This window comes from Pseudoliparis swirei, chromosome 12 (assembly GCF_029220125.1).
Source record: "Pseudoliparis swirei isolate HS2019 ecotype Mariana Trench chromosome 12, NWPU_hadal_v1, whole genome shotgun sequence".
Classification (NCBI taxonomy): Eukaryota; Metazoa; Chordata; class Actinopteri; order Perciformes; family Liparidae; genus Pseudoliparis; species Pseudoliparis swirei.
In genome coordinates this window covers 18,506,833-18,578,921 of record NC_079399.1, presented here as the reverse complement: position 1 = coordinate 18,578,921, position 72,089 = coordinate 18,506,833, and the positions used below count along the sequence as shown (strand labels likewise).

Genomic DNA, 72,089 nt, shown 5'->3' with positions numbered 1-72,089 from the left:
GACTATACGTTTTTTTTTTATACTCCCGTTAAAAAGATAACCGTCAATCCCTCAACCCTGCTGTTGTACAGGAACGTCAAACTTCCTGTCAACAAAACCTTTAACTTCCAAAAGGTAAAATGCATGATCAATATATTACGAAAGATAATGCAAATTAGTTGTGAGTTCAGTAGGTGACATAATGTGTCAGAGACAGATTTGGCATCTTCACCATCAACTTCTGTATTGTCAAGATTGCCTGTATTGATACTACGTGTGTGTAACTGCTTTTTGGCTTTGGTTATGACCTGGTTTCATTTCGATATGAAACAACCCATTGTTTGTAATTCCGCTGTGGGTGCAGACGGCAAATACGTCTCGCAGAAACAGAAAGAGAGCTGCGTGTTTTCCACCCTGCAAAGCCTCCTATTCAACCCCCAGAGAAATGAGCAAAGATGTTGAGGAGAAGAAAGCCACGGGAGCCGGATTCTCGTCTCCCAGCGTGAGTCCGCCGATCTGAGTTTTTCCGAAAATACCTTCTTCGCCCTTTTCTTTCCACCCTCTTCCTTTCCTCGTCTCACCCTCTCCTGACTGTTTGCCATCTGTCTGCTTTGCTCCCGGCCTTCTTCTCCCCAGCAGTTATCAGCCCTCTGCTCTCCAGACCATTGAATTGTGCCAGCAGAAGAGCGAGGAGCTCAAGATGCAGGCAAGCTGAATAATTGAGAGTCTCTGCAGACAGCATATAGATTATTAATGAGGAGAAACATAAAAGCTCCAAAGAAGAATGTTTTGGGGGTTTTTTTATTCAAAAAATCACCCTCTCTGGTTATGTTTTGTTGCTATTGTTCGTTGTTGTAAAACAGTTTTGCAAAGTGAAGGGCAAAGCAGTTGTTTTTTATTTGTGGTGAATTGCCAGATTCAGTCCATTAAAATGATTTGTTGAGGGAATCATAAGAGTGCTTTACCGCAGCTCCGACTGCACGTCCTGACAAACGGCTGAATGTTCATTTCTCAAGCAAGTGAATGGAAAAAAAATAGAGATACTGTTTGCAAACTGCAAACCCAAGTTCTACCCTATAATCTACATAACATATATCATTACGACACTTGACGTGAGGGAGAGGAGTGGGCTTTTAGCATTTGAGTCCAACACAAATGTCCCCTTTTGAGAAAATAGTAGTTTTGTATCTCATATCGTTGTCACAGTTCAGCTCCACACCCTTCTCACTTTTCAGTCACTCCCACCTCGTCAGTCTAACTCCTTTCACCTGTTCACTCACCTGTCTCTGATGACTAATCAAGTCCCTATTGAGTCTCCTTCCTTCCAGACTCACCTTGCCAGATTGTTCTTTGGTTTTTTCATGCCAGACTCTCCAGCACCTGTTCTCAGAACCATCTCCCATTGCCGGCCCTGCCTGTTGCTGTTTAACCCGCTAGCCAGACTCCCGGTGAACCAACCAGCCTTCTGTTTAATCGTTAATCTGTCTGCTGTTTCCAGATATTTAAATAAATGGTCAAAGATCCCTGGAATCGTGTGTTTGCATTTGGGTCCAGATACAAACCGTTACAATCGTGACATTGACATTTGCCGAGGTCCCTCCCTGAGGCGCTAACAGGATACACTGCGATGGAGAAGTTGGGGATGTGGTGGGCTTATCAATGACATACCTTCCCTCCCTTTGGCCAATCCAGTCCCACTGTCAATGTCATGAATACCAACAGGGATTGAAACCATATGAGTTTAGTCCTCTGAGTGTGATTCAGTTGAGTTTGATGACCCAAGAGTTTTGTTATTTTGAATAAGCCCAAACAGCAAAGGAGTCTCAAAGCAGACACGGTGATAAAGAAAGACGCCACACCGCTGTTCAATTAGGGAAGACAGTGACTTGAACCTTGAGATTTAGACCTCGTAGCAACATCATATTTTAAGAGTGTGACAAAGCTTCAAGTAGAATCTCCCACCTATGGAGGCTGGACACTGATTGCTGGAGATTGCTGAAGCTCTTGACTGACACCAACGATTGTAGGAAAATTACCCCACCACTAAAGGAAGTATCAAAAATAGATGTCCGCCCTTCTCCTTTTTATTGAGGATAAGCAACAGCACAAAGCAACCTTGACCTTTCTGTTGACACCTTCTAATATGGCCTGAAGGGTAATTAGGTGGATGATGGATGTCCTGCTATTTTATTATGTTGATTTATCCACTGGGTCCCAAACTGTCAGTCTATGTTTCTTTTTGTAATGCTTCATCATTGGCATTTTTAGTCCTAACAATCTTTTATAGTTGATTCAATTGATGCCTGGGGGAAATTAATTGCTAAAGTTGTATGTAGTTTCATATCCCAACACTAGTGCAGCTGATTGCTTTTTAGAAGATGTGTACAAAATAATACAGTTCATCATCTAAAGGTAAGGCACAGATGTCAACCATAAGCCCTGCAAAACACTCTTTGAAGATTCAGAGGCCGAGATCGGAGAGACTGCAGACGACAACAGTTGGCCAGGTGCTTTACCAATCACAGCTTAATGGGAAACATGAAAGAGAGAGAAAACCAAACTCACATGACCTCTGAGATCCAGGCATGTGGAAGACTGGTGTCAGCTGGAAGAAGTTTCTGTAGTCTTGACAAAATCATAGTTGAGAAGTGGCCTGTTACACAGCGCATCATCGTATACATACCATCCCCGACGTAATACTAAGTTATTGCAGAAAGTTTTTCATAACATACATAAACATAAAGCTGAAGCTACGCTGATGTACTGTAAGTGGGCCCAGATCTCAAGGGCTTGAAAAGGGCTGTTCACTCACAAGCCCCATGCAACCTGCCAGCTGCAAAGGAGAATGAAGTAGAACTACAGCAGAGACCAGTACAGATAGGCTCAAGGTTGATAGTACTGTCAATAGACACCCTACTAAATACTGTACTCACAAACACGTATTTTCATATTTGTAACTCATATAAATCGTGTGATCGTTTTCATTTTGAGGTTAAAAGGTAATTTCAGTGTTATAAAGTATAATAACATTTGTCTTTATATGGACTGCAGACCCCTAAGCTTATTTCCATTACAAGAACACATTTAATAAAATGCATGAATGAGTGCTCTCATCGACTAACAGCCACTCTTCAGGTGAGACCCAATGGCCCATCGCAGACCACTGTACCCGTGCTCACAACAGAAAGCCCCGCATTGAATTTCCCAGACAGAGATGGGGCACTGCAGCCCAGAAACTCAATAACAGATGACAGTGTCTAGTTTCCAGCAGTGTGGAAAATGAAGGCTGCCCCCTGGAAGTGAGAGAAATCCGCTGGCTTTTCCCCTGAGCGTGCCGAGCCGGACGGGGAGGGGTTGGTGTCACTGTGGCGCCTCGTAGCCGCTGCCGCATTAACATAGCGACAGGTTCCTCTCCGGGTCTGCCTCTCTGTCTAACTCCTCTGTGCTTGTCAGTCTGGGTCTGCCCTCTGGGACAGCAGGTCGAGGCCCTACCCCAAGGTTGGACACGAGATGATGGAGCTGACAGACATGACCCCGCTGCTCTGGAAGTTTTTTTTTTTCTCCCGCACTTTTGTGAAAAATATTGTGGAGATGCATGGTCCTGCCAACTGTCTGGATGAGATGAATTTATTTATTTCTCGATCGGACTTTCACAGATTGTCAGAGTGTGGGCAAGTACGTAAGTAAAAAAGAGAGAACAAAGGGATTCAAATGGCTAAACTACCTAAGGGACTCAAAACAACCACAAATTGACCCAAACTACTGTGACGAAACAAACAACAACTAGAAACTCAAAACAACATTGATACAAAACGACCACGATGAGACAAAAACAATGGTAATGAGAAGCAATAACCACAAAGACACTCAAAATGACGGTAATGAGAAACAATAACCACAAAGAGAAAACGACTATGATGAGACACAGCAATCACAACATAGCTTTGAAAAACAAGGACACAAAACATGATCACACACAGGTGCAAAACTACTAAGAGGCTAAGTGGAAAGAGGTGGTCCTGCTCATCAGGGAGGGTTTGGGTGGGTCAATTATTTAACAATACATCTGTGGAAAAAAAATGTGTTCTCTTTTGTCAGCATGGGGCATATGAAAAAAGGAAGACACACATCTGATGAGACTGCTTAGTCACGTCTGCACTCTTTCATAATCAGGGAATAGTGACTCCACTCCGGTATCACCTCCCCACTGATTGGATTCGATTCAATCTATTGTCATTGCACAGAGTCCAGGTACACATGCAACAAAATGTATTCTCTGCATTTAACCCATCCTTAGTTATTACGGAGCAGTGGGCTGCAGTGATGCGCCCGGGGAGCAACTGGGGGTTCAGTGACTTGCTCAAGGACTTGCAACTAATGGGGAGAGCGGGGATCGAACCGACGACCTTGGGGTTGCAGGACGACCCCCTTACCCCACTGAGCTACAGCCACTGATCCGAGTGTGTCAATCAAACTCAAATATGAAGGCAGATAATCTTGATTTCAACACACTTGCAACCCAGCCCGGCCCCCCAGATGCCTAATGACAGTGGTTCCATTAACATATGAATCTGTCAGGATGTATTTTACACACGTCTGGTCTCCACATGTATTAAATTGCAGTGTTTCCTATCCAGATCACAAACCTACATTGCATCTTTATGCAGGTTTAAACCAAACTTCTCCTCTCACTGAACACCTGTGCTTTGTATTGGTTTCAGTCTCAAGTTTCAGCACTGTTAGGTGAAAACCAGGTTAGGTCTCTTGTTAAGTGGCTGAAAAGATGTAGCTGAATTGTTAGTAGCATTCTTATCCTCAGCTTTGGCCTCCAGCTTGTGTTTATATACAACTTTGCAGTACCAAACATGGATGGATCTGGATGTCCTCCATCCATAACAAGGAAATGGCCAATGGTAAATGAAGCGTACTGTGTAGGGAGTATGAAGTGATTCATTCATGACTTATACTTATTAAGATCATATGTATTAGCTACGTATACTAGCGACTCTGTTAGGCAGTACAATGGCGTGGCTCCAGGGTAAATGTGTCACGGTTGGTGTGTGGGGGGGTAACAGGGAGAGAACCCAGATGACAATAGGCAAACTATTACGAATACGGAACTGCAAGGATCAACAACAGGAAGTCAGTCTGGGCAACAACAAAAAAGCAAGAGGGCTGTATATGTAGAGAAAGAATATCAGGTGACCAGGACGGCTAAAAGAGTCTGAGAGCATGGAGTGGGATGGTTGTAGGATGGCAGGTCTGGATAGAGCAGGATACTTGGTCTGGGGGAAAGTGAGCAGAGACGGGAACAAAGAGAAGCTCCGGGTGGCGGAGACAGGCCTCAGTAAGCAGTGAGCACAAATAAAGCCAGTTCCAGGGCACTGGTTTAGTGCGTGTTACTGGTATGCTGCGTTCACACCAAAAGCATTGAGAATTTTTTCGAAAATTTACGGAAATTTACCGAGCTGTGTGAGCCTCCAGATGATGTTATGAACCCGAACACGAGGGTGTTAGATGTTACGACGTTTGTGGGATGTCCTCAACAAGTATAAAGCAGAACTCGTGCTTAGTTCTTCCATGGTGGATGGCGGAAATGATAACGGTTTTCATGGAGTAAAGCCGCAGCGATAAGCCCCGCCCCCTCTAAGGCGCGAATGAAGCGAATGACGCGAAAAGCCACAAATAATCAAGCGAGTAAACTCACGCGAGTAAAAGCATTGCAAGTATTCTCAATGCTCTTTGGTGTGAACGCAGCATCACTGAGACACCGGGTCGTCCAGAAAAAACCCTCAAGACAACCCTTCTGTGTATTCAACGATGCATGAACCATTTTAATTATATGCAACTCCGACAACTTCCTTTAATTTCTGTGCACTTCAAACTGATTTTTTAATGGAAAGTCAGCTCACCTTTCCGCCCGCTATGCTTTACTTTGAGGGACAGCGAGAGAGCAGGGAGCTTTGGTGTGATGAGACCAACGGGGCACTACTGCCACAGAACGGGGATTTATCAATCCACTCTGTCTCGACATGTCCATCCCAGCAGGCACTTGGTGGACGCGTGTCTGTGGAAGAGGTCTAAGTTCAAAATCAACCCAAAAAAGAATTGACATACATCAACTCAGAAAGGTATGAGTCACACAAGGTCACACAGTTTTGACATAATAAGTAGGCGGATATTCATTCTTAACTATTTCATAACAAATGATAAGGGATGCAGCAATATCAGTTATTGTGCCAATGTTGATTTAAATAACTGAACTGGGTATCGTGACAATGCAGGTTATCTTTTCAATTAAATTATAAATATATACACGAGCGACAATATTTTTTGGAACTTTAATTCCTTTTTAAGGTTTTACTTATTTATGGTTGCACTAAAAAAATTATATATATTTTGGAGATATTTCTGCCAAGATTATTAAATTGCTGTTGTTTGATTTCTTATTTTCATGTTATATAACTTAATACATTTCATGTATTGTTACGTGTTTTTTGTAAAAAAACGTAAAAAGCAATTACACCAAGCCTGATGTTGTTTTACAGATAAAAGAATAATCCCAGTCACTTCCATACAGTGAGGGATACAGCTTATTAATTATTACACTGGCCTCGGATCGGTTCTATGGATCCCTACAAATAACATTTGCTTTTGAAGTACAATGCTTCAGGCAAACATTTGATTTCAAACCCAGATATAACCTCGAGATAGAACCCCCATCTTCTGATTAATGCCTTTCTCTGACTACACACACACTTTTGATTCCTCGCTGGAAAGCGTGGCTGAGGTTCTTTTTACAGGCAAAATTGAATAAAGGAATATCGCTTCAATCTATTTAATGCCATAAGGAAAGTGCTTTTGATAAAAACCATTCACCTTGAAGTTTGTCCAACATTTCCTGTCATGAATCCTGAACATTACAACACAAAATAATGTTAAAACAATTGAAGGCAAGATTAAAAATAAAATAAGAACCTGAAATAAAGACGTACACAGACAAATCCAGAGTGAGGAGGTTGTGTACGGGATTCCTTTTTTCTGGTTTGTTGGTCCGTTTCAGAGGGTTTACAGAAAAGCTGCCGTAACACGGGCCAAAGAAGAACCCATTACATTGTGGAGCGGATCAGAATCACAGGGTGGGTACAACATTTATTTGGGACTTTCGCTAACATTGTGAGACGGGCCATTGCCTTGGCAGAGAGCCCTTCTCGTGACCTCTGCCAACGAGGTTATGTATTCCGTTTGGTTTGACTGTCAGCGGGATTATGGAAAAGCTTCTGGCCCGACGTTCATGAAACTTCATGGAAGGGTTTTGGCAAAGGAGGAACCCATTCAATTTCACAGCGGATCCAAATCAAGGGCGTAGACGCATACTATTTATGTTTTTACCAAAAGAGGCGGCCTTCTAGGCTCTATGACAGCCGAGTGTCAGAATCAATGGAACAAGGCACTTTTCACAGTGTCAATTTTAGCCTTAAAACATTGAATTAACGCCTCTGCGTCCAATCACTATGCCACTAATTATTCACCGTATAAAATATTCCTCTGGCACAGACATCGGGATATAAAGAAGGGAAGTCAGCAGGCCTTATCAACGCGTCCTGCCGGTGCCAAATGGACTGCCGTACTGGCAGCGGCCCAGTCAGGACTCTCCAGCCCGTTCACTGTCAGCACGGGCTTCATGCTAAAGATATTGCACACCTCAGCCGACTGACTAATGAGAGAGCACTTTGACTAGCTCGGCCAGCAGAGAATCTCAGAGAGTGTGAAGGGAGGTGTTCTTATATTCTTAAAGGGGGGTGGGGGTGGGGGGGGGGGGTAATTTATCAAGACGAAGACAATGGGCCACACATTTATCAGTTCGTGGAAAAGTCACTTCAGGAAATGTGTTGCATTCATAAATGTCCTCATGTTTAGAATCTTCACTAAAGCTTGAAAAAAAACGTAGTAGCCAACCAGAACTGTGGAAATTGAATGTCAGAAAGAGAAAACAAACTTCTTGACTCAAAGCTAACTTAACGTACTTAACAATGTGTTCATGTTAATGAGGATTCAAATGACTAAGTATTTGAAAGGAATGGCTCGTAGTGACAAGCCTCACAGAAAATTATCACCCATTCTGCGACTCCTATCAGCTTCATGCAGCATTGTGTCTTTGAGCTCATCGTTTTGGGTTTTACAGCCCATAACTTCACCGTTTTGGTTCAGTCCCACCGTTCTCATTGCCTCCGTTGTCTTCCACAGCAGGCAGCGGCTAGAGAGACAGATATAAGTCTCCAGAATTGGTGGAGACCAAAACAAGAGCAAAAAAGAAAAGGAGAGAACATATTAGATTTAGATTTGTCAGGTGACCATTGACGCAACCCCAAATTAATGTTAATGTTTACAGACGCCGGTTGACAATTCAACAAATACTTCAAGCATGATGACACCTTTACAATAACAACACATGTTACTGCCTGAAGTCCAGTGTTGTAATCTTTAAACCTGTTGTAATCCTGGAACATCCACACAAAGCACATCCAAGCTGTACCTCGACCGCTTGCTTTACCGTGAGGATGCATTGCAGCCAGGCTTGTACACTTCCCTCTCTCTCTCTCCGTTGAGGTTTTGTATTTTAATGTGATCTCACCCATCCTCCTCATATAGTATATTGCCACTTGGGCAGAAGTCTGGGCAGTGGTGGGGTATCTTTAGGCGGAAGGTTTGGAGGCAGTTAAAATGAAGAAACAAATCTACTTTTTGAGGTTAGAAAAAAGCAAAATAATCTCAATCCCGTTAAGTGTATGCTTGACACATAATGTTAGCTGAGGAAACATTGTTCCCGTGGCAGAACTACACAGACACAACGTGATCAATCAGTCGTCCTGAGCTTCTAAATAATAACGCGGATGAGTATACATTGGAGTGAGTTGAAAGTCTGGTGCGTCTCTAAGAATCTAAAAGGTGTAAAATAAATAATTGAAATCATCACATTGGAATCCCTCTCCCCTTCTTGCCACTCCTTAGACACGTGTCAGTGTTCGGTGATCTCTTCCCTCAGACAATCCCAACACTTGACCAGATGGACGTGAGGAGTGGCCACTTTGCTCCAACACAACAGATTGGATACAAAGTGGACCAAAAGGAAGGAGGATATTGTCACCCTGTTGGTGTGGTTTGTATTCGGACGCGGTAGCTGTTATTGTTTTTTTATATGCATTTCTTTAATAATAATAATAATACATTTCATTTGGAGGCGCCTTTCAAGTCACCCAAGGTCACCTTACAATAAAATAATACAGAATAAAAGACAAAAGCATGAAAGATAGAAACAACATTAAAACAGAACATCAACATAAAAACAAGTCCAACATTCACACGAGACAATCTTGATTAATCAATACGAAACTTAAAAAAGAAGAACGGAAACAGCGAAGGAAGTGCGGCAGCAACTTGCCAGTGGACCTTCTTCCTCAGAAAAAAATTATGAGAAAATAAATAATATTCTTTCTTTAATTCAGCTTGCTGAGTGAAATACAGCTCTGTGACATTAGCGTGTGATTATTAGTCTCACTGATGTGTAAAAAGAGACAAAAGGTGGCAAGAATGAGGCTTACTTGTATTTTCTTTGAAATCCACCATATTGATGTAAATAGGAGCACCTTGCAGGCAATCTGCATTCCACTCTTCCAGTAATGAATCATGCCCTGAAAGAATCTCTCTTTTTTTATTGTCAGCAGCCGGTGAGATATGACTACGGGGCTGTGAGATTATTCCTGTGGCATTCTCAGACACTCTCCTCTCCACCGATCTCCAGCAGAAGGGAGAAGGAAAAAAAAGCTTTTCTCACAAGCCCCATTCAGGCAGAACAAAGCGGGGAACCAATCATTCAGAAGCGGCCCGCGCTGTCCTCGGGGATCCGACTGGGCTTCGATGCAAAACAATCTGCTAAAAGAAATAGTTTTGAAGACGCCGCCAAAGGTCAAGTAGATGGATTAAGTGATAAAAGTCTGATGAGATGGAAGTCAACCACACAAAAGCAATATACCTGCGGTGGAGGCGTTGTCTCCGCGCGACCTTTTTCGGAGTCCCTCAAGAGGACCGCCAGGCACCCAAATAAACGTAATACAGTGTGACCTTAAACAAAAGCATTCTGCTTCTCAGAGTTTATCAGCGGCAAACTAGAATATTTTATTAGAGACTTTTTGATTCTTGCAGGGTTTTGTATCTCCGGCTCCTCCGTGGCCTCCTGAAGGAGCGGGAGCGTTGTGCTCTGGAGATCTCGATACCTCTCAACAAAGAAATCAGCAGCAGACATTGTCAATGAGAGCAGATTTCTACACGATGGAACCAGTTCCGTTGGCCAAAGCGGTTTGGTTTTTCCTCTCTCTCACTTCCTGTATTTGTGGTGTGAAAAGCATCAGCTGTAGCTTAACGGGGTAGAGCGGTCGTCCCGTAACCACAAGATACCCGGTTCGATCCCCGCCCTCCCCATTCGTTGCATGTGGAAGTGTCCTTGAGCAAGACACTGAACCCCCAGTTGTTCCCCGGGCATTTCACTGCAGCCTGCTGCTCCTTATTAACTAAGGAAGGGGCAAATGCAGTGAAGAATGTCTTTGGGATTAATAAATGTGTACACGGCTGCGCGGCTTTAGCTCAGTGGGGTAAGAGGGCCGTCCTGCAATCGCAGGGTTGTGGGTTCGATCCCCGCCCTCCCCATTTGTTGCATGTGGAAGTGTCCTTGAGCAAGACACTGAACCCCCAGTTGTTCCCCGGGCATTTCACTGCAGCCTGCTGCTCCTTATTAACTAAGGAAGGGGCAAATGCAGTGAAGAATGTCTTTGGGATTAATAAATGTGTACATTTCTTTCTACACAATGATTTAAAATAGTCAAGTTACGCTCTAACGGTGTCGGGCAGTATGTTTGATCGCATCACGTTGACCAATCCCAGTTACACATTTGACACCAAAAGTTTGAAGTCATATTGTCAGTTGAAGCAGAATTCAATTGAATTCCGTTTTCATAGCCCATTGTTCATTGATTGTCTTGTTACTGTGTTTTAATTTGTGTATAATGATTCCTTCTGTACACATTACATCTATTGCTTCTCTCCATCCGGGAGAGGGATCCTCCTCTGTTGCTCTCCTGAAGGTTTCTTCCCTTTTTTCCCCCGTGAAAGTTTTTTTTCTATTTCTTGGGAGTTTTTCCTGATCCGATGTGAGGTCAAAGATCAGGGATGTCTATGTGTACAGATTGTAAAGCACTCCGAGACAAATTTGGAATTTGTGAAAATGGGCTATACAAATAAACTGAATTGAATTGAATTATCACAAATTACAAATTTGCCTCAGAGGGCTTTACAATCTGTACACATACGACATCCCTGACCTTTGACCTCACATCGGATCAGGAAAAACTCCCAAGACGAAGAAATAGAAAAAAAACTTTCAAGGGAAAAAAAAGGGAAGAAACCTTCAAGAGAGCAACAGAGGAGGATCCCTCTCCAGGAAGGACAGAAGCGATAGATGTCATGTGTACAGAAGGAATCATTCGTTACACATTCAATGAGTATGACAGAGTGTATGAATAGGTAGTAGTCATGGACGATGATCCAGACCTCCATGATCTATCAGGCAGATGGAGGTAAAAAGGAGGAGTGGGCGGAGCATCAGCGGGGCCATGGCATCAGACCCAGCCAGGTCCGATGAACCCTAGAATCCCTTTTCCTCCTGCATAATTGTACACAGAACAACACTCAAGTTATAACGCAGGATACACAACGCACATAACTGCGTTCTCTCTCTGCGGCCGGGAGGCGTGTCCATGTGCTTCCAGTAGCACTCAAGTCTTGTCCGACACTTCCTCCTGACGTGTCACGAGAGTCTCAGGACTCGGTTTGCTGATGGGCTGATTGGGCTGATGTGCTGATGGAGTACTTTAGCGGCCAACAGTTGAGCTATTCCCCGTTGGGAAGCTGCATTATGTGATGAAGCAAGAATCCATGATGAGCAGATGGCAACTTTTCTTGATTGAAACATCTTGAATGCCACTAGTTGAGAAACATTCTCTGAGAAGAAATACCAGTGCAACCCACTGGTGAGACCTGCACTGCCTATTTCTCTGCCTTTTTATCTAATGCATGCTGGGATCGCCTCCACAAAGATCTCCCAGAATCCTCATATAGCACTGATATGTCTCCTTTAGAATCACATAAAACCTGCAAAAGTGTTATCGTATAACTCTGAATTCTGCACACTCAGTGTAGAACGTGTGTGTGTGTGTGTGTGTGTGTGTGTGTGTGTGTGTGTGTGTGTGGGCGAAGACTTTACCCTCCCCCGGCACCTCTTGTCTGCTAATGAATACTGGTGGAATGAGGAGCTCTAATGGAATTAGGCTTTAATGATGTTTGCTGTTTTTTACGACGGTAGTTAATTAGATCAGTGTAATCTCCTTCTCCCAAAAATCTTCCCACGCGAAGACCAAAAGCAACTGAACAACGCGGCCCCCACAACCACATCATGGACGGTAGGAACGATGTACTCCCCGGTCGAAGCCCCCCGCCTTTAATGGATGCCGGATCCCCTCAATGCGGAACATCATCGTCGGAGATGTTCACAGACCAACAGCCTCACGTCTCCGTGTACATTTGGATTCTCTACTCGGAGCTCCGGACTCGGCCTGCTCAGCGCATCCCGAAGCACCTCTTGAGATTGAGTACCGCACACAAATCCACACTCGAATGAGGTCTCGCCGAGCTTTCCCCGTGGTGTCGTGTTGTGAGGTGATTGTGAGGTGGCACAACCCGGGATTCATGAGCGAGAGCACACACAGATAGTAAACCCGAGAGGAACCGCTTGGTGAGATTTACAGAGATAAATGAGGGTTGGATACGAGGGGCTAAGGTTTGAAAGAGTAAATCAGTCCCAACCAGGCGAAGACACTCTCCGCGACACATATTGTGCACTTTATGCATTGGGTGAAGGCAAAATGTACACTATCAACATGTGTGAAATGTGCACTTTATGTTGTCTATATGTTTACATGTTTTTTTACTATTTTTGCACTCTATGTTGTCTATATGTTGCACAATTCACTTTATGTTGGACAGAAGAGAAACGCAATTTCGATCTTCTGTATGTTTGCACATATGGAAAATTGACAAATAAAACTGACTTTGACTTTGACTTTGATATTTTGTCATAGAAATCTTGGCAGATATTTTGGAGAGCTCCATGGGACACTTACTTGAACTTTCTGAAAGTGGTGAATAAGTTTATCAAAGAGATTTTTTGGTCGCCTAAAATGCTGAAATTACGTTGCTCCTTTTTCACTATATGTAAATGTTGCGTTCTGACCACGATTGACTTTAAAAAAATTATACATCTGGAAATTCATGGATGTATGAGAGCTGCTTAGAGCAGCTTTCAGGAAGTTAAACAGGCCTTGATTCCATCTCAAATATAGATTTGTCTTTTATTGCTGTGAAAACATGAACTTCAAACAACATATTTATTCAAAAGAAATAATACAACAAGATTTCTTTCACACATGCTGATAGTGTACATTTTGCCTTCACCCAATGCTTGTTTTTCACAGAAAAGAGCTTGAACGCATCATAATGTAACTGAATGCAGCCTTCACAGTCGTTGGCTGTTAGCGGTGTCAGTGAGCCAATCAGAACTGTGCTGCTAACAGCAACATGTCTGTCAGGTGAAAAGTACAATATTTACAAGAATAAAGTCAAGGAGAACTATAAATGTGCATTAACCCTTGTGTTGCCTTAGGGTCAATTTGACCCGAATCAATATTACACCCTCGTGTCGCCTTAGGATTAATTTGACCCCATTCAATGTTTAATGTCGGTGTTCTTTCGGTAGTCAACAAACAAACATAAAGTGCCTCACACTTAAACTTGGAAAACAATATTAATTAAAATAATTTTCTGGAGGTTTCAATTGCTGGCAAATTGAACCCAAAGGTCAAATATGTTAGTAAATATAAAGGTAACAGGAGGGAAACATTGAATCGGGTCAAAATGACCCTAAGGCGACAGGAGGGTTAAATATTTAATCGGGTCAAAATGACCCTAAGGCGACAGGAGGGTTAAGTACCTCAGATTTGTACCTCAGTAATGTACCCATTGTTAAATGTTTCCACAGATTAAAAAAAATGGTGAACAAACCCAGAGAACTTCTTCAGAGTAACAATGCGGATTAATATGATGATGGCTTCAATGTGAGAAGTAAGCTATCCACTTGGGCGTCTTATTTCTATCTGCTTGCATTGTTTGTTATTTTTTTAAATAAATGGTTCTCCCATAGATACATTTGACTTGCTTTAAGCGGTCGCCTCATCAGATTGCGCAGAATAAATGGCGGTAAGAGGATTGACGGAGCGGCTTCCTCGGCACTGGAAACAGATAGCGACCGCAGCCATCCATAGAGTGGAGATGTAATAGATGCATGGTGATTCATCGTCTCCTGTTTCCAATTTGCATTTACAATGCAGCCATCAAGTAGATGGTCACCCGAGGAAAGTGGAATGTCGCCCCCCCCCCACCACCGCCCATTCATGCAATTGACATTGCGAGCCGCGCGCCAAGGCAGGTGGAAACAAACACCGCAAATGAGCGCGAGACACGTGGCGAGGACGACCTTGCTTTATGACTTAAGTGCTTCCCGCCTTCTCCTGTCTGATCTGCCACTTCCATCCATCAATCTAATGGCGTGGCGAGGGGCCAGGTTAATCAAGCTCAATTACTTCTGCTCTCATTTGAGAGTGACAGTGATGCAGCACTGCCCCTGCAGGTTTTAGGACCTGACGGCCCTCAGGGTCAGGATGTTGGACAATGGAAAAGGCACACGCTGTTGTCAGGATTTTTAGGATTCATCATACGCAGAAGGGATTATTCATTTTTTTGCCTGCTAAAAAAAAGAAATGGATACAGATGTTCATCTGGATTGTTTTAGTGTCCAGCTTCTTGAAGTCAATTTGCATTGAGGAATGTTTGTCATCGTCGTCTAATAATTGTCATTAAAAAACGATTGGAGCAAGCATTCAAAATCCAGGCAGTGTAGAGACTGCAGCATGGCTCCTCGTAGTGCACGCTCCATCCATCCATTCATCCTTGACCTTAGAAATAGTTGGGCAGAATATATTCACTCAAGTTCAACTGCGAGTTCATTAAACTCCATCAACTCATCAAGTTGGGAGAAAAGTTGTGTTGCACTTTTGAATAAACAGAGCACAGCTTCAAATCCCTTCAAATGTTGTACAACCCTAATGATGCACAAAATAGAGTTGCACCATATTGGGGATGGGGGTAAGGATTTTTGCAATATATATTGCGATATGTAGGTAGGAATATAAAGTGAGATACAATAATCTGGTGCACTTTGAAAGCAAAATGAAGATTCTGAATAAACAATGTGTTGCTGTATAGATGTGCTGACGGTGATGACACGGCAAAAAGTCACATCCACAAAGGATGGTTAAAGATGGCCGGAGCCACGAGCCACCTTCACCCACGAGCCTGTCCAATCTCCGAGGGCCGGTCGGCCCTGACCTGCCGAGTTTAATCGCCTGGAGAGAGCAGAGGGACAAAACGAGTAATATCCAGGATATGAATCCTCTACTCTGGACTGCCGTCATGACATTCAGTAAAGTTTATCATAAGCAGCTACATGGGGGCAGAAGTGAGGCCGAAAATAAAATCACGTGTTTGAGTTTTTATGGGTCACAGGTTTTCTGGGTGGAGCGTGCTTTTTTCGCATCAGCGTCACAGCAGGTCATGTTCCTTTAATTGAATATCGTGTTCACGATCAATATGCGAATCAAAAGAGAGTTTCGGCTGAGTTGAGATGTTTTCTGTCAAAATGAAAGTCGATGGCTGTTTGTAAAACATCTTCTGTGGCTGTCAAGTCGGGAGAAAATAACCTTGGGGATGTCGTTGGGGTTGAGACTTAAGTTATTTTTCTCTTTTATGAAGAAAAATGTACACAAAGGATCTGATGAAAAATGGATGATTGGAAATGAACAATCCACTCGTGATTTCCTTTCCATTATATTATTTGGCCCCATTTTGGACACACACTCTTTTTTAATCACCTAACACTCCCACTCGTTTCTTTACCTCTTCACGCCGTACTCTGTCTCTCTCTCTTTGTTCTCCCATTCCGTAGTCCATGAACGACATGACATGGCCCTCATTAGTGACAGTAACTGGCGACCCTCCTGTTACGGGCTTTTCCCGCAACAGCCCCGAGGCTCCCATCAGCCCGGCTCGATCATTAGCGAGGCGCTCGCTGCCTTCCTGCCTCCCGTACGCATCAAAAACATCTCCGCCTCCGCCCTTGAGGAGGGCGAAACAAGGGGGAGCATAAGGTTGAATAAATAGTGCATCGCACTGCAGGCCCATCTTGAAACGGAAACACAGATCGCGATGTAAGCACCGGTGGGAGCCAACAGATGTTCTTACATCTCTAACGCTGTAACTCGAGACACTGGAAGCGAGAGCGATTCCTGTTTGATTTACTGGTGTCGTGCTGCGTGTGTGTTATTGTTCACGCCTCAGCAGAAGACACATTTAACGGCGGTAATCTTGATGGTTTTCGGCACGACGCCTTCGGGGCCGAGGACTTTGCTGTGGTAGTTTGGCACTTCCCAGAAAATGTGACCAACCGTCTCTAATGTGCGACACCTTTTCATTTGTGTCGCTGTCGTGAGAGATTTTGTCGGCACTACTTCTTTCCTCTGCTTCTTACTTTCTTTCGATGATTTAATTTTCAATCAGGCCTATCGGTTGCCCATCTGTGCGAACCAGCCATCATCAGATGGGAAGCAGCCAGAGAGCGTAGCTTAGCACAGAGACTGGAAACAGGGAGTCGGCCCCCGAAGCCACACTCGTGGGAGGCATCGTGGTCGCGAGCCTCGACAGATGGTGCGGCGCCACCTCAGAGCACAAGCAAAGGCTGTTTGTTACATTACTTCCTGAAACACCAGAGGGCATACAAACATATTGTCCTACGAAGAGGCAAGAAGACCACGAGTGGAACCGGGTAATACCGCAGAAAAACAACCTGCGTGATGCTGAGGGGGGATTGTAAACAACTGTAAACTCAATATGTAATATTCACGGCCTTCATTCAGTTGGTCACAAGCATTACAATGAAACTAACTCTGTGATTTGGAAGGTTACCTTTCACACTTAAACTATTCAATTCAATTCAATTCAGTTTATTTGTATAGCCCATTCTCACAAATTACAAATTTGTCTCGGAGTGCTTTACAATCTGTACACATAGACATCCCTGCCCCAAAACCTCACATCGGACCAGGAAAAACTCCCAAATAACCCTTCAGGGGGAAAAAAAGGGAAGAAACCTTCAGGAGAGCAACAGAGGAGGATCCCTCTCCAGGATGGACAGATGCAATAGATGTAATGTGTACAGAAGGACATATGTAGAGTTTAAAATACATTCAATGAATATGACAGAGTGTATGAATAGTTCGTAGCAGGTATTCCACGATCCAGACCTCGATGATCCATCAGGCAGATAGGATCTATGTCGTCTCATAGGGTCCAATGACCCTATGAGACGTGAAGTCAAAAGGACTCCGGGGAGAAAGTAAACTACAGATCAACTTGTGATGTAAGGGGCTGTACGGATGTTAGGGAACAATACTAAGGTACGATGTTGACAGAACATCAACGGTTTTGACTCTTAACCGTGCCAGTTGCAGACTGTAACATGGACTCAGATGGGTTGACATTGGAGTTCGTTGAAACCCGACACAGCTGCTGGCAGCACCACGTTGACCAAGCAGACATAAGATTGATAATCATCTTACTTTAAGCCAGAAAGCTGAAAAAGCATACTTCACAAAATGGGAAAAATTACCAATGAATACAAATGTGAGCTTTTAGAAAAATAAGTATTAAAAGAAACTTTCACTACAGGCCATTATTCATTCAGTGAGGTCTCAAAGTGCAGGAGGACCAAATTAATCAAGATGCAGAGGTTAGACAATTGTTGCTTCCGAAGCCATTAGCATCACCTCAGGTAATCAGTGTTACTCCCACTCCACTCGCTGCATATTTCTAATACTTAGCATTAATGAAGTGACCCTCAGACACGCGACCTGCAACACTTCCCACATACCACCATTTGATAAATATACGATATGGAGAGGGGGCCCCAGGCAGCAAACGATGTGGGCTACGTAGATAACTGGAAGACCTCTGAGGGGAAACCTGATCTGATGAAGTGAGACAGCCTTCATCCCACTTCGGATGGAGCGCGTCTCATTTCTGCGAACATGCCCAAGTTGATCAACCGACAGCCATATCTGTGACAACGCAAGGTTCATGTAAGAAAGCAGAAACAGAGTAGTCTCACACCCCTCTCACCCAGACCGCCCCCCCCCCCTTCCTCGTCTGTCCCACGGCCACAAAATAACCAGAAGTGGAGTCGTACAAAATAACCTCATGAAAGTTAACACGATTACAACGGTGCAACAAAACAAGAGGATTAAATGCGGACTCCTAAATATGAGATCGTTGTCATCTAAAGCTGTGTTAGTAAATGATTTAATATCAGACAATCACATTGATTTATGTTGTCTAACTGAAACCTGGCTGAGTCATGAAGAATATGTCTGCCTAAATGAATCGACTCCTCCAAGTCATATTAATACTCACATTCCTCGAGGCACCGGTCAAGGAGGTGGAGTAGCAGCCATCTTTGACTAAAGCCTTTTAATAAATCCTAAACCTAAATTAGACTACAAATCATTTGAAAGCCTTCTTCTTTGTCTTTCACATCCAACCTGGAAAACACTACAGCCATTTCTATTTATGACAGTGTACCGGCCACCAGGTCCATATTCAGAGTTTATATCTCAATTTTCAGAGTTTATATCAAGTTTAGTTCTTAACACTGATAAAGTTATTATTGTAGGAGATTTTAATATTCATGTGGATGTTGATAATGATTGCCTTTGTGCTGCATGTATCTCATTGTTGGACTTGATTAGCTTCTGTCAGAGAGTACAGCAGTGGTCACCAACCTTTTTGAGCCCAAGATCCCTGACCTCCGCCTTCATGACCGGCAAGATCTACCAATTGAGGCGTTGAGAGAAAACGACTGTCCAGACTGGACTTACAACTTTTTATTTGGCCTAATTGTCATCCAGCGTTCAAATTGATGTGACCAGGTACACAGAATTTAAGTGTAATATAACAAGTAAGATATTTGTTCACCGCACACAATATGAATAAGAAAAAACACATTTGCAATGAGCAGCTGGATGAACTACCAATATAAATGTTGTATTTATTTACATTTCGTTGCCTCTGTACCTGTACTCTAGCAATGACAATAGATTCCCACAGAATCCTCTTCTCTCAGACCACAACCTCATCACTTTTGAGTTTCTCCTACCGGAGTGTACTCCGTTAGTCAAAAGCTTCTACACCAGATGTCTAACTGACAGTGCTGTCGCTAAATTTAAAGAAGCGATTCCTTCTGCATTTGATTCAATACCACATCTCAATATAACAGAGGACTCCTAGTCTAACTTTAGTCCGTCCCAGATTGATCATCTTGTCGATAGTGCCACAGGCTCACTGAGAATGACACTGGACTCGATAGCCCCTCTGAAGAAGAAGACAGTGAGGAAGAGGAGGTTTGCTCCCTGGTATAACCCTCAGACCCACAAACTAAAGCAAACGTCACGAAAGCTTGAAAGCATATGGCGTTCAACTAATCTGGAAGAATCCCGCTTAGTTTGACGAGATAGTCGTAAAACATATAAGAAGGCCCTCATTAATGCCAGAGCAGCCTATTACTCATCAGTAATAGAGACAAATAAGAACAACCCGAGGTTTCTCTTCAGCACTGTAGCCAGGCTGACAGAGAGTCACAGCTCTGGGGAGCCGAGTATTCCTATAGACCTCAGTGGTAATGACTTTATGAACTTCTTTAATGAAAAGACTTTAACTATTAGGGACAAGATTAATAATCTCTTGCCCTTTACCAGTGCCAATCTGTCCTCAAGTGGAATGGCCTTGGAAACCGCTGTATGCCCTGGTGTATATTTGGAGGGCTTTTCTCCCATTAACCTCCACCAATTGTCTTCAACGGTTTCTACTTCTAACACGTCTACCTGTCTCCTGGACTCCATCCCGACGAGGCTGCTTAAAGACGTTTTGCCTTTAATTGGCAGCTCTCTATTAGATATTATCAATGTGTCTTTGTTAACAGGCCACGTACCACATTCCTTCAAAGTAGCTGTCATTAAACCTCTCCTGAAGAAGCCCACTCTGGATCCAGAGGTGTTGGCTAACTACAGACTGATCTATATCCTCCCCTTTCTCTCTAAATCCTTGAGAAAGTGGTCGCAAATCAGTTGTGTGACTTTCTACATCATAATAGTTTATTTGAGGAGTTTCATACAGGATTTAGAAAACACCACAGCACAGAGACAGCACTGGTGAAAATTACAACTGATATCCTAATCAAATCAGTTAAAGGACTCATCTCTGTACTGGTCTTGTTAGACCTTAGTGCTGCGTTCGACACCATTGACCATGACATCCTATTACAGAGACTGGAGCAGTCGATTGGCATTTCAGGTACCGCACTAAGTTGGTTTAAATCCTTGTATTTCTAAATGATGAAACCACGATGGCCACCAATGTTAGACACGGAGTTCCACAAGGTTCTGTGCTTGGACCAATTTGATTTACCTTATACATGCTTCCGATGGGCAATATTATCAGGAAACACTGCATAAACTTTCATTGTTATGCAGATGATCCTCAAATATATCTATCGATAAAACCAGAGGAGACCAACCAAATCCCTAAGATTCAAGCATGTCTTCAAGATATAAAAACTTGGATGACCTGCAACTTCTTGATGTTAAACTCAGACACAACTGAAGTTATTTTACTCGGCCCTGAATACCTCAGAGATCAATTATCTGGTAATGTGGTGTCTGTAGATGGCATTGCCCTGACATCCAACACCACTGTAAAGAATCTTGGCTTTATCTTTGATTGGGACATGAAGCAAATCTCAAGGACTGCATTTTTTCATCCACGTAACATTTAAAAAATCAGGGACATCTTGTTTCAAAAAGATGCAGAAAGACTTCTAGACTAGATTACTGCAACTCCTTATTATCAGGCTGCTCTAATAAGTATCTTTTCTTTGATGGAACCAGCTTCCACCTTCAGTCCGGGAGGCAGACACAGTCACCTCATTTAAGAGTAGACTTAAGACGTTCCTCTTTGACAGAGCTTATAGTTAGGGCTGAATCGTGTTAGGATACACTGAGCACCTCTATCCTCTTCTCTCTCTACTTGTGGATATTTTTTCATCTGTCCATTGCACATTACTAACTCTGCTTCCTCCCTGGAGTCCTTGTGACTTCATGTCTCATAGGGTCCATTGGACCTGGCTGGGTCTGATGCCATGGCCCTGCTGATGTGCCCCGCCCACTCCTCCTCTCTACCTCCATCTGCCTGATGGATTGGGGAGGTCTGGATCATGATCCATGCCTACTACGAACTATTCATACAATCTGTCATCCTCCTCTGTTGCTCTCCTGAAGGTTTCTTCCCTTTTTTCCCCGTGAAGGGTTATTTAACTTTTTCTAGGCAATTTTTTCTGATCCGATCGAAGGTTCTGGGACAAAGATGTCGTATGTGTACAGATTGTAAAGCCCTTTGAGGCAAATTTGTAATTTGTGATATAGGGCTATACAAAATAAACTGAATTGAATTGAAGAAAAAAACGTGTTGATATGTTTAAGCTGTCGTAACAAAAATAAATAAAATTAATTAAAAATGTAAATCTCGCAGGAGATTAGGGAGGGAGTTCTGCTCGGCGCCGGTGGGACTCTTCTCCATGAAAACCCTGTCGCTCGTGGTCGACGCACAAAATGGTGTCAATGCAGTTAATTATGAGGTCATATCAGTCTCACGAATTGCAAATGCACACAGAGACTCACAAATGCAAACACAGATTCACAAATGCGCACACAATTAATTCAATTCAATTCAGTTTATTTGTATAGCCCAATTTCACAAATTACAAATTTGTCTCGGAGTGCTTTACAATCTGTACACATAGACATCCCTGCCCCAAAACCTCACATCGGACCAGGAAAAACTCCCAAATAACCCTTCAGGGGAAAAAGGAAGAAACCTGGAGGAGAGCAACAGAGGAGGATCCCTCTCCAGGATGGACAGATGCAATAGATGTAATGTGTACAGAAGGACAGATTTAGAGTTAAAATACATTCAATGAATATGACAGAGTGTATGAATAGTTCATAGTAGGCATATTCCACGATGGAGACCTCCACGATCCATCAGGCAGATGGCGGTGGGGAGGAGGATACATGTCATTTAGCAGACGCTTTTATCCAAAGCGACTTACAATAAGTGCATTTCAACCTAGAGTACAAACTAAGAACAACAAGAATACAGGAAGTAACATTTCCTCAACATAGTCGAACTACAAAAGTACCATAAGTAAGTGCTATCTAAGTGCCACTGAAGTGCTAATCTGTGTTTTAATCCAGATATAGTCGGAAAAGGTGTGTTTTCAGTCTCCGACGGAAGATGTAGAGACTTTCTGCTGTCCTGATGTCAGTGGGGAGCTCGTTCCACCACTGAGGAGCCAGGACAGCAAACAGTCTGGATTTCGAGTGATTAGCTCGGTGCAGTAGTCACAAGTCGATTGGCTGTTGCAGAGCGGAGCGACGTGCCGGGTGTACGGTGTGACCACATCCCGCATGTAGACGGGGACCGATCCTTCTAGAGCACGGTACCGCAGGGCCAGTGTTCTGAAGCGGATGCGAGCAGCAACGGTAACCAGTGGAGAGGCGGAGGAGCGGAGTGGTGTGGGTGAATTTCGGGAGGCTGAAGACCAGTCGAGCTGCTGCATTCTGGATGAGCTGCAGGGGTCGGATGGCCTTAGCGGGTAGACCAGCCAGGAGGGAGTTGCAGTAGTCAAGGCGTGAAATGACCAGAGCCTGGATCAGAACCTGCGCCGCCTTCTGAGTAAGAAGAGGACGTATTCTCCTGATGTTGTGCAGCATGTACCTACAGGAACGCGTCGTCGCAGCGATGTTGGCCGTCACACAATGATTCACAAATATATTCAATTTACATATGCACGCAGAAAGATTCACAAATACATTCCAATGCACGTAAATAAATTACGATTCATATAAATGTGAAAGAAAAATCACAAATATATTTATGCATTTCTATGTGGATTCGTCTATTTGTTTGTGGATCGCGACACACTTGTGCACGAATTTATGAGACTCCCCTGCTGTCGCTCAATCCGTAAATGATGTGTTTTTTTAAACATTTACCTATCTGTAGCCAATCAGATGCATTTGTGAATCTGTGTGTTTGCATTTGTGAGTCTCTCTGTGTGCATTTGCAATTATTGAGACTGATCTGACCCCGTAGTTTATTGCCCCCAAGTCCCTGTCCCCGCGGTGTGGCTCAGCAGCGACCGACTAATCTCCACGCGGTGTTAATCAGCGCCACTGCCATTTTATAACAAGGCAAACTCTCGGACTGTGTTTGCAGACAGAGGACTTTATATTCCCTCCGATCCATCATCTGCTGGCTAGAGGATGCAAATGTGACGGAGCTTTGGTCGTTCAATTCTTGTCAGTGACGAACCTAAATTAAGTGACTCCGCTGTCGTTTTAGGGGGTTAGAGAAAATGTACTTTCAGTGCGGAGTAAGAAGCGGCCTTAAATCCACTTTAGTTTGTGGAATAGTGTTTACAACTGGGTGTGTTTCGGGATATTAACTTGTTTTCTGGGTGGTATTCAGACAAACTATCAACCTATATCACGACATCAATCACACATTACTAACTCTGCTTTCTCCCCGGAGTCCTTTTGACTTCACGTCTCATAGGGTCCGATGACCCTATGAGACGGCATAGATCCTATCTGCCTGATGGATCATCGAGGTCTGGATCGTGGAATTCCTGCTACCAACTACGCCACTGCCCTGTTGAGACTCCGCCCACTCCTCCTCTCTACCTCCATCTGCCTGATGGATCGTGGAGGTCTCCATCGTGGAATATGCCTACTATGAACTATTCATACACTCTGTCATATTCATTGAATGTATTTTAACTCTAAATCTGTCCTTCTGTACACATTACTTCTATTGCACCTGTCCATCCTGGAGAGGGATCCTCCTCTGTTGCTCTCCTGAAGGTTTCTTCCCTTTTTTCCCCGTGAAGGGTTATTTGGGAGTTTTTCCTGATCCGATGTGAGGTTTTGGGACAGGGATGTCTATGTGTGCAGATTGTAAAGCACTCCGAGACAAATTAGTAATTTGTGAAATTGGGCTACACAAATAAACTGAAAAACTGAAACTGAAACTATGCTTCCAGTTTAGCAAAGGTCGGTTTTCTGCTCCTCCACTTCAAGTCTTCACTGATATAGGAGAGGAAAAACAAACAGTCCTTTGTTGGACTTCAGCTACATTTTGGGCATCATATGCCGTCAAAAGAGCAAAATGTCACATAGAAATATCGATAACCACGCACCCTTTAGCATTGGTGTAAAGGGAATGACTGAGAAGACGTTCGGAATACAGCAGAGGCTCCCTGTACACACAACGCATCGTATGACTAATGTATTCTCATATGATACTTTCCCCAATATTCCATAAGGCTTAGTATGAGTTTTGAAGCTGACATTGCATTAGGGCAGTACACCCCGGACAAGTCGGCAGAATATAGCATGGGCTCTTTTGGCACATTGTAACCCATTCCATTAAACTGATCAAAACTGATACAAACCCTTATGGACTATTGTGAAAGTATCAACTGAGAATACATTAGTCATAAATATATCCAACCAGATTCTGTACAGTTACGATATTGCACACCACTCTTAACTGCCTAACTTCCTCTAGATCCACAATTTCCCGTCTGACATTTCTACAGGTAATAAATAAAAAAATACAATATGTTCTTATCTAGCATTGGTGTTTCACATTTTCACTCCTAACTCGTCAAATACCGATGATAAGGCGTTGGACGTATACGCTTCAAACTATGATCCTCTCAGTACGCCTTTAGCGTCACTTTTGGACGTGTCTGTTATGATTTGGAGTGTTTCCTGTTTTGTTTTGAAGTCCCTGTCTCGTTTCCTGTTTCCCTGCTCTTCCTTCCCTGTGCTTGTCTGTTTCGGTCCTGATTGTTCCCAGCCACGCCCTGATTGTTTCCACCTGTGTCTCGTTTCCACAGTGTATTTAGCCTGTGTATTTCTGCTTGTTCTGGGTCTGTTCGTTTTGTTCCTGTCCGGTTCTTGTCCCTGTTTCTGCTAGTTATTAATAATAAATCCCGTGTATTTTTGAGAACTCTGCCTGCTGCGTTTGGGTCCAAACCTTGCCCCACCTAACAGTCTCAGTAACAGAAAGTGTCCACCCGTTAATCTTTTCATAATAAGACTCATGTTCGTGGAAATAATACAGTTTTCAAACTACATTTTCAACATACAGATAGTTTTTAGTAGTGATGGTGAGATGAAGCCTCATGAGGCATCGAACCACTTCAGCCAATTGGTTCGAGAAAGGGCTCATTTCTCGAAGCTTCATGTGCTCACGAAACCACCTACTGGCCAAGTGTATAATCACAGGCAGCTGTATCTGAACCACATAATGTGATGCATTGAATTTTTGTGTCTGTTATGGCTGTTGGGAATGACTGAATTACAAAAATGTATGACCAAATCATTTCTGTACATAAATTATCACATAATGAGGTTTTACAGAACATAGTTCAGTTGGGGAGACCACGCCCCTCATTCAGCCAATCATTCGAGCCGACGGTACTTAAACACGTCACACCTATTCACGCCCTCTTCGCCTCAGCGGCGACATTCCAACCAGCTACCAGGACACTGGTAACCCGCCGACCTTCTCCCTCTCTCTCACCCATCTAACCCCTCTACCGTCATCCCGTCCCCCTCGACCCCATCCCTACATCCCCACATCCCTTCCCCTCGACTCCTTTTCTCTCTTTCGCTAGAAGAGGCTTCGTCTCAGCGCCGACATTCCCACCAGCGACTGGGACACCGGCGGGACACCGGCAACCCGCCGACCTTCTGCCGTCTAACCCCTCTACCTCCCTTACTTCTTACCCCTCGACCGTCATCCCGTTCCCCTCGACCCCATCCCTACAGCCCTCACCCCCACATCCCTTACCCTCGACCCCTTTCCTTTTCTCTTTCGACACACTTTTCAAACATCGCACATCTCGTAACAACACTAGTTTTTAGGTTTACGCAACCAAACTACTTTGGTTTAGGAAATGCTTCATTTTTTTTTTTTTGGTAAAATAAGTACGTTTCATTTGTAACAATCGTTAGTTAAGTGCAGAAGTTACATACCAAACCCATATTAAAATAAGTCAACATTACTGTGGTTTTACACGGGACATAAACAGTGATCTACGGGGTGAAAGTCCAGTGTTTGTCTCAGTCATTCACAGTTACACTGATGCTGAAGGGTGCGTGGTTATCGAATGCCATGTGTCAGTATTTGGTGTGTTTTGGCGTTGTCTTGGAGGACATATTGTTTTAATCGTGTTATGCTAACATTTCACCTGCTAGGCCAAAACAACATGGACCCAACATTAGTCAACTGCTCACTGTTACATAGTATATGTATGAAACAAGATACAATTAAACTAAAACAGCTTGGGAGTTGTTTGGAATATGTTTCTCTTTTAATGGAGTCACACAAACAGTCTCTACCTGCTTCTAATGCACCTCCATGCGTACTGGACACAACGGGATGAAATTGATATCCGATTGTGACTGAGAACAACTCCCAAAACGTTCGACTGCTCAAGTATAGCACAATGAATCTATTAATTTCTTTCAAGGTGTGATTTATCACACAGGTTTACCGTGGGTTTACTCATCATGCGCTCCAGCTAAGTGAGCCGGGCCAGAGGAAAACAGATGTGCTTGTCTCCAGATTATCAAGCAGGAGAAACGGTGTGACGAGGCCACTCGCGTGCGAAGGGAGCCTCTGCTGTATTCCGAAAGTCAAATATTTCATCCGATCCGAGCCCGGAGCCATTTGTCTGTGTCAGAGTTTATATGATGCTCCCAAACACTTTGCCTAGCCCCCCAACTTTCCTGTCTCCTATCCTTGAAAGCCAAATAAATCAAGCCTCGCCATGCAGGAAAGGGCAGACATAAAGAGACAATGAAATGGAATGAGTGGAAGCAGGATTGATAGCATTAAGAGGATTTGGGACAGATTGTGAGGAATTTTATGGGCTGCCTTTTTTGGGGGGGTGCGGGGGTTAGTAGAAGTAGTCCGGAGTCCACGCTGCTGAATCGGAGGTATGCAGATAGATGGAGTCAGAGAGATGTAATCATACATTCACACCCTGGGAAGCGGCCGCGGGTCTGATGGATGATTGCCTATCTTCATTTCTGGGAGCCAGAAAGACAAAAGGTCCTCTGCATAACGCCATCGATCATTTCTCTCTCTCTCTCTCTCTTTGCTTTCTGGGGCGAGACGAAGGCTCTGACAAACTCCGAATACAGATTGTTGAATGTTTCTTCTTTTAATCACGCTCGAGGGGGAAGGGTGGGGAGGGCGTGAGGGGGGGGGGTACTTGAACTGACCTGTTCAATCTTTTCATACACAGACAAAGACATATACAACTAGAATGTGCACTCGGTAGAGCGCATACCTTTGCATATCACAAGATTGGGCATTGAATTATGAACATTTTGGCATTAGTTGCATGCCAATTGGATAAAAATTGACCGCGCTATGGTAAAAAGAAGATGTTGACCTTTTCATGACCTTGACCTTTGATCCGATCGATCCCAAAATCGAATCAAATGGTCCCCGGATAATAACCAATCATCCCACCAAATTTCATGCGATTCGGTTTAATACTTTTTGTGTTATGCGAGTAACACGCATACAAATAAATGGATATATAAATAAATAAATACACGGCGATCAAAACATAACCTTCCGCATTTTCAATGCGAAGGTAATGAGGCTGGTTTTTCATACACAAGCTTCCATGTCGGCAATGCCGGGTTGTATCTGCCTCTCATCGCCAAACGAGTGACAAAGCTACAGTATTGGATTTGATTGTCTCTTTGATCCTCCGGTAAGCGTGTTTGAGTCCTTGTAGGCAAAACAGATGGCCGCTGGTTTATTAAATTCCACATCAAAGCACAACACAGATGATTTGAAACGGCAGCAGGTGTGCTAAAAGCAGTTATTCAGTCATTTCTGCTCTCCGATAGCGAGGACAACCCGAGTTGAAGGTCAAGCTCTTTTTCTAAACACTCAAAAGTCACAGAGGCCCCGTGGCAGGTTTAGAAAATCCGAGTGCTTTCTTGGCCAGCTCTGCCAATGGTCATGGAAGTCCTTGAACAGCATTTGATAGACTCGTGCATCTGGTACAATGTCAAAGAGTACTTTATTGTCCAGAGGTGAAGAGGGACATTTTTTGGCTGTTGTTCAGGCATTTAATTTCTTGGAGAAACACAAGCATCTGTTGTCAAGTTCATTTTTTAAAATTGGTGGAAGCTGATTAGCACTTTCTCGAGGGCCGGTGCTGTCGGGCGAAGAGATTTCCGCCGAGATTTGTTTCAGTAATGTTAATCATTACTTTGATGCAAATCAGAAAGGAGGGGAGAAAAAATGTATCTGACTTTGAAGCCGAAGGTGGGTAAGAAATGAAATTACTTCCGACCATTTTTCTCTCCTCTGACAAAACAAAGCGTCTCTCCCGTATTAATCGACTTCAATCCGCGCAACGTTTGCCTTTTGATCTCAGACGGTTAGCGGCAGACGGTTCCTCGACGTGAGCTTCAGACAAAATGGGTGAAGCATATGTTGGCCCAGTGGGATTCGCGTGAGAATGACGCCTCAACGCATGACATCTATTGCTTCTGTCCATCCGGGGAGAAAGATCCTCCTCTGTTGCTCTCCTGAAAGTTTCTTCCCTTTATTTTCCCCATGAAAGGTTTTTTTCTATTTTTTGGGAGTTGTTCCTGATCCGATGTGAGGTCCTGGGACAGGGATGTTGTATATGTACAGACTTTAAAGTCCGATGAGGCACATTTGTAATTTGTAATTTAATGGGCAAGACAAAATAAACTGAATTTATTTGAATCCCTCTCCAGGATGGACACAAGCAATAGATGTCATGTGTACAGATGAACAGCATTACAGACTTACATGAACACATTCAATGAACATAACAGAATGTATGAATAGTTCGTAGTAGGCATTGACCACGATCCAGACCTCCACAATCCATGAGACAGATGGAGGTAGAGAGGACCCATCCTGCTTCATTTGCTCTCTTTGTAAGACGTCATCGGACTTTGTTCGCCCTCGATGTCCCGGCTCCTGATCACGTGGGTTACAACCTAATTTTAGTGCATCCTTTCAAGTACGAACAAGGAATGAGAACAGCCTGTGGGATTAACTTGAGAAGACAACAGAGCATAAAGGAGGCCAAAACCAGAAGGACCTTTTTAGGACACGGCCATATCTTTTGGAAATGTAGAATTCATGTCGATCATTAAGAATAAAAGACTTTTTCTGGGACTGACGACCTTCCGGCCTCCGTGCATGGAGCAGGTGGCCACTGAGGAAACAGCTTGACTCGGGTTCCAGGACCAGGGCAAGCGTCACCGTGATCAGGAACAGGATCAATGGGTTAATATAATTCCAATTAAAATACAAAGATTTTGATCTTTGAATGGGGATGTGAGTGAAAGGATCCGGATAGAGAAAGGGATTGTGAGAGGGGGGAGTAATTGTGCGTGTGTGTGTGTGGGGGTAGACTGTATAGGCTATAGGCTTATTACTTCAATCATCAATCAGAGCATGAATCTTTAAAGCTGCACTTGACTTACAAAGCGTGGCTGAACAGCAAGAATAGTGCAGAGAGTTTGGGAAGTAAATGAAGATCTCATGTCGGTATACTTTTAAGATTGTAGTCTTTTTTTATTTTCTATTCTTTGACTCACTTACTTATAGTGGGACACTTTGTATATATTGCTGTCTTTACTGGTGATGTTGTTGGGAATGAAGTCCACTACTTATCAATGCATTTTTTTAAATTTAAATACCCGATAATGTTTGCACTCCAAACCAAAGCAAGAGGGATTAAAGTGAGGCTTACTTGGCCTTGGTATATATATATATATATCAATTTATTTATACATATATTTATATATATATATATATATCTATATATATATTTGTATATATATATACACACTGAAAGGCCGATTGAAGAACTTTTTGCATTTATTTTTTAACATTATTCAAGATTAAATTTGGTTCACTTAAACTTGCATTCCAGCAACAATAATATTTGCTTGTATTCGTGTTCAAATACATCAATAGTAATGATATTTTCATATTTGTATATACAATTCAGAAAAGGACCTTTCTGCATGGTGATCAAGTTAAAGTTGTTTTAACACGACACAGACTCACTGTGAGGAACGTTTAAACTGCTTCTGCCTCTGTGAGATCAACATGAGCGGGACCATCAGTGTAAAACTCATTGCTATTTCTTTTCCAGCGTATTCTTAATGCCTGTCATCAGGTTAGATTTTTTTGCAAAATCAGATGAATCAATTCACCAGAAACTCATTCAGCTCAGACTCCAGTAGCAGACCGGCCGGAAAAACAGCTGCTGTGGAGTAGGAGGTTGACGAAGCCATGACATTATACGTCTTTCCTGAGGTTCCAGACAAACTCCAGTCCAGGACATCAAACAACAGACGCCTGGCAGTTGTTTTTCTGTACCTTTTGATGTAGCCAGCCCCCCCACCCCCCCAGCCCCGCCCTTTCCTGTCCCGTGTTCCTGGTCTTGGCTTTAAGAAGATGCAGCACCTGCTTCAGCCAATGCTGCACCCCTGCAGAGTGGAGATAATTAAATATAGAGAGGTATGAATGTCAGGCCAGGGCTACCGCGGCTCTGCTAATGAATCCCAGGTTTCATCCTAACAGCAACCGCAGCGAGGCGTTTATCGCCGCCGCTAATTGACGCTTGATAAAGACGTGATGGCCCGGGCCTGGAAAGAAAGGTGCTCCGGGACTTCAGGTAAAGGGGGCACTTGTCTCTGAGATGATTCCCCCCCCACCCACCCCCCCTCTCTCCCTGGGCCCGAGAGAGTTTTCAGGGATCAACGTGAGGAGCCGGGGGAGAAAGTCCATCCATCATGTCACCCGCACCGCGGCACGTTCCGACCCCAACGGAGCGGGCTTCCTGAACCTCGCCTAACCCCACGCCACAAATATAATTACACTCGGCCTCGGCCTCCATGAGCTAAACTGACCCGAAGGACATGCTCCTCTCCCAGCAGGGACTCCGAGGACCTCCAAGGACAAATGAAGGTCAGCTGAAGACTTGGTACTGTTCTGCATACAATTTTCCTCATCTTCAAATAAAAATAAAAAAAGCTCTTCCAGATCAGTGGTTCCCAAGCTTGGCGACTTTTTGTTTTTGTTTTTGATGAACTCAAGTACGGCTTCATCGACCAAAATGCGTTTGACTGGAAGCTTTCAAACACAATCTAGTACGTAGAAATTAATATTGTGACTTTTCTTTTGGTCATCTCAGGAACAGCAGAGAAGAACCACAAGGACAAGGAGAAGGGAGCACATGGCCTAAATGCCCAGGGAAAGGAGGCCGAGGGACAGGAGGACACCATCATGGCGGGGCGGACGATCACGCGGGCAGGAAGTGAAGCCGTCTGCCGGCGAGTGTCGAAATGAAACAGGAAACGCAAAACACGAATGGATGACATGAATTCTTGTTAGCTCCGTCGACCAGTCAGCCCTCTTTAGTTTAACGATTATCCATTTTAAACCACTTGTCCATTAACCTTCGCTCACTATTTCGGCTTATTCAATATACGATTGCTGTCGTTTTCTATTTTAATAAATGTATTGCTTTCAATCAGAGATACGCAATCTTTTTGATGTGTAGTTGCATTTATGTATTGACTTGTCAGAGCTACAGTAGGGCGGGACTTCTGGCGATACTCTCATTGGCAGCAAGTCATTACCTTCGCATTGAAAATGCGGAAGGTAATGTTTTGATCGCCGTGTATTTATTTATTTAATTATTTGTATGCGTGTTATTCGCATAAGAAAAAAAGTATTAAACCGAATCGCATGAAATTTGGTGGTTCTTGGTTATTATCCGGGGACCATTTGATTCGATTTTGGGATCGATCGAGTCAAAGGTCAAGGTCATGAAAAGGTCAAAATCTTTTTACCATAGTGTGGTCAATTTTTATCCAAGTGGCATGCAACTAATGCCAAAATGTTCATAATTCAATGCCCAATCTTGTGATATGCGAAGGTATGCGCTCTACCGAGTGCCTGTTCTAGTTTCCTATAGTTTAGTTAGTTAGTAGCGCAACTCTACAATGTTTCCAAGTACTCCCTGACAAGTAGAGCGGTTGGGAATCTTCGCGTGAAATTAATACAAACAAATCTATTCGACTTCGATCGACCGCTGGCGGGGGCGGTTACGAGGGAGAGTCTGGCCGTCCTCAACTCAATCACCCACCGGACGGGCACACGTGGAGCAGATGGGGTATTGAGCTGAGCATTTGCCGAGCAGGGCGGCTCCGGGCTGTGCAGCGTGACCACGGTAGATTTCCACTGAATGTTAATAGCGCCTGTGATTTTCTGGCGCGATGGACGCTCTGAGACGCACGCACGAGGCCTTCCTGGCTGTAACAGTTTAGCTCCACACCTTCCTTTTTGTAATAGTTGTTTTCATCCTGTCACACCATCTCGTCAATCCAACTCCCCTCACCTGCCTCTGATCACTCCCTCGTTAGTCCCTCATTCCCTTCACCTGGTCCTCACGCCCTTCTCACCTGCAGAGCATCCCCTCATTAGTCCCTCACTATTTAGCTCCCTCACTTCCACTTGTCCTCTGCCAGATTGTCTTGTGTTTTCGTGCCAAGTTCTCCAGCGTTATTAGAGTATATTCCTGACCTGCCTGTTCTGACCCTGCCTGCCTGCCCTGACCTCTGATTCTCTGCCCTGCCCCTTTTTGGACTTGTTTGCTTCTTCGACTGATCTCCCGGTTTTGACCCAGCCTGTTTACAACCAAAGACAGTCATCTTTGTTACTCCTGTCTGAGTCGTGCTTGTGGGTCCACTCTAATAGCGTCGTGACACTGGCTCTGAGTGCAATAGCGCCGTAGATCACGCCGTGTTCCTTTTCAAGACGCCGCACTTGCTTTCTGAACTGCATCTCTGAAAGGGATGGTGGTTCTTTTTTACTGGCTGATGAGGAAAGGCCAGAGTTTAATAGTTTCTCCTCCTAAGTGAGACGCTTTCCTCTGCTTACAGCCCGTAAAGCAATGATGGAGATTATGTGCAGAGTCTGTTTGTTTTTTTTACTTGAGTGGTAGCGGACTGAAGTTCTGCTTCCCATCGCAAATCTGATCGGTCCAGACAACGTATTGTTTTTTGGGGATGAGTTCAAGTTGCTTTTTTGTTGTTATTTTCCCATTTCGTTTGTATAGAAATGTGTCCTCCTTCAGTCTCTGACTTTGTCGTCTGTGTCGACTAAACTGTTTCATCGAAAGATGAGCAACGGCGTCAGAAACTATAAGATTCTTTGATCATCAAAAGAAGCAGCCGTTGTACGCAAATAGATGGAGGCCGTGAAATTAATTATGACTCCCAAGATGCACTTCATAGGAGCCATCGATCACATTTATGAACATTATGTCACAGGCAGAAAGCTAGTGATTGTACTCTACATAAAAGTAATGACATATATACTTATATACATAATACATAGCACATTTTGGGCATTTAGAATTCACTACATCTCTGATTCATACCTCTTATTGACTTCCACTCCACAGAGAGGTTAACATGAATAGATTGTATCAAATAGAGAACATTATATTTGATACTATCTATTCATGTTAACCTCTCTATGGACATAGTATAAACAAAAGTATAATTTCACAAAACCAAGATTTACATTAACATTTGGAAATTATTTTGATTGAACCAATTGAGTTGAGTGAAACAGGTTGTGTTGCATCTCTATTTATGAAACAACAAGGAGCCTCTGAAGTCTGAACCAAGGTGGGACACTTTAATACTCCTTTCCACCTTGACAAAGGTAGCACAGGCCAGGTTCACACCTTTTGTTCTTACCTTTCACAATAAAAGCACTAAAAGCAGAAAGTGTTTTGCGTTGTCTTTACACCACACCCCCTTTAAAGCCTTTAAGCAACGCCAAATGAGATACTCGGCACATAGAGAGCAAGCAATTATCATATTGAAAGCCACCAAAACACCATTGGAAGGGATCTTAACTTCAATTCAGGGTTATTGTCTTTCTCATAGCTTGTATGAGGTAAAAGGCAACATAAAACATGTGAATGACACAGTTCAATCGAGCGGTGTATTCAACAGTGGGTTTGAACCTTTCTCCATATATACTGGGAAGGAGTCACAGTCAATCAACCATAGATGCCTGCAAGGGTGAGGAAGAGGAAGAGGAGGACGAGCGCAGACAGAGTCTTGACATCTCTCCGTGGAAATGGGAATTAACCCTGTGCTCGTAAATATGTTGGCTGCAAAAGGAATTACCGGTCCCGTTCTCGGCAGCCCGTCTTTTCAAAATCCCCCTTTTTCCTCGATGCAAACAAGAGCAATTCATTTTAATAATTCTCACTATACCTGTCTCATCCACTTGTTTTCCCTTTGAGAGGCAATCACCCGTTGTCTGCTTGTAATGTATGACCGCGGGGCAAACCCGCCGTGGTGTTTACAGGGTTGCATTAGAACACACTCTTGTTATTGCGAAGCATCGTGGTAAATGGGGAAAAATACACTTTTTAATGGGTAAAGACAGGTGCTTTCCAAGATGGAGCCTCAGCCTTGTGCGTTTCCGAGGCACTAAACAAGGAAGATGGATTATTTCGCACTGCTACTTATTCATTATCCAAATTCTGCAAATAGTTTATCACTGTGAAATGATTTTTTAAAAGCTTTCCAGCCCCGCCTCTCCAACAAATTAAGATGCATTGGGACTTGTGTTTGTGGCACTGAGCCTCTTTTAACAACTTGATTATTGGGGAAAGTGGGCTTCCAGAGCTGCGCGCGGTTAGCCTCGGGACATAATAAGGCCGATAGCAACAATCACTTTCAACATGCTCCACCAAGTACCGCTCCTGAGTTATTATTGAGCCCCTGCGTATTGTCTTGCAGTCACTGTGCCGGAGATGGCGGAGAACTCAAACGTAGTCACCTTTTATTTTGTCAAACCCCTTTCATTTTCATTTTGTTGGCATGTCTTTTGTACCAACATCAATCCATAAAAGCTTTCACCGACAAGAATAAGTATTCCCGTCTAAACAAACACATACATAAACATTAGATCTACAGCAACAATATAAAAACCTTATTTCATAAAGGACATGTTGCGGTGGTGGATGGAGCGACAGCTGCAAACCAGTGGTCATGAACTTATGGAGACATTTGAAAAGATATGAAGATGTCCTCACTGACATGTAGGCATCATCACACCTGGGTCTTCATTTAAATGGCCTTGCTATCTAAGTCCCTCAAACCTCCTCTGAGCCAGATTCTGGTACTATCCGCCTCACTACTATAATGGGCTGCAAAACTATTCGAAGTGCATTGACATTTATTTGGAAGCACCTCTAAATGGTACTGCAGATTATCGTTCATAATCATTGTGAATGCTTCACAGTACACTACATCAGGCCTCACCTCCTCTATGACAGCAAACCTCTTAGAAATGTAGGGAGCAGCACGGCCTTTACTCCGGTCCCAAGACAAACACGGATATCACATGTTTCACGTTGTGCCAAGGGGACAATAAAAGACCCAGACATTATTCGTGCAATATCCTGGCTTTCGCTAATTTATAGTTCACAGTGCAGCCAGCTGATGTTCTACCCAGAAACATATGCTTCTGAAGACCCATTGTTTGGTGAAAAGCTTTCAATGGTTCGATGTTCGACGAAGGATCAATAAGAAGACATTTCATCCAAAAAAACACTTTTTTGGAAGGAAAGAGTTCTTCAAGGACTGTTGAAATCATGGGTATCAAAATATCCTTCAGGAAACCCTCGGAACTCAACACGGTTCTTGGTATAACCCCCTGGGTGGGTTCTAGATAAAGACCCTTGGAATTTAAAAGAATTCTTGGTGTAAACCGCTGGGTGGGTTCTCGATGAAACACTTGGAATATAAAAGAGTTCTTGGTATAAACCCCTGGGTTCTAGATGAAACACTTTGAATATAAAAAGGTTCTTGGTAAAACCTTCTGGGTTCTAGATAAAACCCTTGAAATATAAAAGGCTTCTTGGTATAATCCCCTGGATTCTAGATTAAACACGTTGAATATAAAAAGGTTCTTGGTATAACCTTCTGGGTTCGAGATGAAACCCTTGAAATATAAAAGGGTTCTTGGAATAACCCCCTGGGTTCTAGATGAAACCCTTTGAATATAAAAAGGTTCTTGGTATAACCTTCTGTGTTCTAGATGAAACCCTTGGAATATAAAAGGGTTCTTGGTACAACCTTAGTTTGGGTTCTAGATGAAACCCATGGAATATAAAAGGGTTCTTACTATAACCCCCTGGGTTCTAGATGAAACCCTTAGAATATCAAAAGCTTGTAGAACCTTAAGTGGGTTTTGTTGGTACCCTAAGAAGGGGGAATGGTTCTGGATAGAAACTCTCCAAGTTATTGGTTGAAACCACAACACCACAGAAGGGTTATGTGTAGAACCTGTTAGAATGGGTTCTGGGGGAAACTTTCACAGAGTGTTCCAGGTGGATCTACCTGAACTAAAAATGGTTCTTCTATTGTAAAAAGCCAAAGAACCCAGAATGGTTCAAGTTAGCGGCTTCATTTCTAAGAGTGTATATTTTTGTGTAAATTTCAATTAAGCGTCCAGAAGATACTTGTAGAAGAACAAGAAACGGGTCTTTTTTCTTTTGGGGGGGGATTTTCAATTGGATACTTCCTGATGGAATTGAGGTCAGGCTTCTGGAGAGAGGTCAAATGATATTCTCATGATGATATCTCAATTTAGCCAACCAATCTGTGAAGCGTCCCCAGTCAATATTTTTCTGGCAACATTACTGGCAATGGGCATATCTCATGTCTGATTAAAGGTACCCATGAATATCATCGCTTCCATTTTAGATGTTTCGATCTGTGTGACTTTCAAGGTTATAAACATCCGGTGCCCTGTGATGGATTATTTTTAAATGACATTGCAACTCACAGGATGATCTGGAATCACCCACAAATGCAAGACTTGTTGATTCTGACCCAAATAATCAAATGTAGAACACACGCCTGTCGACGGCCGAAAGTTAAGATATTCCTCCATGAGGCCGCCGGGGTCACCGGAGTCACTGCTTCGTGGCCCCAAGTCTGACAGAAACAGAGAGGGCAATACGAATACATATCAGAGGGATATTCATGCACACACTAAAACATTTTAAAGTGGCACATTTCGTTGAGAAAACCTGGACTGACTCGACTGGCGTCAGTCAGGTGCCAGGAGGAGCCATGAGTGGGAGAGTGTCAGCGCCACTGTGTGGCCAGATTGAGAAATGGATATTTTTCTGGAAAGCCAATGTATTTCTGCCAAAGCTTTGACGATTTTATGAATTTACAGATTGATATTTGAGCATGCAGAAAATCAAGCAAATTAACCACGATACTTTTTACAGTTTCTGTTTGAAAAAAAAAAGAATTAAAGAGGGCATAATCAACTAATTCTTAATGTAAAAATGTAGGTCTTTACAAAACCAACATATAAACACACACACACACATATACAGGACTGTCTCAGAAAATTAGAATATTGTGATGAAGTTCTTTATTTTCTGTAATGCAATTTAAAAAACAAAATGTCATGCATTCTGGATTCATTACAAATCAACTGAAATATTGCAAGCCTTTTATTCTGATTTATTGCTGATTATGGCTTACAGCTTAAGAAAACTCAAATATCCTATCTCTAAATATTAGAATATCATGAAAAAGTATACTAGTAGGGTATTAAACAAATCACTTGAATTGTCTAATTAACTCGAAACACCTGCAAGGGTTTCCTGAGCCTTGACAAACACTCAGCTGTTATAAATCTTTTTTACTTGGTCTGAGGAAATAGTAAAATTTTATGAGATAGGATTTTAGAGTTTTCTTAAGCTGTAAGCCATAATCAGCAATATTAAAAGAATAAAAGGCTTGCAATATTTCAGTTGATTTGTAATGAATCCAGAATGCATGACATTTTTGTTTTTTTAATTGCATTACAGAAAATAAAGAACTTTATCACAATATTCTAATTTTCTGAGACAGTCCTGTATAAATATATATATATATAGACACATATATATACACATATATACATATACATATATATATAAACACTTTGTTGTGATAACAATTTTAAATTTTTCACAGCTATGATTTGATTATAAGAATCCTAAAAATGTAATTCAGATTTATAGTACGTATTTGTATACTATTTTAATTATTATTTTCTAAAATTATTTTCTTGATTTATGTTTCTTGCAATAATAGCTTATATATTGGATTTGTTTGTGTCTTGTTTCATCTCTTGTATGTATGCAAGGCACCAATCCGCCAAAGTCAATTCCCTGTATGTGAATTCAGATTTACTATAGTTATGTCAAGTCAAAGCTAATTTATTTCTAAAGTGAGAAACACGACTGCACAAAGTCAACATTGTAAGATGTGTTTTTTTCTTTCTTTAAGATACTATGAACTATTCATACACTCTGTCATATTCATTGAATGTATATTAAACTCTAAATCTGTTCTTCTGGTCACATTACATCTATTGTTCTGTCCATCCTGGAGAGGGATCCTCCTCTGTTGCTCTCCTGAAGGTTTCTTCCCTTTTTCCCCCCTGAAGGGTTATTTGGGAGTTTTTCCTGATCCGATGTGAGGTTTTGGGGCAGGGATGTCTGTGTACAGATTGTAAAGCACTCCGAGACAAATTTGTAATTTGTGAAATTGGGCTATACAAATAAACTGAATTGAAATTGAATTGAAGACCCACTTCTGGAATGGACGAACGTTGTAGTATTTGTGTTAATCTTATGCTATTCGAAATCACGAATGTGGCTCGGAAGGCTTCACAATCTGCACAACAAATGAGCAAAGAAAAAGCAGGAAATCTCAGGAAGAGCCACAAGTTAGGCAGACAAGCACCAGAGGTCATAGGTCAAATCAGAACGTGGAGAAACAGAATGAGAATATTTGGTCAAATAAAGTGCAAACACACAAGTGAAGGTTGTGAATCAGAGGAACTTGAAATCTCTTGATGGACAAACAGCCGAAGCAGCTGGGACCCAAACCAAGAGGGACCAGTAACTAACCGGTCTGAACCGATTCACTCTGCCTTCTCCACCTCTGGACCGGCGGGGTCTCAGAGCGCCACTTAGTGGGCTATGGAGGTATTGCCCTCAGGTTGGATTCAAGTAAATGAAAAAAAGGGTTTTGGGTAATTTTACTAAATTAATTATATTTACATCTATATGTGGTCAAAGATTCACCTAAAAATATTGCAAATTAAAATGCTTAATTTCAATAATCAGTTACATTTGACCATCATCAGGTAGAGACAATAGCTAATGGCTTTTGAAAACAAGTGGTGGCAGTCCAGCTCATGCATTTCCTTGCTGTGTTTCTTTTACTAAATTATGGAAATCCTGAGAGGCAAGTGAGAAATTAGAATGTTTTAGTCTCAATTAGAAGTGGTGCACTTCGCCCTCTTGTGGACAGAATGTCTATTACAACACTGGTATTGGCTCACACTACAATTTCACTTTTGCTCCAAATCAAAAAACAATAACCAAAGCTTTTAGTAAATATAAATCATTTAATTATGCCATGTAGAAAGGATAATTATAATAAAATACAAGGGATTATATAAACACTGTCATGGTTCAAATGTACAGTTAACAAGATTTTGTTCATGACGATAAAATACATTATATACAATAATTAGAGCACGAGATAATCCACCAGGGTCAAACACTTAAGTACCTGTCATCCATTTGATTTGAAGTGCCGACTTTTCTACAATTGATGGTGAGAGCGAACGAGGCCACAGATCTGAGAGCAGCGCTACAGCTTTTAACAGAAATCATTGTTCAGTCATTAAGCTATTATAATGCAACTAACAAAACATGCATTAAAATATACCAGGGGCAGACTAAATGGTTTTAGGGCCTTAAAACAAAGAAGAAAAAAGAAAGACTTGGGAGGTATAAATAGGCATAACAAATGTCTGTGTGCACACAAAATTATAATGTGCTACATTTTTCACACCAATTCAAGCATTTAACAAACTTTAAATGTTAAAAAGTTGTTGAAGTTAACAATAAAAGTTTTTTAACGGGCTGAACAACCCACAAAGCACTCAGATTAGCAACCAGCTGGTGAATCATTATCATTATCAGAAACAAAGCTACAAGAGTTGGAAGCCAGAGATAAAAGAAATACATGATACCGTTGCTCTGTGTCTGTTGGATGTGTAAATAATTGCTCGTGAAAAAATATATATTTAAGCAGCTTTAAATATTAGCTAAAAGTGAAAATGTAATGGTTGGTACACACTTATTTTTAGAACCATTTTTAAGTGAGTTCAATTCATTTGTTTTTTCTCGGAACCCTGCAAGTGGCCACAAATAAATATGTGTCGTTTAAATGAGATTGTTCCAATGTTAGGTTAATCATTTGTGCATTTAAAATAACAAATGTTGTGCCTATTAATTGTTTTTCCCTGTGAAGCCGCTTGTTTTTAGACCTGTTGTAGTTTTTACAGTGGCACAACATATCTGAAATAAAACATTTTAATTGTATTTATTTATTTATTTTTTAAATGGAGGGCGTGGATGTAAATAGTTTGTTTGCAAGCACTCTTATTGTTCCTTCATTAAATGGGCAGCTCTCTGGCTCTGGAGCCAGACTTCTACTTTAGAAATCGCTTCTGGAACCTACGTCAACGATTAGCCCAGGCCAAAAGTGACTCACGACTCCTCTCGGGTAGCGACCAGTAAGAGCTCGGCAGGAGGTCAGTGGAAAGAATGTGCGCCGTGCAAGAAGAACCGGTCCGTCTCGTCTTTGTGCTTCTGAAAGTGCATTCAGCTGTCGAACAAAGCCAAACCGAAGAGTGATGCTGACTGCATGCCAGATGCAGACAAACCATTACGATCGCGCACAGATCACACATGTTGGATCCTTCATTTCACTGCGAAAGGGAGTGGAATTGTAAAAAAAAAAAAAATTAAACGATCAATCCGTTACGTCATTAAAACCCAGACGTGTGCAGAAAGAACGTTCTCGTCGTCGCTTTTTGTGGAGCCAGTGTGCTAGTAACGGTTGGCGTCGTCGTAGGAGGTCATGTCGATGTCGTAGAAGTCCTCCAGCTTCCAGTGCAGGGTCTCGAACGTGGGCCGGTCCTGTTCTTCCTCCTTCCAGCAGTCCGTCATTATGTCATACATGACCTTGGGGCAGTTGGGGGGGCACGGCATCCGGTAGCCCGTGGCGAGCTTCTGGACCACCTGGAAGTTCGTCATGGCTGGTGGGAGAATCACAGACTGACATTATAGCTCGTCTTCATGAGGCAATAGTTTCACGTTAAATGTTTGAGATTACTTTATCACCAATTAAAACCACAGGGGGGGGGAAACAGTGCTTTGACTGAGTTATTCTCCATGTTCAGAGACTCACATGGATAAGGCGTCTGTCCAAACGTCATGATCTCATACAGCAGGATCCCGAAGGACCAGACGTCTGATTTGATGCTGAACTTGTTGTCGTGGATGGCCTCTGGCGCCGTCCACTTCACAGGGAATTTAGTTCCTTCTCTGGCTTCATACACATTTTCATTCTCTTTCTGGAAACAAAAACAGATCATTATTTGAGTTGAGATCATCGGCTTTTGTGTTCAGATCTGACAGCAACCTCCAGTGTGAAAAGTGAAGCGTTAATCTGTCCACACAGTAGGCACAGATTACAGAATGCATTTCTTTTTTTTGCTGAAGATAGTTTTGGCGCCGTGAATAAAGGCTGTATTTGTTTCAACACTGAGGCTTCAAGGCGGACAACTTAATTACTCCCGTCAGCCTCAACATCGGCAGAGCAAACCAAATACACCTGTTCTTATCAACATTAAAAAAGCCCTCGACATATATTTATAGAATTTTGCATTTTCGTGTTTGTTCGGATGTAATGCGGTTTAATCCTGCATTCTGTTTAAAGGCCATCAGGGGGCGACTCTAGTTGCAAAAAGAAGTATGGTTGTATAGAAGTCCAAGAGAAAAATACCCAACTTCTCATTTGATTTATTCCCCCAGTAAACATAGTACACATGTCTTTATGGTCTCCATTGGGTTTTCAAGAAGACTTTAAATTAAAGATTGTTAATTAAGTAAATTCTGGTCCATTTAGTCAAATTGACCATGAAGCAGGGTATGCTTACAACTTCAACCCTTCCACACTGCGTGTTCAGTTCATGAAAAGCCAAGTGTAACGCGTCTCCTCCAAATGTCTAATTCAGCATTCGAGTGTACTTAGCTCCACCCTTTTTACTTTTTTTTAAATGGCGACTGCCATAATGCCAAACTTGAGGCTTCAAAACCCCACATGGCTGACGACGTGGTGTTTTCACTTTGATTGTTTATAGCTTAGATGTGTTACTAATTGTATTCAGATACAGTATAGTGTACACATTTGTATAGTTTTATAGTATTCATTATTATTTTCCAATATTATTTCCTTGATTTTTGCAATAATTGCTATAATTTTTTATTTATGTTTGTGTCTTACATGTTTCATGTCTCATATGTATGCAAGGCACCAATATGCACCAAGTAAATTATATATATAAGGTTGTATGATATATGCCAATAAAAGAGGGCAGTATGGGCCTGCTTAAACAGTCCAACATATACCAAAAGTCAGTGTGGAATAAGTTGATTTCATTTCTATTTGATGTGATGAGGTAGAAGGACTGCGACACTGGCGACACGCATTATACAACAGCCCTCTCAATGTTAAGCCCACCATGAAGACCCTGGCCAGGCCGAAGTCGGCCACTTTGCAGATGTTGTTCTCGCCCACCAGGACGTTCCTGGCCGCCAGGTCTCTGTGGATGTAGTTCTGCAACTCCAGGAAAGCCATGCCCGACGCCACCTGGGCAGCCATCTCAATCTGGTTGTCGATGCCCAGAGTGGCGCCCTTGTCCACTGTAACCGAGCAGAGAGGCACATAGAATCAGTCTCGGTTCTACGCCGCTTACGGTTTCATAGGTGGTGACGAAAAAACACGCGGAGGCAATTAAAGCTACGAATGTAACATGTTGCACATTTAGAGAAAAATCGAGCCAGGGACCAACGAAAACTCCCTTTTACAGTTTCCTGGACTTTAAAAAAAAATGGAAGTGACCCGACAGTATCTCAAACTACTAAACGTCTCGTCTGTGTAAGAGGTGAACACTAACCGCGTTTCAGCAAGTACGAATACCAAAATAAAGCAAAGTAAAAAGGCCTTTTATTAACAACACTAATCTGTCCACTGCAGGTGTTCCTGTAAAAACCAGGTCACGGTCAACCAGCATTAACATGCCACCATTGCCCTCAGTTCAAGTCCACACAGAAATTCCATCCCGTCGTGATTGTGTCCTGCTGCAGCTAACAATTATGTAGATTATTGACAGATCTGCCGATTAAAATCAACGACATGACGATAGTTGTCGTCAATAAAAATGTCAGACATAATACGGGTACTATGGCTGAGAGGCCAATAATAATAATTGATGAGCTATATCTTCACACTGGAGAGGTTGGAAACCAAAGGAGAAGCCAACAGTTGCAGTTTGCTGTGTCACCGTAACGGGAATACTTTGATACCGACGATTGAGATTCTGTAGTTATAAAAGGATCGTCTCTAAAAAAAAAACACATTAAAAAAAAAAAGTAGTCGATGCACTAATTGAGAAAGTGGGCAGGCCTGTAATTTAATTTGTACACAGGGCAACTGATTTATAGGCCAGTGCTCCCCACGGGCTGAGGCTAAATCATTCATTAATTAATGATGGCAAATATGTGCAGCTGGGATCAAAGTTTCCATTTATAAAGTGTGATCTGTTGCGGCGGGATAGATCTCGGCCGCGGCCTGACCCCCCCGGGCATTAGCGTTGCACTCCGACCCCGCCGTAAAGGAGCAGTAAGATCCTCTTACTGTTGAGGAACTCCAGCAGGCTGCCGTTGTTCATCAGCTCCGTGATGATGTAGATGGGCTCCTCCAGGGTGCACACGGCGTACAGCTGGATCAGCTTGGCATGCCGCAGCCGCTTCATGAGCTGCGCCTCTCGGAGGAAGTCCTCCGGGTCCATCATGCCTGCGACAGTTGTTCAGGGATGGCATATTAGGAAAGGAAACTTTGTTTAGTTTTGGGACACCTGCAGTGAGTGTGGGGTGTAGGGATTTGGACACCAGCAGTGAAAAAGATATCCTTTTTCTTTTCCCTCAAAGAAGAAGAAACTGAGCCCGCATATACTTCTACCGCCAATGGCATTTAACTTAAATTGTTTGACAAATAAACCCATATGAATATGTTAAATGCCAAATTCATACGGCCGGGGCCTCCATCAGCAGTGAGGCTGCCGCCCAAAAGTAGTTCCTGGTGAACTTGTGTTCCGTCTAGTTTCAGAATCGGACCGGTGAGAAGATTCCCGATACGATTGGGGCTCCAATCCCGTCGAACACCTTGCACAGACAACGGAGGCGATGGCGTACCGGGTTTGAGGGTCTTCACTGCGACTGCGGTGGTTTCGTTCCACAGGCCCTCGAACACCTCCCCGAACTGACCGGCTCCGAGCTTCCGCAGCAGCCGGATGGATTTGCGGTCGATCTCCCATTGGTCCACCGTGTTGTAGGACAGGCCGTGAGTCTGCGGCGCCTCCATCTAGATGGGGGGGGAGGAGTTACCGTTTACCGAGAACGACAATGGGACTCGATGCCGCACGGGAAACCGAAGAGGTAACGACGGCATCGAGACAATCAACGGGGATGCGTTGGGTTCGCAGCTCGTCGGACCTTCTTGCACGGTTCGCCGAGACGCACGCAGAGGCCGTCGGCCGCCTGGGAGTAATGTGCCACCAACTCCTGCAGCCTTTCGAAGGAGATTCTCTTCGTCACGTAGTAGTGACCATTGTCCAGTTTCCTCAGCTTGTAATGCTTCACCTTCCCGCCGTCCAGCACTGAAAGACAAGACGACACCGGGGGTGTCCTCGGGAGTCACGGGGAAGGTTTGTCGTCAAAGAGAGTCAACGCCACGCTTGTCACGAAATCTATAATTTCAAGCAGAAGCACAGAGCATCTGACACAAATAAAATAAAAAACTAAGCAACTATTTGGTCTTTCGATTACATTTGGACATTTTGTGTGTGTGCCCATTTAATGAAGGAGCAATAAGAGTGCTTGCAAACAAACTATTTACATCCACGACCTCCATTTAAAAAAATAAAATTAAAATGTTTTATTTCAGGTATGTTGTGCCACAGACACACACACACACGCACACACACACACACACACACAGACAGACAGAGCAAGAATGTGGCCTCAATGGAAAGAAAGAGCAAGGCTGATGGGGAAAGACAGATTAGAGGCTGAGGGAGATAAACGTGATCACGCTGCTTTATGGGAGCACAGAACACCGTTTCTTCAACTTGATAACCTTGGGGACTTTAATCATTAGAGTCATTGAGGATAAGAGCGAGTCAGTGAACAATGCCGGGGCTGTTTGGAAATGCGTGTACACTGCAGAATGCTAGATGACTTCATCTGGGAAAAGTAATATTGATCGATGCACAAACACATTAGTGCCATCCGACTGCTTTAGACACAGAATAAAGTCAAACGCGTCGTTAGGTCATCACTATCGTCATACCTTGACTACAATGTTTTGTTTTTACATACTTGTATTACCATGAGATACTATTCATCGGCATATTGTGCCAATTCTTTGTGCCCTCTACTGCCCATAACCTCCCCCCTCCTCCTCTACTGCCCATAACCTCCCCCCTCCTCCTCTACTGCCCATAACCTCCCCCCTCCTCCTCTCCTGCCCATAACCTCCCCCTCCTCCTCTCCTGCCCATAACCTCCCCTCCTCTCCTGCCCATAACCTCCCCTCCTCCTCTCCTGCCCATAACCTCCCCTCCTCCTCTCCTGCCCATAACCTCCCCTCCTCCTCTACTGCCCATAACCTCCCCCCTCCTCCTCTACTGCCCATAACCTCCCCCCTCCTCCTCTACTGCCCATAACCTCCCCCCTCCTCCTCTCCTGCCCATAACCTCCCCCTCCTCCTCTCCTGCCCATAACCTCCCCTCCTCCTCTCCTGCCCATAACCTCCCCTCCTCCTCTCCTGCCCATAACCTCCCCTCCTCCTCCTCTACTGCCCATAACCTCCCCCCTCCTCCCCTCCTCCTCTACTGCCCATAACCCCCCCTCCTCCTCTCCTGCCCATAACCTCCCCTCCCCCCTCCTCCTCTACTGCCCATAACCTCCCCCCTCCTCCCCTCCTCCTCTACTGCCCATAACCTCCCCCCTCCTCCCTCCTCCTCTCCTGCCCATAACCTCCCCCTCCTCCTCCTCTACTGCCCATAACCTCCCCCTCCTCCCCTCCTCCTCTACTGCCCTTAACCTCCCCTCCTCCCTCCTCCTCTACTGCCCATAACCTCCCCCTCCTCCCCTCCTCCTCTACTGCCCATAACCTCCCCCTCCTCCCCTCCTCCTCTACTGCCCATAACCTCCCCCCTCCTCCTCTCCTGCCCATAACCTCCCCCTCCTCCCCTCCTCCTCTACTGCCCATAACCTCCCCTCCTCCTCCTCTACTGCCCATAACCTCCCCCTCCTCCCCTCCTCCTCTACTGCCCATAACCTCCCCCCTCCTCCCCTCCTCCTCTACTGCCCAAAACCTCCCCCCTCCTCCCCTGCTCCTCTACTGCCCATAAGCTCCCCCTCCTCCTCTCCTGCCCATAACCTCCCCCCCCCCCCCTCCCCCCCATAACCTCCCCCTCATCCTCTCCTGCCCATAACCTCCCCTCCTCCTCTCCTGCCCATAACCTCCCCCTCCTCCTCTCCTGCCCATAACCTCCCCCTCCTCCTCTCCTGCCCATAACCTCCCCCCTCCTCCTCTACTGCCCATAACCTCCCCCTCCTCCTCTCCTGCCCATAACCTCCCCCCTCCTCCTCTCCTGCCCATAACCTCCCCTCCTCCTCTACTGCCCATAACCTCCCCCTCCTCCTCTCCTGCCCATAACCTCCCCCTCCTCCTCTACTGCCCATAACCTCCCCTCCTCCTCTACTGCCCCTAACCTCCCCCCTCCCCCTCTCCTTCCCCTCCCCTCCCCTCCTCTACTGCCCATAACCTCCCCCTCCTCCCCTCCTCCTCTACTGCCCATAACCTCCCCCTCCTCCTCTCCTGCCCATAACTTCCCCCTCCTCCTCTCCTGCCCATAACCTCCCCCCTCCTCCTCTCCTGCCCATAACCTCCCCTCCTCTACTGCCCATAACCTCCCCCCTCCTCCTCTACTAACCTTCCCCCTCTACTGCCCATAACCCCCCCCCCCCTCTACTGCCCGTCAAAGTGTTTATCTCCGCTCACCCGAGAGGGACCGCTCCCCTGTCTGACTTTCACAGTTCCGGATGAGGAAGGCACCGTGCTCGTTCCCGCTGGCCAACAGCATCTTCTCCGCATCCTGCCTCTTTGTGGCGTCGGGAAAATACCATCTGAAAACCAGAGACGATGCAATAGGAAGCAGAGCAGGTCAAAGAGGATGGCTCTCTGAATGTACATCATAGTTGTGTCAACCCAAAGTCACGCGTAATTTGGATTGATGGAAAATTGGTTAATCAACTCAAACAAAAACATATAGACAATCATTAAAATGTAATAAGGGGATATTCTACACTTTTCCTTTTGTCAACTAATAAGACCCTCCAACCAGTAGCTTGTGTGTGTGTGTGTATGTCCTGTTTAAGCAGCGGCCATTTAAAAGAGAGATTGCCCAGCTGTTTCTGAGAGCACACACACACACACACACACACACACACACACACACACACACACACACACACACACACACACACACACACACACACACACACACACACACACACACACACACACACACACACACACACACACACACACACACACACACACACACACACACACACACACACACACACACACACACACAGACAGACAGACAGACAGACAGACAGACAGACAGACAGACAGACAGACCGCGAGAGTCAAGATCTGTTGTTATAGACTTATATCCTCACTGGGTTTGGGGCCGAGAGTCTCAGGCGGGCTGTGAGGGTCTGAATAATTGTGGTTGGTTTGGACTTTTCATGAGTTCGGTTGACAATAAAAAAGGATGTAGAATGAGACCATAGCCTTATCCCCCAATACTGTATTATTTTAGTCTGTATATCTTAGAATCCTTAATTATTTTCTGATCACAAACTAACTTTAAATCACTACAGGCAGTTTCGAGCAGGTTAATCTGGCCCTAAATGAACTGAGCAGCTCCAGAAGCCGATGACCTTTAACCAGAAGCCTATTACACAAGCCCACAATAAAAAAAAACTGATTATTTAACACGATTGTGTGTATGCATGCGTTGTGGAACCGACTGTTGTCAATCCGGTCTTAAGTTTGTAGTTCAGTGAAACTGTGACACGAATGACGCCAGGACCCGGAATCGGAACTATTTTTAACCCTGTTAACCAAACGGGGAAAACCAGCGTGATGCCGAGGAGAGGGAAGGGGATCTGCCGAGTAGGCCAGGAGTGCACCACAAACACAGGTTGGCCCTTTTATGTTTGTGATGTCACCTCATCGCCTTTCCAAGAGTTCAGCTACACACAGCGATAAAGGTTTTATTGGTGAAAACAATGGGTGGATAAGTTAACACTGTGGCATGTGGAGCCAAACAGGTTTGCTGCTAAACCAGTTCTTGTGACTCTTTCCAGACTGATGTCCATAAGAGATTTTAAAAGGCTTTTTTTCTTCAACAAATTAAGATACGTCAGTTAAATACTGTACTTGTGAATGGTGAAGCTTATGATCTGTTGCCTTTTGTTGACCTGTTAATGAAAGTGTTTTTTTCATTTAATATTGACAGTAATATAAATTGGCATTTGCTTTCACATGTTGTTCATGTTTATAGCATTCCAGCAATGTTTGTTTGTTTATATATATATATATATGAAAAGAATATAGCAAAGTAGATAAAATAAAGAGAATACATTCAAAAATTATATATAATTTGTTTCACGAGTTCTTCGTTTTCTGTTTCATAGTTGCAATTCAAGTGCTTGTTTAATTTGTTTTAAAAAATACAAAAAAACATGCACAACATTATAATTAGTCAGAAAAGAGGGAATTATTTTCTTTTCACAACTTGTCTGAGTGAAATAATCGTGTGTACATTTCCCCTGAATTCTCCCAATACCAGTATGTATTTTGTATTTGATAAGATTGCTTTATTACACTTGTTTACCCCCACAAGGCTTCTTCGTGCGTTTATGAGTTTAAAGCCTCCGTGGCAATTATTAACCCGTAAACCAACACTTGATGCTCATAGAATCATTACCTGGTTCAACCAAAGACTTCATTCAGCACTGACAACACAAACATGTTACAGCGTTTTACCTTCGGGGGAACACAAATAATAATACACAAATCAATAAACCTTACATGCGTGTAATTGTGTTGTGAAAGGGTGATTTACGACGCCTGCGAACGCCACACGAATACCAAAATAAAAAGATTGATGGGCCACTTACGGTTCCGCGTCAATGCTCTCCACGGGCGCCACGTAATTGGCCGGGATGTATCCTGCCTGGACGCCGACACCCCGGTGAGGGCTTTCGCGAACCACCAGTCGCCGTGACTTTTATCGAGCGCCTCCAGAGTATCCCCGCGTTGAAGCTCAGGTCCTCCTGCGTGCGCGCGGAGTAGTCGTACTGGGCCACATAATAGTCACCGGCTTTCTTCACCGGGGGCTTTAAATCTCGACAGAAGCCCGGCTCCGGTGAGTTCCCGTGAGCGAGGGGATTCACGATCACCAGTTCGGCTCTGGGGGTCCGGCTGGAGGCTGGCTCAGGCTTCTTAAAGTACGCCAAAAAGCTCCCCAGCACGAGGAAAGACGCTTTTTCATCTCCATAATTGCAGCCGTCAATCACTGCGAGCCATTGCGTGTTCGGGACTGAGCGCAAACGGTTTTGGGGAATCCCTTCTTCTTCTTCTTCTGCTCCTCCTCTTTCTCGCTCGCGTTCCACATCACACGGAAACAAATAATAAAAAATACTAAAAATTACAGGAGGTGATTATACAATCCCAGCGGGATCGGACAGCAGCAATCTTTGACCCCGGCACTCACCCAGCGAACGACGCGCACAGACTCAAACACCGCCGCTTGGCATGTGAGGTTCTCCTTGTGGAGGCTGGTCACGTGGTGTCATACACCTGCACCTGCTGAGGAATGGGGAGTGTCCCGACGTGCCGCGCGACGTCCAGCGCCCACTAGCGGCCATTGTTGGAGGGCAGCGGAAAAAATGCGCCATGTTTATTTTATGATTAACTATATGAGATCACTGTGGAAGTTCCTTCCTGCCAGGAAATAAATAAGATAAGACTTATATAATCATGTTGTGTCAAAAGTATGTGCTGCTCGGTAAAAGTTTTCGTACAATTTCAAGTGCAATTATTAATTATCGAAAGTTTTGACATCGTAAATTAAATAATAGCAGAGATGGAGAAGTTACTTTGAAAAGCAGATAGCTCTGCAAGCTTCTAAGTGTGTCCCACTGGAAGAAGGACAACTCCAGCAACGTGGCGCTGTGTCATATAGGGCGAACTGAAGAGAAGGTCATTCAAACAATGCTTTGTAAAAATACAAAGATAAATTGACAAAGTACATGTGACACAAAATAAGATCAAAAAATGTAATGAAGCAAAAAAGAAGTAACATGCAAGCACAAAAAAACATCAACAAAAAACACTAAAATGTAGTTTATTTCTTAAAAGTGCCCACTTGTTTCCTGGTCATACATAAACAAAAAAAAGAAAACAATGGATACATAGCTCCTATCTCAATGTCTTGAATAGTGTGTACAAAGCAGTCATTGTGAAGATGGGAAAAGGTGAGCATTTTCCCTCAGTTTGGGGCCTCCATCCTCCCGAGGGCCCGGATCCCAGTGTCCCCCCATAGGCCTCAAACCCTGAACCCTCAGGAACTTTCTGACGTCACCTGGTAAAGTTGAGTGGGTGAGGCTGTGGGGACTTGATATGGTGTAGATACGAATGGGTCAGCACTTTGCTGCAACGTCAAAAACACATCGTGTCCAATTGTGGGTATTTATTTAATACTATTTACTCCCCGACTTGATTGTCTTCCGGGCTCTTTCCTCACGCGGTGAGAGGTAATTTCAAATATATAACAAAATGAAATATTGAATAAATAAATAAGTATCACCTGATTTCGGCTGAACACACATGTGCCGTCCTCTTTGTTTACTTTCTTTTCTTTCTTTTTTTACAGCTCCATGATCTCTCAGCTTACACACACATGCCATTGATCAGAATATATATATATATATATATATATACCTCGTTTTTTCTCTCACTTATCCTCTGGTTGTTGACTCAGCTGCTTTCAGGCCTTTCTGGTTATTGGTCTGTCCTTCCTGCTTTATTCCTGGATTGTAACGACTGTCTTTTCCTTGTGCTCAGGGTTATTCCTCGACAGACTGGTCTTCCTGCCTGTTTGCCTGCAAACCACAGCAAGAAATCCAGTGAAAAATATAAGAAGTGTTCAAAATATGGATTGTATTTTAGTAAGGAAATGTGACCTTGTAGGCACATTCATTGTTCAACTGGAAATGGGATACAATCTATTATTTTATTTTAGTCATCATATTTTGTTGTTATATAATTAAATATTATCACGTACCTATTCTATAAAGCAATCCGTGTGTGTGTGTGTGTGTGTGTGTGGGGGGGGGGGGGGGGGGTCGGTGAGCTCTCGCACCACATACTCCGCTACAGTAGGTGTCAGTATTCACCTCCATAGGCAACTGTTGTAACCGGCCATTGAACGAAGAGAAGCAACGCGATCACAACATCCGCTTTGTGACGCTGTGGCGCGGGCAAGATGGGAGTCTCAAGGTTGCCGTCTGCGGCGCTTTCTCTAAAACAGGTAAAATACGCGCAACAACAAAGTAAAGAGCGGCGCACTCCATGTCGCTCACTGCTCACCACACTGTCTGCCACTGCGCAGCCGCAATGCGACCCCTCTGCAGTCCTCCGAGCGGCTGTAGAGCATCGCTAGCTACACTATTTGTGTCCATTTTAAATCGTTTATACAATGAGAGAAACACTTTTTATCCGTTTTTCAACTATTTTAGGTGCACAGCGACTGAAGTTTCAAATAATAGGTAGTGTTCTACTCACACCCAGCACCTGGTCACAGGAGGCCTCTGGAACTGTCAGTCAGCCAACCGCAAGGCCGACTTCATCTCTGGCTTTGCTGTGGAGCAGTCGCTTGACTTCCTGGCTCTCACTGAGACCTGGATCACAGCAGACAACACGTCTACCCCGGCTGCTCTCTCCTCTGCCTTCTCCTTTAGCCACACACCCAGATCACAAACTAACTTTAAATCACTACAGGCAGTTTCGAGCAGGTTAATCTGGCCCTAAATGAACTGAGCAGCTCCAGAAGCCGATGACCTTTAACCAGAAGCCTATTACACAAGCCCACAATAAAAAAAAACTGATTATTTAACACGATTGTGTGTATGCATGCGTTGTGGAACCGACTGTTGTCAATCCGGTCTTAAGTTTGTAGTTCAGTGAAACTGTGACACGAATGACGCCAGGACCCGGAATCGGAACTATTTTTAACCCTGTTAACCAAACGGGGAAAACCAGCGTGATGCCGAGGAGAGGGAAGGGGATCTGCCGAGTAGGCCAGGAGTGCACCACAAACACAGGTTGGCCCTTTTATGTTTGTGATGTCACCTCATCGCCTTTCCAAGAGTTCAGCTACACACAGCGATAAAGGTTTTATTGGTGAAAACAATGGGTGGATAAGTTAACACTGTGGCATGTGGAGCCAAACAGGTTTGCTGCTAAACCAGTTCTTGTGACTCTTTCCAGACTGATGTCCATAAGAGATTTTAAAAGGCTTTTTTTCTTCAACAAATTAAGATACGTCAGTTAAATACTGTACTTGTGAATGGTGAAGCTTATGATCTGTTGCCTTTTGTTGACCTGTTAATGAAAGTGTTTTTTTCATTTAATATTGACAGTAATATAAATTGGCATTTGCTTTCACATGTTGTTCATGTTTATAGCATTCCAGCAATGTTTGTTTGTTTATATATATATATATATGAAAAGAATATAGCAAAGTAGATAAAATAAAGAGAATACATTCAAAAATTATATATAATTTGTTTCACGAGTTCTTCGTTTTCTGTTTCATAGTTGCAATTCAAGTGCTTGTTTAATTTGTTTTAAAAAATACAAAAAAACATGCACAACATTATAATTAGTCAGAAAAGAGGGAATTATTTTCTTTTCACAACTTGTCTGAGTGAAATAATCGTGTGTACATTTCCCCTGAATTCTCCCAATACCAGTATGTATTTTGTATTTGATAAGATTGCTTTATTACACTTGTTTACCCCCACAAGGCTTCTTCGTGCGTTTATGAGTTTAAAGCCTCCGTGGCAATTATTAACCCGTAAACCAACACTTGATGCTCATAGAATCATTACCTGGTTCAACCAAAGACTTCATTCAGCACTGACAACACAAACATGTTACAGCGTTTTACCTTCGGGGGAACACAAATAATAATACACAAATCCAATAAACCTTACATGCGTGTAATTGTGTTGTGAAAGGGTGATTTACGACGCCTGCGAACGCCACACGAATACCAAAATAAAAAGATTGATGGGCCACTTACGGTTCCGCGTCAATGCTCTCCACGGGCGCCACGTAATTGGCCGGGATGTATCCCTGCCTGGACGCCGACACCCCGGTGAGGGCTTTCGCGAACCACCAGTCGCCGTGACTTTTATCGAGCGCCTCCAGAGTATCCCCCGCGTTGAAGCTCAGGTCCTCCTGCGTGCGCGCGGAGTAGTCGTACTGGGCCACATAATAGTCACCGGCTTTCTTCACCGGGGGCTTTAAATCTCGACAGAAGCCCGGCTCCGGTGAGTTCCCGTGAGCGAGGGGATTCACGATCACCAGTTCGGCTCTGGGGGTCCGGCTGGAGGCTGGCTCGGGCTTCTTAAAGTACGCCAAAAAGCTCCCCCAGCACGAGGAAAGACGCTTTTTCATCTCCATAATTGCAGCCGTCAATCACTGCGAGCCATTGCGTGTTCGGGACTGAGCGCAAACGGTTTTGGGGAATCCCTTCTTCTTCTTCTTCTGCTCCTCCTCTTTCTCGCTCGCGTTCCACATCACACGGAAACAAATAATAAAAAATACTAAAAATTACAGGAGGTGATTATACAATCCCAGCGGGATCGGACAGCAGCTATCTTTGACCCCGGCACTCACCCAGCGAACGACGCGCACAGACTCAAACACCGCCGCTTGGCATGTGAGGTTCTCCTTGTGGAGGCTGGTCACGTGGTGTCATACACCTGCACCTGCTGAGGAATGGGGAGTGTCCCGACGTGCCGCGCGACGTCCAGCGCCCACTAGCGGCCATTGTTGGAGGGCAGCGGAAAAAATGCACCATGTTTATTTTATGATTAACTATATGAGATCACTGTGGAAGTTCCTTCCTGCCAGGAAATAAATAAGATAAGACTTATATAATCATGTTGTGTCAAAAGTATGTGCTGCTCGGTAAAAGTTTTCGTACAATTTCAAGTGCAATTATTAATTATCGAAAGTTTTGACATCGTAAATTAAATAATAGCAGAGATGGAGAAGTTTCTTTGAAAAGCAGATAGCTCTGCAAGCTTCTAAGTGTGTCCCACTGGAAGAAGGACAACTCCAGCAACGTGGCGCTGTGTCATATAGGGCGAACTGAAGAGAAGGTCATTCAAAATGCTTTGTAAAAATACAAAGATAAATTGACAAAGTACATGTGACACAAAATAAGATCAAAAAATGTAATGAAGCAAAAAAGAAGTAACATGCAAGCACAAAAAAACATCAACAAAAAACACTAAAATGTAGTTTATTTCTTAAAAGTGCCCACTTGTTTTCTGGTCATACATAAACTAAAAAAAGAAAACAATGGATACATAGTTCCTATCTCAATGTCTTGAATAGTGTGTACAAAGCAGTCATTGTGAAGATGGGAAAAGGTGAGCATTTTCCCTCAGTTTGGGGCCTCCATCCTCCCGAGGGCCCAGTGTCCCCCCATAGGCCTCAAACCCTGAACCCTCAGGAACTTTCTGACGTCACCTGGTAAAGTTGAGTGGGTGAGGCTGTGGGGACTTGATATGGTGTAGATACGAATGGGTCAGCACTTTGCTGCAACGTCAAAAACACATCGTGTCCAATTGTGGGTATTTATTTAATACTATTTACTCCCCGACTTGATTGTCTTCCGGGCTCTTTCCTCACGCGGTGAGAGGTAATTTCAAATATATAACAAAATGAAATATTGAATAAATAAATAAGTATCACCTGATTTCGGCTGAACACACATGTGCCGTCCTCTTTGTTTACTTTCTTTTCTTTCTTTTTTTACAGCTCCATGATCTCTCAGCTTACACACACATGCCATTGATCAGAATATATATATATATATATATATATATATATATATATACCTCGTTTTTTCTCTCACTTATCCTCTGGTTGTTGACTCAGCTGCTTTCAGGCCTTTCTGGTTATTGGTCTGTCCTTCCTGCTTTATTCCTGGATTGTAACAACTGTCTTTTCCTTGTGCTCAGGGTTATTCCTCGACAGACTGGTCTTCCTGCCTGTTTGCCTGCAAACCACAGCAAGAAATCCAGTGAAAAATATAAGAAGTGTTCAAAATATGGATTGTATTTTAGTAAGGAAATGTGACCTTGTAGGCACATTCATTGTTCAACTGGAAATGGGATACAATCTATTATTTTATTTTAGTCATCATATTTTGTTGTTATATAATTAAATATTATCACGTACCTATTCTATAAAGCAATCCGTGTGTGTGTGTGTGTGTGTGTGTGGGGGGGGGGGTGGGGGGGGTCGGTGAGCTCGGTGAGCTCTCGCACCACATACTCCGCTACAGTAGGTGTCAGTATTCACCTCCATAGGCAACTGTTGTAACCGGCCATTGAACGAAGAGAAGCAACGCGATCACAACATCCGCTTTGTGACGCTGTGGCGCGGGCAAGATGGGAGTCTCAAGGTTGCCGTCTGCGGCGCTTTCTCTAAAACAGGTAAAATACGCGCAACAACAAAGTAAAGAGCGGCGCACTCCATGTCGCTCACTGCTCACCACACTGTCTGCCACTGCGCAGCCGCAATGCGACCCCTCTGCAGTCCTCCGAGCGGCTGTAGAGCATCGCTAGCTACACTATTTGTGTCCATTTTAAATCGTTTATACAATGAGAGAAACACTTTTTATCCGTTTTTCAACTATTTTAGGTGCACAGCGACTGAAGTTTCAAATAATAGGTAGTGTATGCGGTCGACGGTGTTGTTTTAGTGGCAGAACATAAGCTAGCACCACGCAGGGTTAACAAACAACTCCACTAACGTTACAGCATATACAGTTAACAGATAACATGCCACATTATGTGTAATTGTGTGTATATGGTTATCAAGTAATGGAGTTAATCTCAATTTGTGCAAGAGTCTTTGCTATAACAAGACACTATGATATCGTGATGTTAGGATTATTTATGGGCTGCAGCTTTAGGTAGAGAATGTTAGCGTGATAATCAGGCTTTATTTTATTTGTTTATTTGTAAAGACAATGTGTGTTGCTGGCCTGCTAAACTGTTGGTTCTTTGACAGTTTTTACAGAGACAAAGGGTTTTGGGGATTTACAGAAATATGATGAGGACCATACGGAAGGTACCAGACGAGGCGGACCGGAAGTACCTCAGTGACTGGGCACGAGACGAGTTCAAGAGGAACAAGAGTGCCACAAACCAGGTAAATATATATATATATATATATATATATATCATGGATATATATATATATATATATATATCCATGACTATTCGGATACACTGGGTGTAAACAGGAAGTACATGTGTTGCTTGGTTCCAGAAATTATTATATGCCTTTTTAAAAACTCAGACATATTTTCAGAATTGTATTATTATTATGTGTATTTATTTCTTACTTTGAGAAAGACCTGCAGTGTTGTAACCATCTCTCTCAAGCACACACTCGTCGCTCTGCTGGCGGTTGAAGTCTCTCTTTTACTTGAGAGCACTTATGCATTAGTTTGTTTACAGTTTCATCATTTTTTTCCGCCGTTCATACCACAAGACAACTGTGGGAGTTTCCAAACTTCTGAAGCGCTCTTAAACTCCTTCTCGGGAGTCGTGTGAACGCTCAGCATTAAGGTAGCAAAAGATGTGTACAAATGGAAACGTCCCATATGTGTAACGTTTTTAAAAGGGAACTTTTGGCATTATAATACAAAGTATTAATTGTCATGCGTATTGTTGCAATGGGTTGTTTTTTGGTCCAAGTTAATTAATTAAAAAAGTGTAGTTTGCCCAAAGAAGCCGTCCGAAGTCGAGGTCTTCTTACTTTTCTGTTGCTTTAAACCACGTTCGCACTTTGGAGATGGAACACGTGTTGAGACATTGTACTTATTTTCCCAGCATCGGCTGCTCTCTCATCACTGCTGTTGTTTTTGCCTCATCCATTCAGGATGCCATCCGTATGATGATCACACAGGCTAACAACCACTTAGAGGAGCTGCAGGGCTCTCTGGCTTTGGCCGGCAGTTAACATCCTGGGTTTTGCTGTGGACTATTGGCTGATCTGGACTCTGTGGAGACTCGGACGACCGACTGATCAGGGCGGTGTCATTGTGTACAATATGAAGTGTATTGACGCTCGTCTTTGGCCGTTCATCTTTTTGATGGAACTGACCGGAAGGCATCATCCTGGAAAACGTCCTGTGTTGCTGTTCAGCATACAGTGGTGAGGACCATCGTCATGGAAACTCATTCATCGATTTGCCAGACTTGTTTGTGCTGTATATTATATATATATATAGTAAGTATTAAAGAGGAACTCATGAACGTGAACAATCTTCTTTTATGCACACGGTTTTCTGGCATTATCATACAAGTTACACATAATTACCATTTATGCGCATCGCTGCATTAAATGTACAGCAACATAACTTTTAATAAAAGGGACAATGCAACACCTTCCTGAGACACCATAAATTGAGGATTGAATAGTGTCACATGTCATAATGCATAAAAGGGATGCAACGTCAGAGCTTTGGTCACTGTTTTTGTGAGGGCGGATTAAACGGCGACTGTGTGCAGCCGGAAAGAAGAAGAAAAAAGACGCTGGCTGACTTTTCTCCGGCAGCGCGACCAAAAGACGAACCTAAACAGGCCGTCTGTTCAAAAACAAGAAATAAAACCATGTTGGGATATCCATTCTACCCCATCCATACTGTATTGACGTCCTGCTTTTAGAGATCCATAAAGAAAACTCATACAAAGAAATTTTTCTAAATACGAGAAAATAGGCGAACACTGCAAACTCACGCTACTTCAGAACCACTCTGTCCAGACCAGTGGTTCTTGCACGAGGCCCGTCGACTGCACACCCGCTTCTAATAAATAACTCTGACGCAATAGTTAGAGAGCTTTAATGAAAGCATGAAAAATCAGAACCTCAGAGGATTTTCGTGTAAATTAATTTTACAGGGTGCGATATCCCATACAAGAATTTCCTTTAAAAAAAATGTAATGGAGAGACCACATGTGATAAATCACACACAAGAAACAAACATTATTATTATGATTCCTCCTCAATCCGGTTCCCGGCGTCCTTTTTTCTCTAAAACATAGGGGAAAAAACCGGTCATTCCTCCGTGACGGACGCCTTCCGCATCAGATCCTTGACTTGCGGCGTCAGGGCGGCGAGCTGCGTGCGGACGTCGCGGGCCTCCTCTTCCCGCTCCTCGGCCTTCTCGTCCTCGGCCTCCTCCCCTCCCTCCTGCTGCTGCTGCTTCCTGCTCTGATTCTGGCTCACCAGCTGCTTCACCACCAGGCTCTGGTAGGCCGACAGCAGCTGCTGCTGCTCCTGCAACGAGAACATTTCAGCGGTTTTAGTCACGGCGACAACAAAAAAAAACGCTTTACTGCGCCCCGACACCGCAGCAGATGGCGATTAGAGGCAGCTGGGGAGTCTGGGAAAAACAGCCAATGTTTGCTGAAGCATTTAGCCTAAACTGAATGCATAAACATGCCCGTTACGAGTGAGCTACAGCTGCACGACGGTGGGTTTTCATGGAGATACAAACCGGTTGATCACAAAGCACGACGGGGCTCAAAATTCAGACGACGTGACGAGTTTGATGTTTTTGCTTCCTTCGGTGGGGAGAATTCTTCTCTATCGGACTTCTTGTGGGCAATCTGACCATAAGTAAAGTGTGATCACGGGTGGCGCTCTCGAGTGTTAATGGAGAGAGAAAGGATAATGAGAAAAAGGCGTTTCATTTACACGTCTCTCGTGTCGTTTTCCTACCGTGGATATCCGCCCCGTGAGGGTGCCGATGATCTGGGGCACGCAGCGTCCGGGCGCGTGCAGCATGCAGTTGGTGCTGGCCTGGAACAGCAGCACACTGGTCAGGTGGAGGACCAGGGCCGGGTCCTCCGCCTCCTTCAGCTGCTCGGCGAGAGCCTGGCGGTGCAGGAACAGCGCCTGCCTGGACGACACACACACACACACATATCATTCAGCATATGCATATATATATATATATTAGTGCTGTGAAAAATAACACGTTAACGCGTGATGATTAAATTACAGGATTAATTAGTTATTTTCTTTTAACGCACGCGCAGAATGAGCTTCCAATACACCACTTCAATCTGAACTCTGTCCGCTCTCATGCAGACGCTCGTGCTGTTCATCGGTAACGATCCTTCCGCAGGTTCACCTACGGAAACCTTGTTACGACTTTTACTTCCTCTAGATCAGGGGTGCTCAATACGTCGATCGCGACCTACCAGTCGATCACGGCGTCGTATTGGTAGATCGCATGACATTTAAAACAATTGGCCCGCCCCCCTGAAATCTCCGCCAGCACGTCTTTGTTCTTTTATTTAACTAAACGTCTGTTGTTGATCGTCTCTACACAGCAGTATGTCATTTCTGTCTCTACGTGTCGCGTTAACACTTCTCGGCTCTCCGTCTCACGCGCCGCAGACGGAGCAACAAAAAAAGTCACTCCCCCCGGAACCCAAAGACTTTGGTTTCCCGGACGCTGCCCGGCGGGTCATGGGAATAACGCCGCCGGATCGCTAGTTGGCATCGTTTATGGTCGGAACTATGACGGTATCTGATCGTCTTCGAACCTCCGACTTTCGTTCGTGATTAATGAAAACATTCTTGACAAATGCTTTCGCTTTCATCCGTCTCGCGCCGGTCCAAGAGTTTCACCTCTAGCGGCACAATCCGAATGTCCCCGCCGTCCCTTTCATCACGGCCCAGTTCATGAAGAAAACCCACACAGTTAGTTTGCCTCAGCAGCTGCTAAAGGAAGACTAGAGGGCCTTTAGATTGTATCATGGTGGAGTTAATGGTTGACAAAAAAGAGAAAAATGTTCTGTTTAAACATTCTGTTAACAATGAAGATATATTAATGTTCCATATGGAAGAGAACTGCTAAATAACTGCTGAGTTGCAGCACCATTGGGGTTTTTTTATGAATAAAAAAAGAATGTATAAATGTATATATCCGTCTTTTGTCATGAATCTTTATGTTCTCACAAAAATATACCGAGAATATCGGTAATATGTGATTCATCATGATTAATCCACAGAAACCTGTGATTAATTTGATTAAAATTTGTAATCGTTTCACAGCCCTAATTATATATATATATATATATATGTAAACACACATATATACAAACACACATATATCCACATATATGTACGTATATATATATATATATATATATTAGTCAAGCATTAAAAGTAAAAAAAGAGAAGACAACAGCGTCATCCTTACCTCTCCTTTTTCTTGTCCACCTTCTTCAGCATGAACCCGCACACCTCTGCACACGTCTCTATGTTGGTCAGAAAGTCTTCGACGGTCTGCGGAGGACAAAGAGCGAACAGCTTCCCGTCACTGCGTTAGAGCCGGCGGCGGAACCGACGGAGAGCCGACTCACTTTGCCGCTCAGGCAGATGTGCAGCTTCATCAGAGGTCCTTTGGTGTCCTCGGACAGTTTGCCCAGAATCTTCACCCGGACCTGAGGCAACACAACAGCGGGGTTCACGATCAAGTCCGAGCTCCAATAAGTCCCACAGTGCATTTCAATGTCCTAATTAGCTCCACCTTGATTCAAATGTGATCTAGGCTCCTTCCTCCCCCCCCGCCCCCCACACGGCTGTTTGCGGTTATCTAAATATTTAAAAAGCTACCGAGAGGAGATGCAGAAAAACAGAGCGGGAACCTCGTTGCTGATGGTTGCGGGATTCTCCACGGACATCATCAGGTCAGCGGCCAGGAAGTTGACCAAGATGTTGGCGACGTCGGTGCACAGGGTCTTCAGGACGTGCTTGGCGATGTGGACCTGGGTCTCATCTGCACGAGGAGAGACATTCCCATGAATCCTCTCCAGCGTCAAATCAAATATCAAATAATATCAACGCAATTAACGGCTGCGCTGCCAAAATCAGGATGCTTCAAAATCCTGCTTTGTGCAAAATTGACGACGGACAGCAACGTTCTTCACGTCTTCGAAGAGAGACAAACTTAAAAAGGGTGACAATTATTCCAGCGGTTCATGGCACTGATGAACTAATAATAATGCTAATAAGATTACATTTTATATAGTGCTTTTCGAGGTACTCAAACACTCTTTACATCGAGCAGAGAAAACAATAAAAAGACAAAAGGAGCAAACAAAACAAACAGAACATTTTGGTTACAAATTTTTCAAAAGCACTGGGAAAGATTGCATCAAATATTATTTATTTATTTGTACCTGGACGAGAGCAGCACTTACCAGAGAAGAACTTGTTCCCCTTATCGAAGAGTCGGATGTTGTTGTACAGGCTGCTGATCTCCTCCTGCAGATCCTTCATGCTCTGCTTCTTGTTGGCCTTGGACGGAGCGCTGGTGGAGGACATGAACACCGCCCGCAGCACCTCCTGGTAGGCTTTGGCCAGCGGCCTGGAGAGATGACGGACTTGGCGTCGGCAGAACAAAACAAAAAAGGAGCTAACTTTCAACAGGAAGCCATGCAGTACCTTAATAAATATGCTGCCAGTTCGGAGAGCATTTCTTCGGGACAGTCGCTCACTCTCTCCTCTAAAACTGCGACGACGTCCTCCTGGGCCATGAAGGGGGCCGCAGGCGGTTTACTGCGGCCTTCACGAAAAGGTAAAACAAAAGCTAATTAGTCTCACAGGGATAGGGCAGCTACTTCTGTCTTTTAAAAAAAAAGATTTTAAAAAGAAAGAGAGCTTAACAACCCTGGGGAGAGATCTCTAGCCAAGCAGCCATTACGCTGTTGTAAAAATGCCCCACTGAACAGGCCCAATGTGCATTAGAGACGTTACGGGACGGTACTTTGCTGCGACGGTCCGGTTTCCTCGTCGCTGTCTTCGTCCTTCCTCCCTTTCTTCTTGGTTTTACGGATGCGGAACTCTCGGGCGTTGCCTCCGCCGCCAGATTTCACGCTGCCGCTGCCCTCTGGGAGACAAACAGGCCGGTGTGTTTTGGTTTTTGGCAAAAATAAATAAACATTTGAAGACATAGCCTCGGCTCTAGCATAGTTTGCATTTTGATGACATTCTATAGAACAAATAATTAAATTAAAATGTATGCTTGTCAGTGCAAGTTTGTATGCGTGTGTGTCTGCTGCATGGGGACCGGCTCATTCTAGCAAAACCATTGAAGTCTGCACTGGATTTAAAAGTGTTTCCTGTGTGTGTGTGTATGTGTGTGTGTGTTCTCAGTGTTAAGTGGGGAGGACCAACCTGTGGTCTTCTTCTTGCGCTCTGCATCCCTCTTTTCCTTTTTAGAAGTTGCTGAGCTTTCCGTCAGCATGGACGCTTGCCTCAGATCGTCTTCAGTGATCAGAAACACCGGATTGTTCTTGACTTCCTGGGAGAAAAACACAGACGCTCTAATTTAAAGTGCTTTCTCTTTATCGGGCCTGTATACAGTATATATACACACACCGCCTCCTGTTTTTAGCCCGCTGTTAAAATGACTTTTGTTTCTCATACACAACTCTCTTTCTCTCTGTGTTGCAACTGTCCGGGAACTGGCAGGCGAGTCCTCCAGCTCAGACATTTAATTTGCGCTCCCCATAGAGCGACTTATCGCACAAGCTTGTCTCGCTAACCTCGATACCTGTTGATAACAGCCGCCGGCTAAAAGTTTCCGGGGTGGAACCAGCACATGTGAACTTCTGCATCACCAGTTTCTTCGTAGAAACGGACCATGCCGAAGATGTCGACACCTCATAGAGAGGCGTGACCCCGGCGGCTCTACCTTCTCAGCCTTCTGCTGCATGGCGTCATCGAACAAAGAGAGGCAGTTGCTGATGAACTTCTCGCTGACGACGACCGTCTCCCCCAGCACTCGGGCAGAGGACTGGACGTTGGTGTTCCTCATGGCCTGGGTGATCAACATCCCGACGTCCTCCATTGACAGGCAGCTGGGCAAAATCGGCTGAGAAGAGCGAGAGCGGAAATGAAAAACAGAGGCGACTCGTATTTTTTGTTCCCAAAAAATCAGTGATGGCGAAGCGGTGCGAGCACCTGTATATCCGTCCATGTGGCTGAGCTGACGGCTTCCTCCACGGAGGCCTCCACCTGGTCCACCAGAGCCTGGCCCACACAGGCTGCCCTGAGGAACAGCAGCTTGTTGGACTTGAAGCGCTTCCTGATGTAGCCGGTGGGGTCGGGGATGGCCAGTCGGACCAACGCGTCGAACTCTGCAGGAGACGGACATCGGCAGCGTCATTAGGACCGCAGGGCAGACATGCGCCACTGTCTGACAACCGTCCAATCAGAGGCTACCATCTATCATGGCAGTAGGCATCAATAACCTACTTTCATTATGATGATTTAAAAAAAATGACATACCCAGATATCCGTTTTGCTGGAGGAACGAGTCCACCCAGGAGTTCTGCGTTTTGGTGTAAATGTCGGGGATGTACACAGCTTTGTCCTGCCGACCGCCAACCACGCTTCCCTTCAGGCGTCCGGTGTTCACCAGCTCCTCCAGGACAGCTGGCGACGACAAAACCACGAACCAAAATGTCAAGATATCGAGCCCCGTCACCCCCGGTCAAATAAGTAACCCAATCAACCGCTCCTCCTTACAGTACAGGAGATGTTCCTGGAATCCGAACGCTCCGATCATGCTGTTGACGGGCGTCGGCCTGCAGGAAGTCAAACAGGAGGGCACTGAGTGGCACATTCAAAACTAGAACGGGCACTCGGTAGAGCGCATACCTTCGCATATCACAAGAGTGGGCATTGAATTATGAACATTTTGGCATTAGTTGCATGCCAATTGGATAAAAAATGACCGTGCTATGGTAAAAAGAAGATTTTGACCTTTTCATGACCTTGACATTGACCTTTGACCCGATTGATCCCAAAAGCTAATCAAATGGTCCCCGGATAATAACCAATCATCCCACCAAATTTCATGCGATTCGGTTTTATACTTTTTGAGTTATGCGAGTTACACGCATACAAATAAATAAATACCCGGCGATCAAAACATAACCTTCCGCATTTTCAATGCGAAGTTAACAAATACGAGAAGAGCCTCACGCAACATCTTCAGAATCTTATCCTCGTTGTCGGTTTGTTACTCTGCTCATACGTGTGTTCAGGGTCAGATTCACTAAACTCTCTTAACGGGGAACGCTTGTTGTAAACCGCTCAGTTTATTCGTTGCATGTTTGTAAGATGCCCGCGACGAGCAGAAATGACTTTCTTGAAGAAAGCACGAAGAATAAAAAAAATAAACCTGAAACGATCCCGGTTGAATTGAAGTTAATGGGGCCGGCGTTTAACAACAGAAAGTAGACAAACTCGCACACAACTCATGCAGTTTACTCCCAGTCTCATGCTCACTACTTCCCAAACACATGGGTTTTCGCCCCAAAACGCACCTATGCAGGTGCGTTATTGTACCGTGATGTAATTTACCTCCATTCATCAAGGATTTTGTCTGCAAAATTATTTTAGGGTGAACTATTCCTTTAAATCCCAGGTTGCCCCCGAACCTTATTACACTCTACGTTCTCCCACGAGGCCCAATGTGTGAACGGTCTCGGCAAACTCTACCTTGTAATAGCGCTGAACAGCCCTCGGATCCTGGCTTTGTGACGAGAAACAAAAGCCGGAGTGAATATGACCCCTCTGTTGTACTGGTCCATTTCTCCATGGATGAGCGTCCCAAGACGCTTGGAAAGCTCCTGAGATATATTAGAAAAAACAGGCACGCATTCATTTGAGTCAGCGAGCGGCCACACATAAAAGCTGAGGTTATTGGAGGGAGGTTACCAATCAATAGGCTGAATGACAGCAATTCATAACGTGTTGCAAAATTTCTCTCGACTCACCTCGGATAGGAAATCTCCCGGGAGGTCGTAGTTCTTGCACAGTTCTGCAATGCTTATCAAACCGGCTTCCTGCAGCTTGTCGTTCACATCCTCGGCCAATCGGTTCAGGTACGTGCTGCAGAGAAGACGAGACCGCCGACACTTTGAGGCACATTTGTAATTTTGGGCTATGCAAAATGAATTGAATTGAGAAAAAAGTGACAATATTTTCTCAGCATTTGCATTTTGATTTGCTTGTTGCCTTTTTGAATTTAGATCTGCGTACGCTTGGTACTCTATTGATCATACAAGTAAACATTTGTATTCAATTGTGGTTTTTTTCTTATTCATCTGTTGAAATCTTAGATAAGATAACATTAAAATATTGTTAAAGTACCATGGTGTCTTTTCCCCCACTCATCATGTAGGATGCGTTAACTCTTTTATGGACAGACAGTCTCGCATTGCCTTGGTCACTCAGTACTCACTCGTCAATAAGTTGTCCCAGCACAATTTGCACCCCTTTATCCGATTTGGCGATGTCACTCGCTCGATTTTCAACGTGGACCCAATCCACATTGATAATCTGAAAAAGAGGGAGACCGAGACACAATGATGTCAGAGTTGCAGCTTCCTCCAGGTACCACACACACACACACACACACCTCAAGACAACTCTTCCAACTTGCTAATACACACCTGCTGGAGGTCAACGATGTTGACTCGCCCTGTGAAATAGAAAACAATGATGTGTTCACTGTCATCATGCCCAGATCTCAGTGGATAATAGTTCAGATCTATATCAAGCACAAATGGGTATGGCAACAGAGGGACCAGGGAGTGATGCATTCCCATATATGAATGATACCGACCTCCGTGGACGTACAGCTCATCCCGGATCTCCCTGCCGATTTGCCCCGGCGTGATGTACTCCTTCCCGTCCAGCGTGTGCACCACATCGAGCTTCTTGTCCAGGACCAGTTTTGTAATAATCTCAATGCAGTTCCTCTCCGACAGCCTGAAGAAAACGTTAACGTTACTAAAATTCCCCCGCCCCTATTCATTAGATACATTAAGCAAAAGACGGAGGTTAAAATATAAAATAATAAGATGATTCACAGCTGGCTGTAAAGTTAAGCCCTAGCTGGCGTTAGCTTCGTTGCTAACAGCTGTTAGCTTACCTTGGCACCGTGTCCGCAAACTGCGCCCTCTGAAAGTCCGCGGCAAGCCGGCGGATTTCTTCCCAGTCCGCAGCCATTATTACAAGTTTGAAGTGTTTGCGCAACAAACACAGCTGTCGTCAAAGGAGCGAAGTCTGGCTAAACCAGCTAGCGAGACAGCTCTCCTGCTTAGCCACACGTCACGTTTACGGTGACGGACAACCGAGAGCCAGAAGGGACAAATTTCCTCACGCGCGCTGAAACAAATATGTCCTTACGAGTACAACATAGTATTTTTTATTTTGTCCTTTTTATTTTTACATCAACATGTCAGCAACACAGCCTACAGACATTGGATCGCTATTAAATTCAGAGGTAACAGGAAATAATTGAAGCAGACCCTATGAATAAATACAAGTGGATCCAAGTAATAAATCAAAGTTAAAATATTATATTATGAAATAGAAATATATAAACACATATAGACACACGTAGAAAGAAGAAAAAAATGCAGTCTACAATTCTACTTTCAATTCCTTGGCATGAAAACATTTAGGAAATCCCCCTCCTAAAACACTGCATTCCTGCCTTTGCCACACATGTAAAACATAATATCAACGAGCTGCAGTGCCAGCCCGTGACCACTAGGGAGCGGTAGACTACAAGCCATGACATTGCTTCCAGGGAGCTTAACAGATGGCGCTGTGGTGTATGAAGCACGCCATCATGCCGGCAAAGGACCTAGGTAGGAGTGAAATACTCTAATTATGTGTCATATGCACATTCACTGCAGGCTTATATGTAATTAATTGCAAGATGATTTTTCAAAAAGCACAATCTAGATGAGAGAACCGCCCTTGTGTGTGTGTGTGGTAAAAGTGTCTCACAGCCGTGAAGACTTTAATAACTTCTTGAAATGCCCCCCCCCCCTCCCTCATATACATATACATATATATATATATAGTGTGTGTGTGTGTGTGTGTGTGTGTGTGTGTGTATATAGTGTGTCTGTAGCTGGATACTGTATGACATACACACTTTCTATGAGAGTCAAGAAGAAAGGAAATCAGTTGCCTGGGGCCAAGTTTTAGAATGAGAAGAAAAGTTGTAAGTAGATTTGTTCAAACTTTAGGATATATTATATGATGCTTTGCCTTCCAGCTCAGATTTAAATGACCAGTCAAGGTAAAGGAATATTATGAGATTAAAGTAAGTTATGGAAGGGGGGCGGGGGGGGATTTAGCTGGTTTCAGAGGAGTGTGTCGGTGGGAATTGCAGCCTCAATGATAGTATAGAAAACGGCGGAATGGCCCAGTTCGACCTGTTTGAATATTAGATCATTTGTTTTTAACAAAAAGGACAAAATCCCCCTTCTGTTAGGGCCTTTTAATGGAATTCTGCCAAATAGCTTAAAGTATGCCGGACTAATCATTGATCATCCCATTCCAGCAGCCAACGAACATAAACCTGGTCTGTGGGGGGGGCACACACACCTAACTCAGGGGGAAGATGGATGATGTAGGTGAAATTTCTTGATGTTTGTGGCTGCGCGGCAGTACGCATCTGTGAGTCAATTGCCACAGGTTTGTGTCAGCACAGTTATGGGAGGGTTTAATAGTTATATAAAAAGGTAAAAATGAAATCCACCACCGTAGGAAAATATGCACTTTTGTACACTGCTGCAGTTTCTCCGAGGCAGCTGAGAGGGAAATGGGTTTTTAACCCCTTTAGGACCGACATAGAAACAAGCTTTTATTAGCTTTATTGCATTTTGTGCTCGGCAATCTTAAACACTATGGGGGCGATTGCAGCAATGCGTTTACCTTTATTGCTGGGAAACAAATCTTTGAAGGAGTTTGTGAACAATTTTGAATATAACTTTGCTCAGGGATCAGTCATGTATGTAATTAGGCACTTTTAATTAGCTTTTATGGTGTGTGTTTTCTTAACTGTTAATGTTTTCCTGTTGTTATGTACGTTTGCATGTAGGCCTCTCCAGAAAGAGTTTAAACTCTGTGGAATTTACTACGTGTCTCAATGAAATATATATGAATTTCAACAATTTCCCACATGTGCAGAACGATTAAAATAATTAGAAATTTGTAAATTAAAAATAATTGTAAATCAATAAAGTTTCTTGTTTTGTAGTTTAGTTGTAAAGTAGACATGCAAGATGTAAATGTCTTTTTTCTTTGGTAAATGTTTCAAAAGTAACAATTCAGTTTTCAATTCAGTTCATTTGTATAGCCCATTTTCACAAATTACAAATTTGTCTCAGAGTGCTTTACAATCTGTACACATAGACATCCATGTCCCAAAACCTCACATCGGATCAGGAAAAACTCCCAGACAACCCTTGGCGGGGGGAAAAAGGGAAGAAACCTTCAGAAGAGCAACAGAGGAGGATCATAAACTAACCAGTGGTTGTTATATTAGTATACAGTATTTATAGCGATTACATATTATATAACAGCCTATACCATTAGATTATTATTACCAATGCATTGGTGTGTCAACCAGTTCCCTTAAAAATTGTACTCAATTAAAAGCAGATTTACATTTTAGATTTTTTTTACCCTGTCTTGTCTGACGGGCCATTATTTTTCATTCGTCCCATACATACAGGACGACTATGGAAATATGTGATCAGCATTATTACATGTGTATCCTTCAAGTACATTGGGACAATTAAAGGCACTTTAGAAATACATCAAATCCTGCATCTCAATTTAAACTATTATATAACAAACATACAGATTACTGAGATGACTATTTGTGCAGATAATATGTGGAAATGTTGACTAATATTGTAACTCTTTCTTTCTTCCCACCATGTGAACCGTACGTTTCTCGCCGTCATGCTGGTTTTGCAGCAGTGTAACCAGAGTGGCCCCCTTCAAAAGATTGCAGTCAGATTGGATTTATGCACACACCCAACAACCAGATGCTCCATGGTTTGTGTTGCTGTGTGATGGTGCGGGAACCCTGAATGATGTCATTCACGGAGCTGTAATGCTTTAAGAGCATGTTCCAGCCCTGACACTGCAGGCTCTTTATGCATCCGATGAGCTAGAGAGCAGAAACCACTTAAATTAAACAACCTGTTTATATCGCTGGCCCGTCTGCAATGCAGCTCTCGATGACCCTCCGTTAAATCTCAGTGTAAAGTAGCTCCATAACAAGCTAATTGAGTCCTCAAAAAGCTTTGATATTGAGAATTAAACAAATAAAAAAGTGTATTTGATTAGCCGTCTTCTTCATAAAAGTTCCTCAGTTTAATTTCAAACTTCAAAGCTTTCCCTGATAATAATTTAGGTCATATTTCCTCAGTGAATTAGTATGGCGAGGCTGCTTCTTTGAATTATAATGAAGTTGTCCGTAAGTAAACACAATTGTCTCGGCAGCGGCAAACACGTCTCTCCTGCGACGACAAACAGCTGGACTTGGGAAACTGTTGATGGTGTGGAAAATGCGCTTTGAAGATGTCACTGAGCAACAAACAAGATGCTCAGTGAGAAATGTGTTGCATTCAGTAGGATTACACGCCCGAAGGAAACCAGGCTACTGTGAAAACCCACGCACAAGAGCAACCTGGATCAATAATCATATTTCTCCCCAATAGTATACTTTAACCAACCTGTTAATAGACATGGTTTTTGTAGCTGCACTAATCAACACATATTTACTCATGCTTGATCAACCCACAGAGAATTAGACTACCACCTGACTTGTAGTTCCCCTCATCTGTAATTCTGTTACATCTTTCAACTCTTTGGGTTTCGTGACCCGCAACTGGCTAATTTTCCTGGTTCTTATCTGTTTTGTTTCCAGGCAATTCCCTTACTATTGTAAAATTGCGTGCCCAAACAGCAAAACTGCAATTGCTGTTTTAAACACATCGTTTACGTTGTTGATTGAAGAAAAAAAAGTGAGACAAAACTACTGGGTTTAGTTACGTCAATTTAAATAATTCATCATTGACATTTGGATTCTCACAGGAAACCTGTGGAAACCACCGGACGTCCTCCATACACGGACTACTGCAGGCTATGATTACAAAACTATTGGAGAAACAACAACAAATAACATAATCCGATAAAAAATACTTGATAATGCATTTTTGATGTAAGGAAATTAAACTTTGAGCAGAACCAGGTTCTTCCTGCAGCAGAAAACCCCTCTAATAAACCCACCGTGCTGTATACCTGCACAGCACCAAACAGCACAAAGACTAAATTAGCATCTATATGGCTGACCTTTGAGGCCAGATATCTGTTTCTGAGGAGTTGGAGGAGACCAAAACAGAGCTAAGAGGAGAGTGGATAATGGATAAAGTCAGGGGGCCAGAAACTCAACTCAAAATCAATGTTGCGCTGTGAAACCGTTAGCTAACATGTGCACCGCAACAAAGTCATTCGGTGATAATGTGTCAATGTTTACGATTCGTTGTGCCTCTCTCAAATGGCCCAAAAAATACTGCACAAAGTTGAGAGTTACAAGTTAATTGGAATTTAATAAATTAGGTTTTATTTTTGTAGCTTCGGCCATGGATTTTGTTGATACTAGCCAAGTCAAGCTGCAAGCTGTGGGGGAGAATAATAATTTGAACCGTGTGTCGATTCTTTGTTTGTCTCTTTAAAATAATTAGTGCACTCCTTCAAAGTCTGAACTGCTCAGGTTTCCTCACAATGTCGACCGATGGAACCATAAAACAAAGCCCCAAATTGTAATGAACCACAGTTTGCCTTTCGAGTGTAGGTAAACACATAGATTTCCACGGTGTGTCATTTGCTCATTCGACTTCTGAAAGTTCAGCCAACCAAAATCGGACTCAATCTTGCCCCCATCGTTGTGGGCTAAAAATAGAGTTAGCGTGCGGCCGATACTGACACCAGGCAGCTCCAGGTGGATTCTGCCTTCTCGATGGGGTTGACGGCTCAGCTCTCTCTCTCTCTCTGATTCCTCGAG

General features: G+C 43.6%; 3 protein-coding genes across 3 annotated transcripts; 1 reads left to right on the top strand and 2 right to left on the bottom strand.

The window, feature by feature from the left end:
• Positions 1-39,962: 39,962 nt before the first annotated feature.
• frk (fyn-related Src family tyrosine kinase) lies at positions 39,963-54,795 on the bottom strand. The gene is made up of 8 exons (XM_056428331.1): positions 54,168-54,795; positions 47,783-47,907; positions 45,209-45,372; positions 44,909-45,077; positions 44,352-44,510; positions 43,176-43,357; positions 41,841-42,006; positions 39,963-41,688 (listed from the first exon to the last, which is right to left on the bottom strand). The coding sequence occupies exons 1-8, from the start codon at positions 54,548-54,550 to the stop codon at positions 41,480-41,482; spliced, it is 1,557 nt and encodes a 518-aa protein (XP_056284306.1). The 5' UTR covers positions 54,551-54,795; the 3' UTR covers positions 39,963-41,479.
• A 1,715-nt stretch (positions 54,796-56,510) lies between these two features.
• On the top strand, positions 56,511-58,634 carry lyrm2 (LYR motif containing 2). The gene is made up of 3 exons (XM_056428333.1): positions 56,511-56,598; positions 57,179-57,319; positions 58,055-58,634. Exons 1-3 carry the CDS (start codon positions 56,554-56,556, stop codon positions 58,133-58,135), a joined length of 267 nt encoding a protein of 88 aa, XP_056284308.1. The 5' UTR covers positions 56,511-56,553; the 3' UTR covers positions 58,136-58,634.
• Positions 58,635-59,001: 367 nt separating this feature from the next.
• Positions 59,002-67,318, bottom strand: ufl1 (UFM1-specific ligase 1). Its single transcript, XM_056428330.1, has 19 exons — positions 67,143-67,318; positions 66,834-66,979; positions 66,661-66,689; positions 66,450-66,547; positions 65,983-66,097; positions 65,705-65,835; positions 64,727-64,785; positions 64,487-64,633; positions 64,160-64,335; positions 63,891-64,070; positions 63,371-63,497; positions 62,961-63,083; positions 62,639-62,759; positions 62,395-62,561; positions 61,840-61,970; positions 61,555-61,635; positions 61,392-61,477; positions 59,900-60,080; positions 59,002-59,455 (listed from the first exon to the last, which is right to left on the bottom strand). The coding sequence occupies exons 1-19, from the start codon at positions 67,217-67,219 to the stop codon at positions 59,234-59,236; spliced, it is 2,397 nt and encodes a 798-aa protein (XP_056284305.1). The 5' UTR covers positions 67,220-67,318; the 3' UTR covers positions 59,002-59,233.
• Between the last annotated feature and the right edge of the window lie 4,771 nt (positions 67,319-72,089).

Excerpts from the sequence above, each read along its gene's own strand:
- frk (XM_056428331.1), bottom strand. The coding sequence starts at position 54,550 with ATGGAGATGAAAAAGCGTCTTTCCTCGTGCTGGGGGAGCTTTTTGGCG. Across the intron at positions 47,908-54,167 it reads GAGAGCATTGACGCGGAACC|ATGGTATTTTCCCGACGCCA; the intron begins GTAAGTGGCCCA and ends TCTGGTTTTCAG. Across the intron at positions 45,078-45,208 it reads TCGGCGAACCGTGCAAGAAG|ATGGAGGCGCCGCAGACTCA; the intron begins GTCCGACGAGCT and ends CCCCCCATCTAG.
- ufl1 (XM_056428330.1), bottom strand. The coding sequence starts at position 67,219 with ATGGCTGCGGACTGGGAAGAAATCCGCCGGCTTGCCGCGGACTTTCAG. Across the intron at positions 66,980-67,142 it reads TTTGCGGACACGGTGCCAAG|GCTGTCGGAGAGGAACTGCA; the intron begins GTAAGCTAACAG and ends CGTTTTCTTCAG. Across the intron at positions 65,836-65,982 it reads CGGGAGATTTCCTATCCGAG|GAGCTTTCCAAGCGTCTTGG; the intron begins GTGAGTCGAGAG and ends AATATATCTCAG.
- lyrm2 (XM_056428333.1), top strand. The coding sequence starts at position 56,554 with ATGGGAGTCTCAAGGTTGCCGTCTGCGGCGCTTTCTCTAAAACAG. Across the intron at positions 56,599-57,178 it reads CGGCGCTTTCTCTAAAACAG|TTTTTACAGAGACAAAGGGT; the intron begins GTAAAATACGCG and ends GTTCTTTGACAG. Across the intron at positions 57,320-58,054 it reads ACAAGAGTGCCACAAACCAG|GATGCCATCCGTATGATGAT; the intron begins GTAAATATATAT and ends TCATCCATTCAG.